The sequence below is a fragment of the Saccostrea cucullata genome, unplaced genomic scaffold (genome assembly GCF_032062105.1).
Source record: "Saccostrea cucullata isolate Sc308-1 unplaced genomic scaffold, CSIRO_AGI_Scuc_v1 ctg123, whole genome shotgun sequence".
NCBI classification, from domain to species: Eukaryota; Metazoa; Mollusca; class Bivalvia; order Ostreida; family Ostreidae; genus Saccostrea; species Saccostrea cuccullata.
This window is the reverse complement of record NW_026927579.1, coordinates 50,053-122,141: the sequence shown is the minus strand read 5'-3', so window position 1 is coordinate 122,141 and position 72,089 is coordinate 50,053. Positions and strand designations below refer to the sequence as shown.

At 33.3% G+C, this 72,089-nt stretch overlaps 3 protein-coding genes across 9 annotated transcripts; all 3 read left to right on the top strand.

The window, feature by feature from the left end:
* Positions 1-7,831: 7,831 nt before the first annotated feature.
* LOC134274832 (uncharacterized) lies at positions 7,832-8,653 on the top strand. The gene has a single exon (XM_062757068.1). It carries the CDS (start codon positions 7,832-7,834, stop codon positions 8,651-8,653), a length of 822 nt encoding a protein of 273 aa, XP_062613052.1.
* Positions 8,654-28,420: 19,767 nt separating this feature from the next.
* On the top strand, positions 28,421-52,977 carry LOC134274836 (uncharacterized). 5 transcript variants are annotated; one of them, XM_062757073.1, is made up of 2 exons: positions 28,421-28,724; positions 51,820-52,977. In XM_062757073.1, exons 1-2 carry the CDS (start codon positions 28,705-28,707, stop codon positions 52,883-52,885), a joined length of 1,086 nt encoding a protein of 361 aa, XP_062613057.1. In that variant the 5' UTR covers positions 28,421-28,704; the 3' UTR covers positions 52,886-52,977. The 5 variants fall into 5 exon arrangements, with proteins under 5 accessions (XP_062613057.1, XP_062613055.1, XP_062613058.1 ...); XM_062757071.1 differs by lacking the exon at positions 51,820-52,977 and adding an exon at positions 38,331-39,645 and having other exon boundaries at positions 28,557-28,724; XM_062757074.1 differs by lacking the exons at positions 28,421-28,724; positions 51,820-52,977 and adding exons at positions 36,119-36,274; positions 38,331-39,645.
* Positions 52,978-59,881: 6,904 nt separating this feature from the next.
* LOC134274824 (complement C1q tumor necrosis factor-related protein 3-like) lies at positions 59,882-62,543 on the top strand. Of its 3 annotated transcripts, none has more exons than XM_062757061.1 (3): positions 59,882-59,972; positions 61,950-62,009; positions 62,108-62,543. In XM_062757061.1, exons 2-3 carry the CDS (start codon positions 61,952-61,954, stop codon positions 62,506-62,508), a joined length of 459 nt encoding a protein of 152 aa, XP_062613045.1. In that variant the 5' UTR covers positions 59,882-59,972; positions 61,950-61,951; the 3' UTR covers positions 62,509-62,543. The 3 variants fall into 3 exon arrangements, with proteins under 3 accessions (XP_062613045.1, XP_062613044.1, XP_062613046.1); XM_062757060.1 differs by lacking the exon at positions 59,882-59,972 and adding an exon at positions 60,405-60,456; XM_062757062.1 differs by lacking the exon at positions 59,882-59,972 and adding an exon at positions 60,864-60,986.
* The last annotated feature ends 9,546 nt before the right edge of the window (positions 62,544-72,089 follow it).

The window sequence follows — 72,089 nt, the reverse complement described above, 5'->3', positions numbered from 1 at the left end:
GGAGGCTATTCATTTGGTTATTATTGGTCGGATAGGGCGCAGTGACATCGGGATATGGTTTTATTCATTTTTTATAGTTTGAAAAGTAAAAAAAAAATTGTTTGAGTTTCAGAAAATAATTTTTTTTTAAAAATGAGGAACTTAGTAGATAAAATCTATAATATAATATCTATAATTTAGATATTTACTTCATTTTCAAAGGAAATTCATAAATTCATAGATTTAAGAATTAAAAAAAAAACAGGTAATCAGAGATTTACAGAGCTCACCTCAACGAATGTTGTGTTTAAATATAAGACAAAGTCCCCACATTAAATTGATAATGTAGAAGTGAACATTTATGCAATAATAACCTGGGATGGAGTTACTTGTGAATAAACTTATCCAGAAACTTCAAACCAGTCACTCATCGATCCAAAAAAATGTTAATAAATTCAAATGCAGCAAGTGAAGCAAGCTTGAGATTTTTCCCCCCCTTGATTCGCTATCCATGCGAGTTTGTTTCATATATGTAATAGAGTGAAATTTTACATGTTTTTAATGAATTTATTTTTCAGGTATTTTCTTTGATTTTATGATCATTTTCAGAGTTTAAATTGAAATATTTAAATAAAGATTTATTTCATTCAAACTATAAATTAAAGTATGTGTTTTGTTATTTTATCATTTATGAAGTCTTACAGGTAAAGTATTTAGTTATCTTTTGGGTTTACCTGTAGATTTGTAGTTATTTATAGATCTGGTTAGATAGTGGTCATTCTGGATTGGTCAGGTGATTTTAGGAGGGAATTCTATTCTTGTTTTTCATGCCCAAGCGTTCTGATGGGTGTGTATGTTCTGAGACATTTTTAGAAGTTTTGGTTTGATCAGTACTTGATATTCCTAGTTTGAAATAAGTATGGACTGAGATTATTCCATTACCAGAACTCGAACCATAATATTGAGACAGCTATAGACAGCTGAGTTTTGTATATAGCAGACCTTTGCACCTCATGGGAGGTAAGGTTGATTGTGTGTTGAATGAAAAAATGAACACAGCATCATTTTTTAAATATTGATGAATTATAAGCTATTTTTGAAAGTATTTAAACTCATTTTTCTTTATTTGTTCAATTCATGTAATTTGAGAGTTTTGCATGAGGTTATCTGTTATTTGAAATTTATCTAGTTTGTGTTCATCAGAAACTATGAATATTCTAAGCTTATTTATAATGAGTTTATGACAAATATTATTGTTTGAAAGGATAATAGTTAATTTTGGTTTTATTTTATATCATAACTGCTTTGCTTGTGAAAATTTGCATGCAGAGTTATTGTTCTTGTGTTTATAATTTTAATACATATTTACAGGGTCATCTATATGCCATCTTTACCATAATGGGCAATAGTCTACCATCACAATAAAACCCACGTATTATAAACCAGATGGAATGTGTTTGTCTTGTGTATTTCCACCCGGTTTCATATAGGCTTAATAATTTCTTGGTAATGGACCTGTACCAAAAAATTTAAGCTGGTCATTCATCTGGAAAATACAATTCATGTATACAGTATGTCAAATCTGGCATCCAGAACAAGCTTGGTACAGTAGTGTGTGTTCTATGATAAATCTGACATCCATGTGAGTTTGGTTTATAGATACGGTTAATTTTAAAGTAAGAATAAACCTGCTGCTAAAACTTTAATATGGTCCGTTACCTGTAAAGTGTAGGTCGGATCCAGCGCATTCGAAGCAAGTCCAATAGTGTGCATCCTTAGATGTATTATATATTCATACAAGTTTGGGCGACATTGGCCCAACAGTTACCTTAAAATAAACTTTAACCTGATCAATCATCCGGAAAATGTAGGTCAAATTCAGAATCTTCAGCAAGCTTGGTTAATTGTGTGCACCCTTCGACGTATTAAGAACCATTCTCTGTAATGAGTTGAAATTTTATATAGGAGCTGTGGCACGCATAGTCTCAGAATTTCTCCAAACTCTCTATGATAAAAGTCATTGATACCCTAAACTGAAATCAGGCAAAAATTGGTTGCTATATTTTATAGTTACCATGGCAACATGTCGTAAAGTTCGAAAAATGGCATTTCTTAACATGTTTAGAGAAATATAGTTAACATTTGCGGCAAAGCAAACAATTGGCAATGACTGTTTCCAAAAGTGGAAGGTCAGATGTCTCAAATGCTTGATAAACATGTTTGGTAAATCAACTGTTACATACGTTACTATGGTAACAAAGTATTCAAAAGTAAAAAAAAAAAATATTCATTGAATTTTATAAAGTCATACACGTAAAAATAAAAAGCAATTGTAGGATGAAATGTGACCAAATAATAGAAAAAAGAGCCTTGAAACATACACCGAGAACAAAATATGATATTTCATTTTGGTTGGCAATGGTTGCCAAGGTTTTTATACCACAGAGAGCCTTCAAAGTAACACTCTGTATGTTTAAATCTGATCCTATCTTTTAATAAAAGCACATTTCCTCATAACTAATGATCAATTTTATAAGATGTTGGTGTGCTCCAAGTTTTCCCATTTGAAAAAATTCAGATTAGATTCTTTAAATAGAGAGTTGCTATGGAAATAAGCAGAAAATATATGCTTAAAAACCTGAAAAATATTTTCTTTCCTTGGATACGTACTCTTAAATGTAGATTCCCAAAACTTTTATGATTGATATTAATTAACAGATAACTTGACTCTTAATTTTGACTATCATTCATTCTCTAAGTGGATGCAAGAAGTTGGCACACAGGGTTTAATATTGATATAAAGTTCACAAAATCGAACATTTTCCCTTCTTGTTAACCATAGCAACAGTGTTGTTTTATTCTTCAAATTTTATCAATATATGATATTCAACTTTAGTTCTAACAGATAACTACTATTCAAGCTGGGTCCTTTAAGTTGTTTCTTGATTAAATGGCAATTTAATTCTTAATGCAGCAAAAAATAATTCACTTTTAAGCACTTGTACTTTGTTTCCTTGGTAACACTGCAAAGTAGCAATTATACACAATATTTCTTGTGGTTTTGGTGTTGCAAGGTCCTAAGGGTGCATATTTGCCAGTCTTGAATTTTCATGTTTTTCCTAAAGACAGTAGCATTAACCCAATCGTAGTTACTGTTTTTGCATGGTTACACTGTGTTACCATGGCAACCATTAAAGTTATTTATAGAATAAAATATTGCTTATACTTATATACTTAAGGTCAAACATTTTCATTGTTTTTCTAAAGTCCCTGATTGAGTCTGAGCATGTAACACCTACCATTAGTGAATACGGAGTGTTTTTCAGCATATTTCACCATTTTAAACGTATTCCAAATGTACCCTTGGTTACCACTTACCTAGAGATATATTCTAAACAGTTTCTTTACAGTATAAGTGACATCAAGGTGTCATGTTTTTGTGAGAATGGTTTGTTTGCTTTTTCTAGTTTTTATTAAGCCACAGTCAAGATTTACAGTAGCTGAAAATCTCGATTTTTCAAACTTTTCCGGCTGTTGCCATAGCAACTGAGACACATAGCAACAAAATTTTGTTTAATATTTGTTTCTGGTGTCAAGTACTAAGCATCGGTGAAGTTTCATCAAAATCGGTGACCATGCGTGGCAACGAAGTTTAAGTGGTTACAGAGAATGGCTATTAATATTTCATCCAAGCAATTAACTTTGGTCAGCAGAGACCTTAAACTCATTTTAGAATTAACCTACTCCAAAACCTTTAACCTGGTCATTCAACCGGAAAATATACCGGTATGACAGATCCAGAATCTTAAGCAAGCCTTGTAGTGTGCATCCTTATATTATAACCAATGAAAGTTTGATGAACTATGGGCTTAATTTATTGTTACTTGGAAATGAGACCTGTTTCTAAGACTTTAACCTAGTCACGCATCCAGACAATGTAGATCAGATATAGGAACCGAAGCACGGCTGGTACGTGTATCATTCATCCACATTTGGTCACCGTAGGCTTATAGTTACTTCGAAATTGCTCAAAAACTTAATCCTGGTCACCCATCCGGAAATTATAAGAAAGACCCAGCATCCGAAGCAAGCATGCAATGTTAAAATTTTGAAAAACAAGAGGCCCATGTGCCACATCGCTCACAATTTTCAAGGGGCTAATTAATCATACTACATATGCCCATGACTCACAAATTATGTCAACAAATTACATGTAATCTGCCTATGAGAGTGCACATGCACCAAAAATGCAACCTGGGACAACTCAAATTGTGGCTTGTTTTTCCGATATTTTGGACAAAGTCGCACACCTATACAGTCCACCCCCAGGCCCGAGCGGGCAGGATAAAACACCCAGTAGTCTGTAAATCAATCTATACCCTAATGAAAATCCACCAATCGAAATGGGGTTATTCACCTTCCCTCTGAGATACACACCTTCCCATGCTTTTCAGCTGAATTTCCTCTGCAACTGACCACGTTCTTAGTTTTGCATTTACAACTCTGTATATGCTAAGTGTCATCATCTTTTTTTCAGCAAGCAATTTGCTTCACTGCAAATGTTTCCCATAATTATTTTAATCATTTCCTACATAAAATATCACATCAATCAGGGAATATCTCAGTTTTTAAAAGAAATTTGACCGGGTCTTTAGTAAGAAACTATCCCCTGCCACCTTTGTTTTGTTTAATATATTCAATACGTTCTCCATGCTGGCGCTTGATGTAGCGCATGTTTGCAGCTTCAGATATCAAAATTTACAGTGTATTTTGCATCGATATATTTGCTTAGTTTGCTGTACGAGATATTGTGAGATTTTGCGAGATATTCCGAGATATTTTACTATGAATTTAATTCTAGGCTAAATACTCGTACACATGTATATTATTATAATTTTCTAAATGGATGTAAATCAGATAAATGGCAATTTATTGGTTATCTAGCTAGTCAGTATATTTGTTGCTTGTACTTTACTGTCTGTTATGTGTTCGTGTACAAGTTCATTTTGTATGTATCAGCCTTTCACCATGTTCTTCAATAAACTTGAAATAAACTTTGATTGGTTTAGCTGCTTATGCGCAGTGAAATAATATATATTTGGAAAGGTCTTTCCGTCGGTAATGTATAAGATAAAAAGTTCTAAATCTTTTCGTTTAAGGTATTTCTATCCTTTTTTGATGTCATAGGTTTTGCAAAAACTATCATTAATTTAAATTCATACCCAATAGAACAAAACCTTTTTGAAGAATGCTTTTCAATAGGTGGAATGATAAATAGTGTCAAGTAAAATAATTTTAAAAGTTTATATTTTCTTTATTTAATCATTTATTTAATCTTTAAAAAATGTTATCAAGGGCAATAACTCCCCCTCAGGTATCTTCATTCAGGCATTTTCTTCTTTGTACTTCTAATGTAAAATGGTTTCCCTGAAATTAACGATTTTTATCAGTAGCAAGTATTTTGAACAGAATTATACATTTGAACCAGTTTTACATACATGTAACTTTTATTCAAGGCACTAATTGAAAAGAAAATTTAAGAAATTTTTTTTGCGCATACCCAAACTAGTCCTTCGATAAAAAAAAATATCAATACGTAACTTTGTCGAAAGAGTCCTTCGACATTATTCTTTGATTTGCACGAAGGAGAAGTAGTCATATAATAGTCAAATTTGAATTAAATATTTCATTCAGTCTGTTCTTAATTTCTTTTCAAAACACTAAAAAAAGAAGGTTGATAATCATATTTTTAATTCTATTACAACAAATCAATTTTGTAGTAAGTTTAATTTGATTGGATAACTTGCTAGGCACCACAATGTGTTGCACTGCATTGCAGCAGAGTGCAGTATGGTGAAGTTATACTTGTATTTCGACAAGCACAAACTTTTTACTAGTAAATGTTTCAAAAACATTCCCCACCATCCACCCTCCAAAGTTGCCCTTAATATACAATTTTCTCTTGCAGCTGATTCTAAGTTGCAAAATTTGCATAATGTAAGTTTCTTACAAAGTTCGATAATCAAACTATGCCCCTTCGAGCAACGTAGACAAAACGATTATGCAAATGTTCAGGCAAAACTAAAGAATAACAGGCTTGTATACTATATAAGACTAGAGAGTCACTCACTTATAAGCAATGTTAAGTTTGGTCTTACATGTATGGAGTTGATCTCACTAAACAAATACATGTACTGCTATCTGGCTAAGCAATACAGAAGTTAAAGCGCCTTTGATTGTGCTACATAGTAATTGGGCGCTTTGTTTGATTGAGTTTCAAACTGTTCACTCAGCTGTCAAACAGGAAAAGTCGTATTTCTTTGAATGTTAAATTTGATAAATATAGACCATGTATGTTTTAAGTAGACAGTACGTTAAGCAATCACAATGAGATGCACTGCAGTGCAATGATATCTTTATTTTAAAGCATCAAGTTCGTTTTCATAAACTTTTTTAAAAAAGAAAAATAAATTTTAAAACGTGTTTGTTTCAACCTTATCTTTAATTTAAGAAAATAGTGTAAAACAAAATTGAACTTATTAACCTTTGATTGACATTACAATTTGTACAGTGCAATATAAGTGTAGGTAAATACTTATTAAGATAAGAAGCATTAATATGCGAGCAAATGAAAATTAAATGACTCAACGGTCACAGAGGAGTTCATTTCTTCAGTTTATTTTTCACTTACCAAAACTAGTTGCTCGATAAAAAAATATTAATACGTAGTTTTGTCGAAAAAAGTCCTCCAACATGTACACATAAGTGCTGGAGTGTTAATTGAGATTTGCATGAAGGAGAACAGTCACATATTTTAAAATTACATAAATTTCAATAAAATATTTCATCCAGTTTGTTTTGAAAAAAGATATTCCGAGCACTAATTTAAAAGAAAATTTAAACATTTTTTTTTTGTGCATACCCAAACTAGTGGTTCGATAAAAAAATTATCAATACATAGCTTTATCGAAGGAGTCCTCCCACATAGACGTATGTGCTAGAGTGTTAATTGAGATTTGTATGAAAGAGAAGAGTCAAATATTAATTAAATGTGAATAATATTTCATCCAGTTTGATTTTTTAAAAAAGATATTCAAGGCAGTAATTGAATTGCGCATACCCAAACTAGTCATTCGATAAAAAATTATCAATACTTAGCTTTATCGAAGGAGTCCTCCTTAATAAATATTTCATCTAGCTTGTTTTCATTAAAAAAGATATTCAAGGCACTAATTGAAAAGAAAATTTAAGGAATTTTTTTTTTGCTCATACCCAAACTAGTACTTCGATAGAAAAAATTTTCAATGCGTAACTTTGTCGAAAGAATCATTCGACATTATTCTTTGATTTGCATGAAAGAGAAGTAGCTAAATTTGAATTAAATATTTTATTCAGTCTGTTCTTAATTTCTTTTCAAAACACGAAAAGAGAAGGTTGATAATCATATTTTAATTCTATTACAACGAATTGAATTGGATAACTTGCTAGGCACCACAATGTGTTGCACTACATTGCAGCAGAGTGCAGTATGGTGAAGTTATACATAAATTTCTTTTCGGTTACATTATTAATTAATGACTATTAATGATGAAAAAAAAAATGATTGGTGTTCCTGGGAGTTGAACCTGGTTCCTTTGGCGTGCGGGGCGGCGGTTGTGGTGATTCGGCTATCAAGTCAGTATGTATTACTTTGGTAATTTCTATTCATCTTACGTATGCGTTTTAATAATTTAAATATCTTTTGCGGTCTATATTGCGGAACGCGGTGAACCGGTCCAAGGGTATTTAAACTCGTGTTTTGTGTTCTTTTGTCATTCGACAAGTTAGCCACGACGTATAGTTAGATACACAGATGAATCTGTCCGATTCAGATAGTGAGCCATCTCCACGTGGTAGCCCGGGGAAAAGTGTTCCTCACGAGCCAAAAAGACGTCCGTCTAACAACAATGAGGCTAGCCGCAACCCTTCGCAAACTTTGAATGAAGACCTTACTAACGCAGAGGCATTCCATTTGTTTTCCCGCAAGTTAGACGTAGCTTTAGCAGAGAACAAAAAGCTGCTTTTGAAGGAGTTAGAAGCAAAAAATTCAACTTGTGTATCCAGAGAAAGTTCGGTTGATTTCAAGTTGGATCATCACAAAGAAAGGTACAACTTCTTAACAGATTTACAAAGTGACTTTGAAAGTATTGATAAATTTATTGACTTTGGTGATAGTTTGAATGCTAAAGAGATAATCAAAAAAGCTGTTCTTCGTATTAACGACCAGAAAAAAGTTATAAGAATTGCAGATAAGTACGGCTGGGATGTGGCTAAAGAGTACAAAGATGACCCAATCACGGAGAGTACAGAGGAAAGTCAACGACTCCGGCAAGCAGAAGCCAGGGCTAAAAGGAAAAGGTTTGACAAGAGAAATTATAATAATCCTTTTCGTACAGATAGCAGCAAATTTTTCCAGCAAAGATTTACTCCTTACACCAGGCAGTTTAGTTCATACGGGAACTTCGGAGGATCACAACCAAGCCCATACAGAATTCAACCAGACCAATGCCTGTATTGCAATGGGTTCGGGCACTGGAGTGTCAACTGTCCCCTCAAGAAAAAGAGGCAACCTTTCGCGATCGGCAAGCCAACTTCAACACAAACCGGACCCTCCACAGATAACCAAAGAACCTAAACTGGTAAAAGATATTTTGTCTTGTGAAAAAGAAAATGTTAGTTTACAAACGGTTAAAGGGAGATTAGTAAAAAACATTTCTTTTTGGAAAGAACAATTGCATGCTGAACAATATATTCAGTATGGTTATAGTATTCCTTTTGATTGTTTTCCAGAGACGATTATTTTGCATAACAATAAGTCTTCTCTTGATCATGAGGAATTTGTAGACAACGAAATAAGAAGTATGTTAGGCAATAAAGTCATTGTAAGGTGTAGTACTGTTCCTTCTATAGTTAATCCTTTGTCAGTTTCTATAAATTCTCATGGCAAGAAAAGACTTATTTTGGATCTTAGACATGTTAACAAATGCGTACGAAAAAATAAATTTAAGTTAGAGGGTGTTAGCAGCGCTATCAAACTTTGCAAGAAAAATGACTTTATGTTCAAGTTTGATCTCAAGAGCGGTTATCATCATTTGGACATAAATCCATTGCATTTTCAATTTTTGAGTTTTTGTTGGAAAAGTACCTATTATTCTTTCACGGTACTTCCTTTTGGTTTGAGTTCTGCTCCTTTTATTTTTACACAGCTGCTCAAGCCTTTGTTGAAATATTGGAGAGCAAAAGGTCATAAAATTGTTGTTTATTTAGATGACGGATTTGGGTTAGCAAACGATCTAGAATCATGTAAAGTTATGTCTTCAGCTATAAAAGCAGACTTAATTTCAGCAGGTTTTTTGGTTAACGAGGATAAGAGTATTTGGACTCCCTGTCAATCAATGGAATGGATGGGGTTTTCTTGGGATACTGTACATGGTATGCTTTTCATACCTCAATCTAAAATTGATAAATTATTAGGCAAAATCAGGGAAGTTATTTCTTCTGAGAAAATTACTCCACGTGTTCTAGCTAGCATAGGTGGAAACATAATTTCTTTCCAGCAATCCTTAGGAAATTTATGTTCTATTATGACAAGAGTTATGCATATGGTTATTGCCAATTCAGTTTCTTGGGATCATTGTATTGTTCTTTCAGATGAAATTGTGACTGAACTTAATTTCTGGTTGCGCAATTTACAATGTTTGCCATCTAAATGTTTTCTTAAAGGCAGTTTCATTCCTCAAAGGATCATTTTTACGGATGCAAGCAAGTATGCAGCGGCTGGTTACATTGTGGAACTCGCAGATAGTGTAGTGCATAAAATGTGGACTTCTGTGGAAGCTCTAAAGAGTTCTACCTGGAGGGAGATGAAAGCAGTAGAGACAACTTTAATATCTTCTACAGATAAGATTAGCAACAGAACTGTAAAACTTTATACTGACAATCAAAATGTAGTTAAGATAGTTAATTCTGGTAGCATGAAAAAAGAGCTCCATGATATTGCACTTAATATTTATGCTTTTTGTATTCGGAATCAAGTAACATTAGAAGTTGAGTGGATTCCTAGAGAGGAAAATAGTGTAGCAGATTGTTATAGCAAAGTTTATGATTTTGATGACTGGTCTGTTTCTGATATTATATTTCAATTTTTCAGTAAAAAATGGGGGCCCTATGATGTAGATCTTTTTGCAGATTGTAACAATTTCAAGGTAAAAAAGTTTTTTAGTAAATTCTGGACTCCAGGGAGTTCTGGGGTCGATGCATTTGGTTTCAATTGGAAAAAATTTAACTCTTGGATCGTTCCTCCAGTTTCTCTGATTCCAGATGTAATTAATCATTTAGGTTTGTGTAAAGCGCATGGTACACTTGTTGTGCCAAAATGGACATCCTCACTTTTTTGGTCCATGTTGGTAAATTCAGATGGAAAATTCAAAAATTTTGTGATTGACTATATTGAATATGACAAACCAAGAAATTTTTTCATTGCAGGATCTTACAAAGAAAGTGTTTTCGCTGGAGTAAAATTTTTCTCCAATGTAATAGTACTCCTTGTTAATTTTGATATTTAGACTTTTTCAGGTGCATTTGTGTTATGACATTTAGATGGAATTCTGACTGGGAGTCAGAACTGAGACTTTGCATTGTAAGGCTGAGTATTTGATTTGTGTTATGACAGGCTGAGAGCCTAATATTTGTAAGGATTGGCTGAGAGCCCATGTGTATGACTGGCTGAGAGCCTTTGTGTATGATTGGCTGAGAGCCGGATATTTGTATTTATTGGCTGAGAGCCTTATTTGTGTATTTATTGGCTGAGAGTCAGAATTTAGTTGTTTAGCAGGCTGAGAGCCTGATGAATGATTTCAATGGATTGAGAACCAAAATTAAATTTAACTTCATGTTTAGTTAAGGCTTAGTTAAGCCAGGATTTAAAAGTTTCTGCAATTGCTTACTATTTAAATTCAACTGTTTCTTAAAATATTAAAGCTTTATATGTTAACGTTTTGTTTAACGTTATGATTTCAGTCTTTCAACCATTCACATTGGGCAGAATTGAGAACTCATGAAGAGGGGGACATTGCTAAGCTGGCTGGGAATATACCGGATTTAGTTGAGGCTTCAAAATCAGAGTCCACTTTACGTAAATACAAGACATATTTTTCTAAATTCGATTATTGGTGTTCATTACACAAATTATCTTCTTTACCAGCATCACCTGCAACAGTGTCTCTCTTCATTTCTCATCTTGTTCAGAGTAAATCAACATCTTCAGTGTTAACCTCTCATTTTTACGCTGTGCAATGGTATCATGAGAAAAATTTGTTTCCGAATCCTTGTTCTGACAAACTTGTGAAAATGACTTTTGAGGGAGCGTTGCGCACTCTTACAAAATCTTCAGTGAACAAGAAACAACCGATTACATCTAATATTATTTCCAAAGTCTTTAATTTAAGAAGTAACTTGTCAGATTTATCTGATTTGCGTACTAGATTACTCTTTGTTCTTGGATATGCAGGATTTTTCAGGGCCAGAGAGCTGTGCAACATCAAGAGATCGGATATTACTTTTTGTGATACTCACGTGGAAATTGAACTTAGAAGCTCTAAGACAGACATATACAGAAGGGGTAACATTGTGCACATTGCAAAACTCAACTCTGATTTGTGTCGCGTTCAATGTCTTATTGATTATCTTAAATTAGCTGGTGTTCAGAACGATTCTAATGAATTTATATTTAGGTCATTAAGATATTTCAACAGATGTAATTCTTATAGGCTTGCAAAAAGTAACAAAGCTATTTCTTATACTTGTGTCAGAGAACTTATTTTGAAGGCATTGAAAGATGTTGGAGAGGACGCTTCAAAGTTTGGTGTGCACTCACTTAGATCCGGAGTTGCTTCAGCCGCAGCCAATCTAGATATTCCCGATAGACTCTTTAAGGCTCATGGACGGTGGAAAAGTGAAACGGCAAAGGACGGTTATATTAAGGATAGTACAGAAAAGGTTCTATTTGTGTCAAAAAATTTGGGATTGTAATTAAATAATTTTTTCTTTTCATTTTTCCTCAGACGTTTTTTATTCGAATTTTGGCTAACATTGTCACCTCCTCTATATTTGTGTTTGAGTTTTTGTTTATGTAAAGAGAATATGAAATACTTTATGTTCGTCTGAGCGAAGCGAAAGAGAACATAAATAAATTTCTTTTCGGTTACATTATTAATTAATGACTATTAATGAAAAAAAAATGATTGGTGTTCCTGGGAGTTGAACCTGGTTCCTTTGGCGTGCGGGGCGGCGGGTGTGGTGATTCGGCTATCAAGTCAGTATGTATTACTTTGGTAATTTCTATTCATCTTACGTATGCGTTTTAATAATTTAAATATCTTTTGGGGTCTATATTGCGGAACGCGGTGAACCGGTCCAAGGGTATTTAACTCGTGTTTTGTGTTCTTTTGTCATTCGACAAGTTAGCCACGACGTATCAGTTTTCCAAACTTTTTTACTTTTATTTAATGAAATAGAATTCTTTTGCAGATTGATGCTTAGTTTCTTTGAAGTAGATTCCATTCCTTGTATGGAGATGCATGTCGCAGTTTGCCTGGACCAATCTTATGTTACCTTGGTGTTTTATCCTCCTTCCCGGGCTGTATGGACGCACTTAAGGACGCGTTTACATTTGTACAAATCAGTTTATTAAAGGATGTATTCACTTTAACAAAAGAATTGACCTATAGGAGAAAACAATTTCCCGGAAAAAGTGACATCTAAATATTAATCTATATTTGTTGTTTTCTATCGTTTATATGTCTAAATTTTTCAAATTTTTATTTTATACCTAAAATTTATTATTTACAACTTTACAATAAACCTCCAAAGTTGGCTGAAACACCATTTTGTCCGTTAAAGCGTTGATTTTTGCATGAATTTTGGCCTAGAAGTCCTTCAGGGCAGGCCTGCCCCTAAATAAAATTGTGATATTTTGATAGGTTAGGTTAAGGAATAATTTAAGATAGGATTTTTTTAGGGGCACCCCTGCCCTCAGGTCGAAATTCACAAAAAACCTACAAAAAATAAGGAAACCTGATTTTGATAATCTGCTTCAAATTTATACCTATAAACATCATAGTCAGACTAGCTCAGTTGATATATGCGTTGACTTTTACACCGTGTAAACAAACATTTTAAAGTCGGGGGTTCGAATCCACGTGGTACCACACTTTTAAAGTTTTTAATTTTCGCCTTTTCAAAGACTATTTTAATATTTTTTATAGAATTGTGTATTTTTCTTCAATTATCTATCCTTTATGCATGCCCATTCTTGATATAAGAAACACTATAAAGAGGTATCAAATCGTAAAAATCCAATGTACAGTTGTCAGTCAGGCGGAACAAACCTCAGTATAAGCACACTTTCTCAGAGGACAAGAATAACTCACTCTGTGTTACTCAATACAGGTATTCCTGGCAGCATTGAGCTGCGATGAAAGTCAATTGTATATATTCCTTAGAATTTAATAACATTGATTTTGAGTACATATATCAGTGACTGTACTCCCTCGGATTTGATTTAGGCCTATTTAATTTGCACACATTAATGGCCTGTTTTATTATATTCATGGATAAAATAGCCTAGACATAAAGAATAGAATTTCAGAGGCAGTAAACATTACCATTATGTACAATGCAAGTAAAGAAAAATATCAATTATTACATTTGGAGATAACAAACTCAGAAAATCAATGTAAGGGTTCCTCCTACCTCTACCCACTGAAATAAAGATTTGGGAAAAAACAAATTGTTAGATGTATTTAGCCTAATGTCATTAATCAGAACGGAAATCGACAAGGTTTCTGTAAAGAAAAAAACCAAGCCCGGTCCTATAGGTCAAATCTCTATTTATAATGAAGTGATCCTTTTGGCTAACATTGTCACCTCCTCTATATTTGTGTTTGAGTTTTTGTTTATGTAAAGAGAATATGAAATACTTTATGTTCGTCTGAGCGAAGCGAAAGAGAACATAATTGTATTTTAACAAGCAACAACTTTTTACTACTTAATGTTTTAGAAACATTCCCCACCTTCCACCCACAAAAGTTGCCCTTTATATACAATTTTCTCTTGCAGCTGATTCTAAGTTGCAAAATTTGCATAATGTTAGTTTCTTACAAAGTTCGATAATCAAATTATGCCCCTTTGAACAACGTAGACAAAACGATTATGTAAATGTTCAGGCAAAACTAAAGAATAACAGGCTTGTATACTTTATAAGACTAGAGAGTCATTCACTTATTAGCAATGTTAAGTTTGGTCTTTCAGGTATTGTGAGTTGATCTCACTAAACAAGTACTGCTTTCTGACTAAGCGATACAGAAAAGCGAGTTGGGTTGTGCTACAGAATAATTGGGCGCTTTGTTTGATTGAGTTTCAAACTGTTCACTCAGCTGTCAAACAGGAAAAGTCGTATTTCTTTGAATGTTAAATTTGATAAAAATAGACCATGTATGTTTTAAGTAGACAGTACGTTAAGCAATCACAATGAGATGCACTGCAGTGCAATGATATCTTCATTTTAGAGCATCAGGTTCGTTTTCTTAAACTTTTTTAAAAAAGAAAAATAAATTTTAAAACGTGTTTGTTTCAACCTTATCTTTAATTTAAGAAAACAGTGTAAAACAAAATTGGACTTATTAACCTTTGATTTACATTACAATTTGTACAGTGCAATATAAGTGTAGGTAAATTCTTATTAAGAGAAGAAGCATTAATATGCGAGCAAATGAAAATTAAATGACTCAACGGTCACAGAGGAGTTCATTTCTTCAGTTTAATTTTCACTTACCCAAACTAGTTGCTCGATAAAAAAATTATTAATACGTAGTTTTGTCGAAAAAGTCATCCGACATGTACACATAAGTGCTGGAATGTTAATTGAGATTCGTATGAAAGAGAACAGTCACATGTTTTAAAATTACGTAAATTTAAATAAAATATTTCATCCACTTTGTTTTAAAAAAGATATTCAAAGCACTAATTTAGAAGAAAATTTAAAGATTTTTTTTCTGCGTACCCAAACTAGTCGTTCCATAAAAAAAATTATCAATACGTAGCTTTATCGAAGGAGTCCTCCCATATACACGTATGTGCTGAAGTGTTAATTGAGATTTGTATGAAAGAGAAGAGTCAAATACTAAATAAATGTGAAGAAATATTTCATCCAGTCTGATTTTTTAAAAAAAATATTCAAGGCAGTAATTGAATTGCGCATACCCAAACTAGTCGTTCGATAAAAAATTATCAATGCTTAGCTTTATCGAAGGAGTCCTCCTTAATAAATATTTTATCTTGTTTGTTTTTATAAAAAAGATATTCAAGGCACTAATTGAAAAGAAAATTTAAGGAATTTTTTTGCGCATACCCAAACTAGTCCTTCGATAGAAAAAATTTTCAATGTGTAACTTTGTCGAAAGAGTCCTTCGACATTATTCTTTGATAAGAGAAGTAGTCATATAATAGTTAAATTTGAATTAAATATTTCATTCAGTCTGTTCTTAATTTCTTTTCAAAACACTAAAAAAAAGAAGGTTGATAATCATATTTTTAATTCTATTGTAACGAATTGACTAAGTTTATTTTGATTGGATGACTTGTTAGGCACCACAATGTGTTGCACTGCATTGCAGCAGAGTGCAGTATGGTGAAGTTATACTTGTATTTCAACAAGCACAAACTTTTTACTGGTCAATGTTTAAAGAACATTCCCCACCATCCACCCTCCAAAGTTGCCCTTTATATACAATTTTCTCTTGCAGCTGATTCTAAGTTGCAAAATTTGCATAACGTTAGTTTCTTACAAAGTTCCATAATCAAATTATGCCCCTTTGAATAACGTAGGCAAAACGAATATGTAAATGTTCAGGCAAAACTAAAAAAATAACAGGCTTGTATACTATATAAGACTAGAGAGTCACTCACTTATTAGCAATGTTCAGTTTGGTCTTACAGATATTGTGAGTTGATCGCACTAAACAAATACTGCTATCTGGCTAAGCAGTACATGAAAGCGCCTTTGATTGTGCTACAGAGACACGACGCGTAGCTGCCTATACGCAAGTACGCAAGTGCGTACACATCATTTTCCAAAAAAAAGAAAGAAAGAAAGAAAGAGGCCAGAGAGATAAAAGTAAAGAAGGAAATAAAAGAAAGAGAGAAATTTATTCGGGGAAAAAGAGGCACTACCCGTGTTTCAAATTATTTTGCGTCTTATTGTTTCGATTCAAATTTTTTTCAGCACATTCAAATTCAGTCCTTTATAAAATCAATTCCAAAACATCTTTCAACATTCTTGCAGCGATATTGACAAGGTTGAAGCGTTAAATAGATATTTTGCTTCGTTTTCGTCTTCGCATGATGTCGAAACTGCATTACCAGCTTTTTCTTTATTTATGTAATAGTGTTTTTAATAGTATTGAAATAGTTGAGCAAGACATTATTGATATAATTTCTATTCTCCCAGTGAACAAGGCAATAGGACCTGACAACATTAGTCATAAAATGTTAAAAGCTACCATTTTTAGCGTCTCTTATCCTTTATGTATTTTGTTTAACAGATCTTTAAGAGAAGTGTATTTCCTAAACAGTGGAAGGTAGCTAATGTACTTCCTTTATTTAAAAAAGGTGACCCATCATTATTATCAAATTATAGACCAGTCTCATTATTAAGCTGCGTTGGCAAAATTATGGAGCGAGTTATTTTTAAATATGTTTACAATTATTTTCATTCAAACAATCTTCTTTACAAATATCAAGCTGGCTTTTTACCAGGTCATTCAACAGTTTATCAACTTATTGAGACATTCGATTACATAGCTAAAGCTATGGATGAAGGAAAACACTGTTGTATGGTTTTTTGTGATTTGTCTAAGGCATTTGATCGGGTTTGGCATAAAGGCCTTCTCTTTAAGTTACAAACTTATGGTGTTAGTGATAAGTTATTACTATGGTTTCAAAGTTATTTAGATTTCAGGACACAAAGGGTATTGCATAGGAATACTATGTCTAGTTTTAAATCTTTACATGCTGGAGTCCCCCAGGGGTCTGTATTGGGACCACTTTTATTCTTGATATATGTCAATGATGTCGCTGAAAATATGTCTACCATAAGCAGATTGTATGCTGATGATAATTCTCTACAGAAATGTTCAGAAAATGTACAGGATATTCAATTAGGATTGAATAATGGTTTAAATCAACTTGAGCGGTGGTCTAAACAGTGGCTATTGAAATTTAATCCTACAAAAACCAAAGCTGTATTTTTTAGTACTAAGAAAAACGTAGATTTACCATTGTTAAAATTTCAAGATTGTAATTTAGATTTTGTATCATCACATAATCACTTAGGTATTCTATAAATTTTCAAACGACCTCACTTGGTCAGCGTACATTGATTCTATTGTAGCTAATGCATATAAAAAATTAGGTCTACTTAAAAAATTGCAGTTTAAGGTCAGTGCAAAAACTTTATCTCTTTTATATACTACTTTTATAAGACCTCAGTTAGAATATGCAACCGAAGTTTGGTGTGGGTGCTTTAATCAAGATTCTGAAAAACTAGAAAAATTGCAACTTGCAGCAGCAAGAATAGTCACTGGATTAACCTCATTGGCATCGCGAGATTCTCTCTATTTTGAAACTGGTTGGGAACCACTTGCTGTTAGACGAATGTCCAAAGTAAGAACAACTATGTATAAAATATTTCATAACATGGTACCCGGTTATTTGAAAGAAATATTTCCAAACATTCGATCACAAGAATCAAATTACGTAACAAGACAATCACAAAATTACTGTATCCCTAAGTGTAGATTAAATATTTATAAATCATCGTTTTTTCCAATGGCAATAAGGGAATGGAATTCTCTATCTCTTGAAACAAGACAATCCACTACAATTGGTTCCTTCAAAAATTGTGTAAACTCTCAGAGAACACCCACCCCGTCATTTTTTACTTTTGGTGATCGTTACCTGAGTGTAATTCATACTAGATTAAGACACAATTGTGTTCTAAATAAAGACTTATTTATGTGTAATATTATTGACAGTCCACTATGTACTTGCGGAAAAAAAGAAGATGCATATCATTTCTTTTTTTCTTGTGTGAACTACACTGCCCCAAGAAACGACTTGTTCAATGCTATTTTTAGAATGATAAATTTACGTATTGTAGACACTCATGTTCTATTATGGGGAGATATTTCGATCAGTATTTCTGAAAATGAAAGTTTATTTTTAAATGTGCAAATGTTTATTAAGAGATCTGGTCGTTTTTGAGTAATGTTTTTAGATTTGTATGTCCATACTACATTAATTCAATTCTGTACATGCATTGCCTATGTTAGATAATCTTATTGACCTTTGGTTCCTGTGTAAATTAATTTTGAATAATACTTTGTGTTACAAATTGTTATAAAGGAGAGGACGTTCTAAGCTTTTAAGAACCTGTGTCCAATCCTTTTGTTATAACATCAAAACAATAAAATATGTTCAAACCAAACCAACATTCTTGAGGAAAAAAATATTGTTGAACCAAAATGTTCAACTGTTATTCCGCGTAATTCTGATTATCCGGACAAATATTTGATGAAGGAAAGCGATCTAAGGGACTTTGATCGAAAGAAAATGTTACAAAGGTCTAATTTCCGTAGAGGTAATGAATAAATGTCGTTAAACAACTTAAATTATGGTAAACAAAATAAATAAAAAATATATAGCTTCATTTACTAATGTTACCAATTTAAAGAATTATATTATAATTGAAGCATTCTCGAATCGTTTCAGCTATCAAATATGAATGTAATAAAAGACAGCAACACCCCCTTTATATTTTGAAATATTTAAACTCCAATGTTAACGATATTGAAATTGCTACTCTGTTTTATCTTGACACACTTGGAAACTTTTTTCCAATACCAATATATGCGTAAATTAATTTGATAAATTATCGTTCTCTTCCCGAAGTATCACTGGAAGCAGAATAACTTAGCTAAGTGTTTGCTCGAGAAAAGTGATGTTATCGTGATTTCTTTTACGAGAAAATGACTGAAAAATTTTGAAAAATCCAGGTGAGTCCGGCGGCTTCGCCCCCTGGGCCCCCACCAGGGCTTCGCCCTGGACCCACTGGGGGCCTCAGGGCGGCCCCCAGACCCCCGACCGTTTTCTGCGTGGGAGGTCAACATTACCGCTACATTGTCAAAAATTTCAACTCATTACCGCTACATTTTGTCAGATTTTCGACCGATCATTACCGCTACATTTTTCCAGCAAAAAACAACTCATTACCGCTACATACTGAATCAGCCCAAAACAACTCATTACCGCTATACATATCGGTTTAGCCAGGTATGGTTCGGTATATGAGTTCTAATCAATAGAATTCACACACTATCTAATCAGAACGAGTACATATATATGAATAATTTTGCAGTCGAAATTTAATTATTTAGCGTCATCTGAACATTATGGCCACCATTTAGAAGTTTGTTACAAATCGAGGGAACGCCGGCTTACTTATCGATGGTTATAATTATAAATTTAGAAAAAATAAGACTTTTTAAAACTCAAAATTGTGGAGATGCGTTGAAAAGAGTTGCAAAAGCAGCTGCAAAACAGACCTCGACGAATTATTGGTTGATTTCAATAAAAAAAAAACCCCATCCTGTTCAAAGTCTTAGCTACTTTCACCTCCCCGTGGTGAGCAGGGGGAACGGGTCTTATGCATGTACATGTATAATTGTACTGTACACGCATAAGTGGCTGGCTATCGAAAGAGGCAATGTAGCGGTAATGTATACTTTTTTATGCAATAATTTTTTGTACTTTAAACTATGCCACATGAAAATAAGTGCAGTTTTTGTACTTTGAACCAGTAAGATTGTGAGGGGTCTAGACTGTTTACGGAGTATACATGTAATCACAAGTCAATTTATAATATGATATAATAAGAGTTATCTTTCTTTCTACGCCAATAAACCGAACCATTCCTGCGTGCTGTGCTGCAAGCATTCGATTTTGATGGGTTACACCTGATCTGAACTCGCGATATCATTTTCAGTTTGGGACAACACCTCGACCAAATCAAATGGAGAATACATAAACAAGAGGCCCATGGGCCACATTATCACATGAAATCAAAAGTCTTTATAATGATATAGTGTTGTTCTTTACCAAATCCCCCCCCCCCCTTGTAAATCTACAATACACACGGATGCTACCACATAAGTTTCATTTCAGCATTTCTGGCCCAGTAGTTCTTGAGAAGAAGATTTTTAAAGTTTTTTTTTATATATATTTCAATGTAAAACTTTGATTTTTTATTGTGGCCCCGCCCTACTCCCGGGGATTATGATTTGAACAATTTAGAATCTACACTACCCCAGGATGCTTCCACATAAGTTTCAGCTTTTCTGGCCCAGTAGTTCTTGAGAAGAAGATTTTTAAAGTTTTTTTTCCAATATATTTCGATGTAAAACTTTGACTCCCTATTGTGGCCCCACCCTGCCCCCGGGGGTAATGATTTGAACAATTTAGAATTTAAACTAACCCAGAATACTTCCACATAAGTTTCAGCTTTTCTGACCCAGTAGTTCTTGAGAAGAAGATTTTTCAATGACCCCACCCTATTTTTGTCTTTTCTTGATTATCTCCCCTTGTGAAGGGACTTTGTCCTTGATGTTAATAATTTAAACTCCACTTTACCCAAGGATGCTTTGTAACAAGTTTGGTTAAAATTAGCCCAATGGTGAAGTCGAAAATGTGAAAAGTTTACAGACAGACGGACGGACGGACGGACGACAGACAAAATGTGATCAGTAAAGCTCACTTGAACCTCCGGCTCAGGTGAGCTAAAAAGAAAATAATTACATCAAATGATTAACCTTAACAGCAGGAAATAAAAAGGAAAAACAAACTTACAGCAAACTATTTCAACATAAAGATGTAAATGAATTAGCAATCACGTTAGAATAAAATAATTAATAATATTTTCAAAAGAAATAACTTTTCAAGAAATATACCATAGATTAACGTAAATGTATACAATCGTAGCAATTAATTTGCAAAGTACATGTAAGTTGAGAATAGTGATAGAAAAAATAATAAAATTAATAGGTACCCGGATAATATAATTATATACAAACGTACTTTATTTCCAAAATATTGTTTAACAGGTAAGTAAAGTATTTTCATGCAGGCACGTTGATACATGTAGCAAAATGTAATAATCAATAGGAGTTATCTCTCTTACATTATACGTGCAGTGAATGAAGATGTGCAGCTTCGCGTGAAAATTTTAATTAGGCCATTCCAATTTCTTTCTTTGTTTGGAGTCCACCTTGAATTAAAAAATCTCAGGTACACAGTGCTTTTTTGAAAAAGGGAGTATCGATCTCAAAGAATAAATCGCGTATCAAAGTTTTGTGTTTGTCAATTATTATTTGTGTTTGTTTTAATTTCATTACCTCATAAAAAAAAAACTTGGAATGGCAATCCGTTCCCGTAGACAAGCGTTGTTTTGTAAACATATACAGAAAAAAAAATTAAACTATTATCTAATGAATTTATGACAAATATGACCAAATTATTCAATTTAAAAGATACTATATGCATGTTGCATATATTATTTGCACATAATTACACGTTTTTTTCAATATAAAAATTACAATTTTACTATATGAATTTCAGGTTTTATATATATGGGTAAATCCGAAAATGGCGGTTGCGTTAGCACAGGCGGCGCAAATGATCGTTTTGATTTATGTACCAGTAATATACTCATCTTTGTTATAAAAATATATAGTGAATTTGTTTACAACAGTGTTGATTATATCTATATACATGTCATTGTTTGTCCGTAAACGTACATGTAAAACACGATGACACCGGGCCACACTTCTTTGTCCTACAGCTTCAGGTTTTGTTGAAACAGATCTCCAATTCATTGTTTAACCATGCGTTAACTACTTTATTTAATCTGTACAAACTTTGCTCTCCAGCTGTTTTTAAAATTCACGGCCTTTAATCCAGAATAAAAGCAGCTGCCGTGTTTTTACTGGTTGAAATGTTTCCGTCATTGTGTGGGGGGATTTGTGACCTTCAACTGTGTCTGGGGACCCACCCGTCATGACGTGTACTGTCAATGATTAACTCAAGTCTGTATCTGTTTCTCTGTTTCTCTGCATATTGTTGCAATTGTCATTCCACTCGAATGGTTGAAAATATTCAAGAAGAAATCTGAAAAATATAAAATCAAACTGAATCAAAAAAAAGATTAACATGGTAATCAAATTTAATAAAATAATAGCTAGATGAGAACAGAAGAATTCGCTATTATAAAAACTAAGTCAAACAAGAACATTTAGTTGACGTTACTTTTAATGAAGATATGCTTTCACCGAACCCCCCCCCCCCCACCACCACCACACACACACACAGACACACAATGGTCATGCATGCATTTAAGCAATATCCAAGATTATGAGCATTTATTTAGAATTTCTTTTTTTCAACTCAACAAATTCAGTTTCCACGTTAAAAAAAATCATAAAACATTTTGTCATATGCATATTTTAACCTATCAAGTGGATTTTGTATGACATGCATGTAAGCATATAATAATAAACAATTATGGGCTCTTTATGTGTTGAATATGGTTTGTTTTTCACCAGAAAAATATCAATATTGACCGAGGCGAAGCTTACATGTAATTGAATAATATTCAATCGATTTCTAACGAGTCAATACTGTAATTACATGTATGTATTAAAATTTTTATCAACCACTATTCATTTACTCAATGATCTATGTAATTAATATCTATTTTTATTTACATGTACAGTGAATAGGCACACGTGTATAAATACATGACTGTATGTACATACTGGGTGTCTACTGTGTGTAGCTTGTATCAGTGTATTTTTTTTGTAAATACGATGATCAGACTGTTTACACCTTCACCAGGTAACATGATCATCTTCACTGTTGCATTGATTTTAGTCATTCTTGTCCATGTTATTCATTCTGCCGAAGTATATAAGCACTGATTAGAAAGCTAAGGCCAGGGAAGCTAATTCGTTAGTGAATTCCACGATCGATACAAGTCATAAAAAACGTTTCTGAACTAATCATAGTGTATTATTAATCCCTTCCAACGAAGTTGCAGGGTACATGTATAATTATATTAATAGCAACACGTTTGTATGTGCGCATGCGTGTGTTAGTTTGACCTTATGTGAAATGGAAGGGATGTAATTTGTATGGGGTCGATGTAGAATGTTGTCTTCATTTAAAGAATATGCTCTTTGTGAGTTGATCACGGTGATCTGTGTTGCAGTGCCGTTGTTTTTTATGATAAATAAAATATCCGAAAGTCAATACATCGACCAGCATGTGGCATAGATATTTCAGGAATTCTGAAATTTCATTCAAATGCTTGAGTTCATTAATGTAAATCTGAACTTGAACAGAATAGCCATGTCATAATTAAACTAAATGACGATTTTTTTTTTATAAGAGACACTTTTTATATTTACTCTCCAATAAAATGTTCAGATTTTAATATTGGATTGATAGTGTGGTCAAATATACGATTGATTGATTGTATATGTTGTTTTACGTCCAATGCGCGAATTTTTTTACTCATGTAGAGACGTCACCATATACTGATGAAGAGCTTCAAATTTTGACCTTAAAGTTTACTCGGCACTCAGGGCCATTGAGCAATGAGGGATCTTTATCATGCCAACGCCGAGACACGGGACCTCGGTTGTTTAACTTTCATCCGAAGGACCCGCAACTTTCACCTCAAGTGCCGAGCGCATGATAAGGAACAGTTGCTATCGACTAAAGTCAGTCGCGGTCAGGCCGAGATTCGAACTCACTACCGAGCGAGTATTCTACTGACTGGGCTACCATGAACGGTGTCAAATATATGAGTAATGGTTTTGATATCAGGGTTTAATGAGATAATGTATTTCTTGAATTTGATTGATTGTATATTGTTTAACATCCCTCTCGAGAATTTTTCACTGATATGGAGACGCCACAATTACCGGTGGAAAACTACAAATTTTGTCCTATACTCGGCACCCAGGACATTGAGGGACCTTTTTCGTACCAGCACCTACTGCAACATGGGACCTCAGATTATACGGTCTCATCCGAAGGTTCGGTCTCCACGTCCCACAGTGGGATTCGAATCTGCGAGGTAAGGGTTGACTCCGTACTTCGTGACTCTAGAGCAGACACTGGATTGAATAAAGCTTTAAGAACTTTTTGATATAGTTGCTTTTAAAACGGTGGTACTAAATGAAACCCCAAGGTACATGTATTTGTCATTGGACACAATCAAGTTCAATAAATGTATCAACAAAAAAGATTTTTTTTTACCAACCTGCCTACTTTATTGAAGATAACGATCTTTGTTTTTGAAATATTTTAACAACGTTATTCAGTGAACATGGCGTTATGAATTATAGCAATTGCTCTGCTGGCATATTCCATGATGCGCGCTTGTGGTTTACATCAAAAATGAATTCCTACATAGATATTGTATGGACTGGTGTCTAAATATTAATTTATTATTTACACACCACTCCATACAGTATCTGTGTAGGATATTTATTTTTTTTTTTATGTAAACCATTAGCTGAGGATGACATTAAAAACAAAACGTGTTCATCAGCATACATCAAACAAATAAGAGGGTGCGAGTTGAAAATCACAGCATCAGGGGCTGAGTTAAGATACTCTGGGAAGATCATTAATGAATATTTAAAATAAATTTGGATTGAGATTATCACCTTGCTTTACACCCGCTCTTATTTGGAAAAAATATATAATTATGTAATATTACTTTTCAGACGGACACAAGATTTGCTCAGACCATACATGTACATGGTCTTAATTGAAAATCACATCATAATATGCTGTTCTTATCCCTATTTTGAGGAATTTAATTTTTTAGATTCCTGATGTTAAATACAAAACATGGCAACCTGAAAATGTCGGAGGTGGAAGAAGTAAAAATGAAATTTCAAAAGTATTTAATGCAAAATATTGGTATAAACTAAATATAATGTAATTATAAAAGAAAAAGAAAATGCAGTTTCCAAATTTCACTAAAATATCAGTGACAGCACCATTTTTATTATTCTTTATTTGCTTAACATCATTATCACAAGTATACTGGTTTTATTTCGCTCTATTTTTATTTTTTTTTCGTGTTCTCAATTTAGCATGAAGATGAATTAAATACAAAACATGTTTTTGCATATCCCCACCATTCTCTAATTAAAATTTCATTATTTTTATCTTGAAAATGTTATGCAAATATTGCATCTTCGCTATTAATGAACGTGATAATTTGGTTGTGATTGTGATATATTTTAATTACTCATTACCTTAAGGGCATGTTTTAAGAGCAGATTTTGGACAAAGGTGACACGGCTCTTAGACTTTGATTCAACATTATGTAACGATCAACGATTGAATTACGCAAGATTGTATTATTTTCAAGAGCTAAACTTGTCTTGACTGGTTTCTATAAAATCTGTGTGTTTTAGCTTTGATCGGGGATTTTTAATGCACGTTTCCGCGCAATTTTTCTGGTTTATTCAACGAGAATTAGAAAAAAAAATCACCTGACAGGTTGTATGAGGATACCCCCCCCCCCCCTTAAAAAAACTACCCTAAATATTGGGCATATATATTATATCTATTGATTAGTTAACCATTTAATGAGAATTACACGTAGGTCTGAAATGAGATTCCTCATGTCCAGAAACAAATTTATAAATAGTCCCGAGGGTGTCCATCTTGTGGAATGTTGAAATCATTTGGCCGTAGAAATGACCATATGTTATCGAAATTACAAACAAGACAGCATCATAATTATTGTATGGTCTATAATACCTTGAAATAATAGGTAATGCGTATGTATGGGCATTTAGCTTCCATCGACATTCACCAGTCTATGCCGTGGGACTAAATTAGTAACAGACCAATCTTTTCATTAATTTTTAATTTGTACAACAGACGGAGAATTCAATATTTTTTGTGTGCGGCCAGAGCGAGATATTTCTTATTACAAGCCTTGTTTTAATAAAAAAAAAGAGAGAGAGAGAGAGAAGACAAAAAGAAAAAAAATCTTACTAAAGTATAGTATACTAAAAACACACAACGTAAAAACACTCTTAATACGAATGGTTTATTTTAAGCTAGATTTTTCTAAAACAAAGAATTAAAATAATTTTGTCTTCAGACACTCTTCATGTTTCGGTAATTATTTTTAAACTCATAATAATAATATAGAGTATTAATTTATTAATACTATGGGGTAAAAAATTAATTAACGATACAATGAAGTGCCTGTGATACAAAGTGATGCTTATTATGACATATTGTTGTAACGTATTATATATGTATTTGAAAGATATAACTTATATTCTGTATAAAGATGGATTGCGAACATGTCGACATATAATCACTTAAAACCCCCGAAAATGTACCAGGTCTAATCTCTTATTACACTGTAGGGAGCCATGCTTAAGGAATAATTTGAAATTTGCATGTCATTATTAAATCCCTTCATTAAGGATGCTTTGTACTATTAATTTTGTGTGAAGAACCTTCAATTTGAGCAAATTCTACGAAATTAAACGTTCTTATATTTCATAAATGTCAGGGCAAAATAAAAATGTTTTTATTATTCAATGAGACTTTTGTAAAGAAATGTACACAATACCATATTTCTGGAGTAACAATTAGAAAGAATTTAAAGAAATTCACATTTTAAGTTCCCATGACATCACCTTTTGTCAAAAATGAACAGAAGAATTATGTAACTAAGTATTGTTTAGATATAATTTTCCACATCATTAATCGACCAAAGCAAAATTAAAAGGCTGAATGGACATGTAAATAGGATACATAAAATAGGATTGGCTCTCATCAGACTTTAATGAAGTTTATACAGTATACTGACAAAGCAGTCATTAGTTCGACCTCTCATCTACAAAATTAAGAAACAGACTCTATAAAGCAACATCAAAACAAACATATTAAAACATGTACGAATCATCAATACTGGGAGGGGTGGGGTGGGTTTCTGTTGCAAAGGAGCAACGAACATCGAATGATTTAAAACACCCGAAAATATATCTTATACATGACAGCATCACGCTTAGCAATGGATACAATTAATATTTTCACCCGTTAATAAACAATGAACAACCAATCGATCTCCTTACCGAAAGACCTATACATAATAAACACGTTTCCCGTAGTAACTTTTATACATATAATTATACATATATAGTTGCCTAGCTGCAAGCGAAAATCAAAGAAAAAAATCGCCATAAAGTGCAAGCAGCACATACATGTAACTGTATACCGAATTTTAATTTTTGTTTGAGGTATTCAGCAATTTACGTTTTAATGACAAACATGAAGGTAGAAAAAAGAAATTGAAATCCCGGTCAATAAATATACTGTATTTTACATGTACAAACTTGTTAATACATTGTAATTTTTTTCTAAATTATAGATTTTTATTTTCCTATAAATTTGTAGGCCAATATTCTAGTGTGTCACGTGATTACCTCATTCAAGGGGAAAGTAATGGGTACAAAAGCATGCATGAATGGTTATTTCCTTATATTGAAAGTTCAAGGCAAAAGTAAATAATGAATAACAATGAGAGTATATACTTAGTTGAGTATGTTTGTTATTGAAGGGTGTCAAGAAGCGTGTTAAACAATGTGGAAACTAATACTTAAGCGTCTGAACTACATGTAAACCAGAGATATATCTTTGTATTGAAGACAAGCTTGGCACATTTTTTCAAAGACCGCAATTAATATACATTTACATAAAATAGCTAGAGACACCCCTTTACAAAAATAAGCCCGGCATGAAACACACAGGTTCCCAACTTTCTTTGAATTTTTTCCCCTGGGCATTTCCGTCCTCAATTCGCGGATAGATTCCTGCATTGTATATATTGTACCTGCGTTAGGTTAAAATTGAAATTTTTCTTCATATAAAAAATAGGGAGCTAATTTTTTAATATCAAATATACACCTTAAATAATAGTGCTTAAACGATGAATCGTTGAATTTATATCTGTTCCAAATCAGAAGTAGGAACAGTGATTATGTATAAATACTGTCTAGTAAACTACACATCCCATCCATACAAATAAGTAAACACGACAAAATTTCAAGTTAAATTAGCTCAATAACTCCCCTAAAAGCATACACTTTAAATCGAAAGGACAACACCTTACAAAGAATATTGAAGAAAAATATGAAAATTTCAGGTCACCTTTCACTTGCACATCCTACTAGTGTGGACCGTTCGGGAAATGATGTTTTAATTTAAATACCTCAAGTAAAACCCTTCACACCACTATTTATAAATTAATGGTTTATTTTTAATTCTCCAGTTGACTGACTTTTTCAGAGGTTTTCCACACGCATGTGTAATAAGCTGTATTGAATACAACGTCACACTTCTCTGCACTCAACTTGCCCGGTTCTATTCTTTCCACGTTGGCCGGGTAGCCATATTGATAATGGCTGCAGAATACGAATAACAAAAGAGTTACATTTCTTATTTGGCAGTATTTAGATTATAGTGAACATGAACGCCACGGCATCAAGGTATGTATAATTAGTTATATATGTATTGTATTTTTTCCCTGTTGAGTTGGAAAGCATTTATTCGAAAGATATTTCCTTTTTTATTTAATGAAAAATATATTCATTATATATTTTTTTTTCTCAGCGTAAATAAGGTAGGATTCTACATCCCAATTACTTTACTTGATATGTATTTTAAAGGAGGGAAATGCAATTTTAACGTAAAGAACACACCCAATAAAGAATTGGAAAATAGTGACGTTCGGTTAATTACCCAATAAAGTGAGGATTTTTCTGGAATATATCGACTTTGCTACAGAGAAAATTCAGATTTCTTTTATAATAAACAGTTTTTTTCTTTTCGTTGATCATAAGAATACATGGCCCCGGGATCATGAAAAATCTTAAGCTTAAGTCACAATATTTAGGTTGTACTTAAATATTGTGGAAGTCAAACAGTCTAAAATCAAAATGTATTTGGATATTTTCTGTTAAAAGTGTTGAAATATGCAAATTTAGAGATTAAGTAAAATATTAATAAAAATATTACAGACGAATGAAAATTTGACTTGAATCTAAGTTTGTTTCTTGACTCTGGGGTTCTATCTAATATAGATTCCCTAGTAAGCATCCACAATACTTACACTTCATTGGTTTACTTTGTGTACGATGCTTTAAAAGTTTTCTAATTGTTTCAGTAATAATTATTTTTGAAAATTAAGAACAGATTTTGAACAGATTTAAACATGTTAAAGTTAAAAGGTTAGAAAGTTTTGGCAAAATTAGGTTGTATTGATATTGTGTAATATTTTAAAGGTCCCAATAATTTTCATGATTAAAAAGCATGAAATTGTTTAAATTTAATTTTTATATCACGAATTGTTTCTTTATTTATGTCATTAAACTTTACAGCTTTAAGAAAAAGTAAAGAAGACAAATGAATACTTTATCAGACATTTTACTTCATGGGAAAGAACCATTCAAACCAACATTTCATTTTAAAATTAATTACTAGTATTATGGGTTGATTTGTCCAGGTTTTAATACTTTTTTCTGGGTCGACCGTGAATTTTTCTGTTCCTCTTGAACCAATTAAGATTCATTAAACAACAGGCGTTACATTTTCCCCCACTTTAATATAGAATTAGCATGTAGTGTTTTTCATTCAATTTAACTGAATATAATCTTTTAACAACAAAACATATACATACTGAACCAAAACAGAAGGATTAACAAAAAAAGTATAGAAACACCGTGAATCAAACAAGTATTGAGCAAATGATGACATTTTAACTGCATGTATATACAAGTAATATAATTAAAGTAGGAAAAAGAATATGTCAACAAATGTAAACAGAAGTCAATTAAGAGATTAACTGTCCATCTCGATCTGATTGTGCTTCAGGTAGGAATAAAGCTGTGCGTAATTTGTAGAATTAATCTTTTTTGTTGAACATGAGAAAAGTTTTTTTTAACAATTTACACAAAGTTCAAAAGGCTAATTAACACTAATTTAAGTCCAAAAAGGTAATATTTTACACCGTGAAATTATTACTAATACATGTTTTTTTTCTAGCAATTTGTTGCACTCCTGACTAAGAGTGTGGAACTCTAAAGTAGAATTGCAAAGAAACATCAGAACATGTTCCATAGTCTCAATGGTGATACATTTTTCAGAATTTAATTATAATTAATTAACCCCCCCCCCCTCCCCGAAAAAAAAACACATCTGGTTTGATGACATGGGTGTATGAATTTGAAAACTTGATAGATCCAGTAAATGATTGATTTATTTCGAGAAAAAAAATCTTGTCAAAATAGCACAAAAATGATATTTATCAAGTTGGGAAGCAAACCATAAAAAATTGCACCACTGACATGAATGTTTATGCACAAACATGTATATACTCAACTCTAAAAACAGCAGCTTGGGATTTAAGTTAACATTTTCTGTAAAAAACCTATGTGTGGTTTAACAGTTATCATTTCACACTTTGCACATTCCTTTATTTTGATTTGCCTGTCGTATAGTGTTACATTCTTTTCTGCAACCTTCTTGAAATGGTCTTTATTTTATCAGCATCAGTCATGGCCATGAATTGGTCAAACAAAAGTTACTACAGTCTAAATTTAAAGCTTAAATATATTTAATTTTATCAGGAAACAAACTGTAATTACAATACCTGGTATAACTATTGTTATTTATTTAACTGGTCCTAAAAATGAAGAAAATAAATATCACAAGACAATTTTGCTCTCCTGACATTTTTGGTAACATTTTTTGGCCTAATTTTTCGCATCTCAAGATATCAATGAGATCATTTCGTCAGTATCAAAAGAAAAACGCAGAGTTATAGAAATTTCATTGGTACATTTTTAACACAGATTAATAATTACGTGTTCAGTCTTTCTTTTTTTTTTAAGTTCACCCTTTCAGCACTGTGCATAGAGGGCATGTGTCTGCAGGAAAGAATTTCAATAACCTTTCTATAGAATTTTTCTTTACATTTCCAAACTTCTATGAGCATTCGTTAAATTATCTTTAAGATACGTGTCCTGTACACGTACACAGCCTTTAACCAACTTTAAACTTTGGGCTACCCTTTCTTCCAATCTTCTTAATGTAATATCCTGGATTAATGAACCGCTAAACAACCAACATCAGGACATTGCATTGAGTCCTCTTGTGCGCATCCGGCTGGGTAGTCCATTTTTATCGAGCTGGGAAGCAAGGAAGGACTTATTCTTGAAAGCTTAAATGCATACACATTTGAGTCATTTTATTGTACAAATGAGTCATTGATTTGCTTGCCTATATCAATAAATTTTTGTAAAATCAATGCTAAGATTTCTATAGTACATAATTGATTTTTTTTCCTCCCTCATGTTATTTCACTTAGGTCCTATTCTTTCTTCAAACAATAAAACTGGTTTATATAATATGGTACACTGTATTACCTTTAAGGTTTCGTCAAAGGTCAACATGTCCAAAAATTTATTTTTACAATAGCCCCAAAACCATATGGGGTATAAAGTTTAAAACTTTTACAGTTTATAAATTTTTCATTGATTAACAGATAGAAAGTATCATGATAAAAAAATACTTGGAAAAAATATTAATTGCTAAAAATTATTCTTAAAAATGCATATATTTTCAAAAAATACACATAATTAATTCCGCGCTCTTAGTGAAAACCATTATTGCAGAAACAAAATATGTTTATCAATGAAGGACAAGTTGGACTTGGATAGCCTCTGGAAAGTTGTTTTCCTTGTTTATTTTGTCCAAATATTAAGACTTGAAAGTGAAAGTACATTGCAAATGGCGTATGTTATAGGGGTCTTGTCTTTATACATGTCATGCTTTCAATAACAGCCTTTCAGAGACCATTCATGTCCAACTTGCCCTTCAATGATAAACATATATTATTTCTGCAATGATAGTTTTCACAAAAAAGACAGAATTAAGCAGGTGCATTTTTCTTTCAATATGCATATTTTCTGATACAATTTCTCTCAAAAAATATCTTTTTAAACATATTTGTTATGAAGCGATACTTTCTATTTATTAATCAATTATATATTTATAAACTGTAAATGTATTGACTTTATACCACATATAGTTTTGAGCTATTGTAAAAATAATTTTTTAGTCATGTTGACCTTTGACGAAACCTTAACGTCACTGAAGCTTTGCGATTAGACTTGACAAAATGACTGAGATGTTACTGTTTTGGATGCATTTTTCATAACACTGACCCACTAGGCAAATGTTTTGTTACAGATTTAAACAAGATGTGTTTGTGAAACACTGATGCCCCCGTATGGCAACATAGCGAAGGTTAAGCTTTCTCAAATGCAAATCAAATATGTTGGTACCTAAAGTAAGGCCTTTCCACAAGAAATACAAATGAGAAATATAAAACCCTATCACCACCTGTTCAAAGGTTAAGACCAAGGTTAACGTTTTTAAAGGTACGACAAATTCCGGAGTCAAGGTCAAAGGGTCAAGGTTGTTGGTTTCTAAAGAAAGGCCTTGTCTAAAAGATTACATATGGGAAGTATGAAAGTGCTGACCCTTACCGATGAAAAGTTATGGACAAGGTTAAAGTTTGTAAACAGTTGGTCAAACTTCAAGGTCAAGGTCAAAGGATCAAAGTTGTTGAAATCCAATGAAAAGTCTTCTCACAAGTATTACATATGTGAAGTATGAAAGCCCTTACCGTTCAAAAATTATGGTCAAGGTTAAAGTTTTTTCACAAGTACGGAAATGTCCAAGGTCAAGGTCAAAAGGTCAAAATTGTTGGTTTCAAATGAAAGGTTTTTCCGCAAAGAATTGACATTTGAAATATGAAGTTCCTAGTTTCTACCGTTTAAAAATTAGGGCCAAAATATAAATCTGGATTTTTTGTGTACAAATGGGTCAATCTCCAAGGTCAAGGTCAAAAGGTCAAGATTCTTGATATCAAATGAAAGGTCTTGTCACAATGATTAAATATGTGAAGTATGAAAGCCCTAGTTCTAACCCTTAAATTATATCAAGGTTGTATTTTAAAAGTAGATCAAACTACAAAGTCAACGTCAAAGGGTCAAAGTTCTTGGTATCCTATACAGCGTCTTCTCACAAGGATTACATATATGAAGTATAAGCCCTTACCATTTATAAGTAATAGCCAAGGTTAAAGTTTTTTTCATAAGTACGGAAATCTACAAGGTCAAGGTCAAAGTTGTTGGTACTCAATGAAAGGTCTTGCCACAAAGACTACATATATTAAGTATAAAAGTCCTGGTATCTAATGTTCAAAAGATATGGCCAAAGTAAAAGTTAAAAAATTTTGTGTAAAAGTGGGTCAAACTCTAAGGTCAAGGTCAAATTTGGTGGTATCCAAAGAAAGGGCTTGTCACGAGGAAAACACGTGTGAAATATGAATGTCATAGCTCCACTAAATCAAAAGGTATGGCCAAGGTTAAAGTTTTTGCAGACAAACAGACAGAAAGAGAGACAGCTAGACAGCTATAGACAGACAGACGGACGGACACGACAAAAACTATATAGCCCCGAAACTTCGTTTACGGGGACATTAAAAACGGAAACACATTGAGAAATGTGTCCTGTAGATCAACTTCCACGGCTCAATTCCGTTTCTCCATATAAAAACGTATATTTACATGAATAGTCCTCTCTATATTTGATCTGTTTCTTTCTCTCTGCAAGTTAAAATCCAAGTGTCTGTTTCCTTCCCTTCATTTCCCTTTCTACAGGTCTTCACAACCTTTGACTTCCTGTCCTACAGGGATCCATATTTAGGTTTTTTTGTGATGGCAAGTTCTACTCTCAGTCTTTAAACATTTAGATTACTGATGATCACCTATTTCATGTATTATAAATACTTTTTCAACCCCAAACGCACTGCCAAGGATAATCAGAGGTTTTTTTCCACACCCCCACCCCCTGCTGAAATTTGGTTCAAGAAAAAAAGAAAGAAAATCTTTCTTAGGCAAAAATAAGAAACTGAACATAATAACAACAAATACCACATGTTTAAATTCTTATGTTACATCATAGACCAACACTTAAACCGCTTAACAAATTAAAAGTACAACCTTTTAAATCTTTCCATGACTCTCTCTCTCTCTCTCTCTCTCTCTCTCTCTCTCTCTCTCTATAAGTTGGGGAATGACATTTTTTTCAGAAAACACCACATTGTGATTGTTTTGGAATATTAAAAAAAAATGAAAACAAAAATCAAAGGACACCTGCTATAAGCACAGACATACAATTGGAGGCATGTCTGCATTGGTGTAAATTGAGGAACCTATTTGGCTTGTATTACAAGAATGATGCAAATATCAAAAAAAAATATATATATATATATATATATATATATATATATATATATATATATATATATATATATATATATATATATATATATATATATAAAAGTTGTATACTTCCCACATAATGTAATGTTCAAAATTCTACCCTTTAGTCATTAACCTTAAAATCTAAATACAACTTTCATCATCTTAAAATACAATGTACATTATTGGGGAACTTTGAATGTAAAATCGAAATTTATGCAGTTTATCTCATTCATTTTACTTAAATATCATGTAATGATTTTTTTTAAATGTAAAAAAAATCTTTTTGAATGTTCTATAAACAGATATGCAGGTACAAGAACATTAATTTTAGTCTTATTTTTTTCATATTGAATTCATATTTTCTGCAAGTATTTTTAGCCTGGAAGGCTCATTTATTATTTCTGTGGAATTTAGCAAATGACGAAAAATCTTATTTGAAAATTCTGCAATTGATAATACATTGTCTAAACAAACCATATCACTGCATGCATTTAAGTTTTAACATCAAGTTGTTTAATTAGTTGAAATGACGAAATGGTCGAGGAGTTTTTTTTTTTTTTGGACTCTATATTACCGAAATGAAAGTGTATTAATTATACAATTGAAATCTTTTTAAAATGGAATACTGAATAAAATGGACTTTTTTTTTCAAACACTAACCTTAAAATTGAATGAACAAGATGTGTTTGTGAAACACTATGCGCCCGGCGGCAACTAAGTTCGAAATAAGCTATTTTTAGCATATAGGTCACAGTCAAGGTCACAACGTCATTGACCTTGGTGTCAATCGAAAGAACTTGATTAGTGGAGTATGCATACCAAATATGAAATCTCTATCTCTCGTGGTTCAAACGTTATGGTGAGGGTTCAAAAATGCTAATTTTAGCATATAGGTCACAGTCAAGTTCACAAGGTCATTGACCTTTGTGTCATTTGAAAGAGTATGCATACAAAATATGAAGTCTCTATCTTTCATGGTTCAAAAGTTATGGTGAAGGTTGCAGACAAACAAACAGACAGACAGACAGGACAAAAACAATATACGCCCCGAATCTATCGATCCGGGTGCATAAAAAGACAATTTATATGCATCTTACATATAATTCAATACAAGCTATTTAGATATGATCATAGTTTAAACCTGTGCATGTAAAATATTGCAAAAAATCATGGATCATTTTTGTTAATAACTTTTAACAGATCTTGTTTTCGAAATTTTAATAATATGATTCTAAGAATGATGTATAAATGTTAACAGCATTTGATCTACTAACTTAGTCCCCTTCGTCCCTTGTGGAGCATAGCAGGGGGCGCATAAGTCCCCTTCGTTCCTTGTGGAGCATAGCAGGGGGCGCATTAGTCCCCTTCGTTCCTTGTGGAGCATAGCAGGGGGGCGCAGTTGACCAGCAAGGTCATTATAATTTAATAAAATTTGTATTAATTCCTTAAACCCGAATAGTGATTTAAGTGTTCACAATTGAGGGTTCCCTAGGTAACCGTACAATCTAGATTGTATATAGCGTTAATTTCCGACACAGTTCAGTTTCCGTCTTAACCATCATCTCAGTTGTCGGTTGTCTTCACTGTAAATTACAAGTCTCATACATGGAGAAATAAACCAGTAGAGTGTCGTTTCCTAGAGTTAGGGCGATTCTTAATTTACAAGTACAATCAGAGCTGAAGATTACAGATAAACCAAGTAGGTATGTAACTTTTGGAGAATAATAATAATTCATTTTCTAAGGACGGTGTAAAAATACCAAAAAAAAAAAAAAAATTAGAAAAAGAAAGATCAGGGCAAATGGAGAGGCAATTCATACAATTGACTCGGGGAAACTGTACTTGTACAAAATCGCCAATGATTTGTTTCTTTGTTTTTGTTTTGTTTTTCACTCTTCCGCATTTATAGCTCCAACATGGCCGCAATGCATGTAAACAGAAACATTTAAAATTTAATGCAGAAGTGAGGTGCCATTCCCAGAAGTCACCCTCATTTTTAGCCTGACTCACGGGAAAAAGTTTGTTAAGCAAATATCCCAGGATAAGGGTGTCCCCTGATCCCCGCATGGTCCATGAAAATTTATTACATGTCCCCGCATTAAACGGTCCATGAAAATTTATTACATGTACTGGTATATATGTACCTCATGGAAGCTAAAAACAAATAGCATTTACGAGTATTTATGTCGAGATTCTTGCTTTACATCAAGAGAGCTTTCTGTCCAATTTAAGTCAAAAATTATATTCTGTTTGGTCTTAAAAGAAATATGTTTTGCCAGTATTCAATTCATTTATTTAATTATTAATAATTTAGATTAAACGAAGTTAAAGATTTTTCTGTTATGATGCCCAAGTTCTGTGACTTGTCGATTTCTTAGTTTTGAACATGGCTTAATTATATTTGATAGTACTACTTAAGGAGATAACTGTATTTTTTGTACTTGACATAAAGTGAGTTTATTTTTTACCATATTCATATTTAAACGGTGATTTTAACTTTGGAGGATACAAAGGACAAAGAGCTAGACTGATACATCATTTCATTCAGAAAGTTCTATGGTCGATACAATGTCCTTGTCAGCAAATACAATTTATCATTGAGTAAAATGCTGACTGACGTTTTTCATACTAATTTTTAGTTTATTATTTATACATTGAATTGACGACGGATTTTCCCGTTATTTCCCGATCATGACAAAGAGCACACGGCGGGCGCAACCGGTCGGCAGGGGATGCTCACTCCTCCATGACACCTGATCCCACCTCTGATGTTTCGGGGGTCCGTGTTTGCTCTGCTCCTATTTTGTATTGTTTTATGGACTTTTGAGCTTGAATACTGTTCGTTATCCCCATATATTTCATGTAAATACTAGTAACTTATAGTTTCTGTTTAGTATAATGTCTACTAAAACATGTACATAAACATTTTTTTTCACAACATATTTACATGTTACATCCTATATAGAGAACGGCTAACACTTATGATGTGCATTAATTAACTTTTTTACAAATCAAGATATGCAGAAAAGAGGTCAAGTATATATACAATGTATACTACCGAGCACTGTGTGTTTTTTTCTGTTTCAATACAATGTAATGTATTTATACTTGTCGACTCTGCATGTTTCATAGCATATAAAACTCCTGGACGTATATGGTATAAAAAACATATTTATATTATCATAACCAGGCTTAAAAAACTTTTGAATTATACTGTAACCACCATATAGTGTTCTGCAATCAAGATAGAGCTCTGCAGCTGTGGAATATTGCAAGTCAGCTAATTCACTGTACAGTAATGTTCTTTATTCGCAGATCTGAAGATTTTTTTCTTAAACATTCGTATTCTTCGTAAAATATGACCATCAATTTTAGCCCTTAGCTAATGATTTTAGAAAAAGATTAACAATAGCCTCAGAATTGAATGAAAGTTTCGGATTTTTCATTTTCTGTGACCATGTGATTCTTGACATGATTGAGAAATGTTCATACCCTATTTTAATTTTTGACATTTTCTCCAAATGGAAGTCTGTTTGGTCCTGGCTTCACATGAGATATTTTATATAGAGCTTTCTAGTGTGTGTCAACTACTAGTATATGATTGAATTTGGGCCTGGAGAAGAAATTAAAAATGTAAGAAGTTAACAGACAGACGAAAAAATAAATCAGAAAATCTCAATGAGCCCTTCAATTGGATAAGGCATTAAGTTTAAAGTGCTTTTGAAATAAAATGTAATGACATTTCTATTTTGTTTTCAGAATGATGACCAACATACATGCTTCACGTCACAAATACAGCGTGTTTGCAGTAGTTCTTTTGGTGGCCGGATTCATGTTTTTTGTGCCACGAAAAAACTGGACACAATATGTGAACATATTATCCGTCTCCGACCCAAAAGTTGATAGAACTGTATATAAAACAGTAACTGTTGCTCTTCCAAAAACTGAGGACGGAATTCCGTATGGAGAAATAGAACAGATACGAAGAGACTGTGGGCAGCTCTGCAATACGTCGCGACCTGGCACACCTGGTCCGTATTTTAACCACGTGACAGCACCAATAAACTGTGAAGCAATTTTTAAAAATGAATTTATTGACAAAGGACATGGTTTGAAAGTAGCACCAAGGAAGATTCCAGATAGACTTCTTAAAGACTACACAATGAATTTTCAACTGCCAGTGACGGAGTGGTACTTCAATATGCCATATCTCAACACAAAGAGTAGAACACCAGTATGGACAAGAGAAAGTGTAGAACAACAGATCTCTCTAGCAAAGAGAGGAATTTTAGGTGGGGCTTATGGAAGTTCTGAAACAAACGCATTAAGAGATGGATTACAGCATGCTCCTGGCGTCAAAGGTGGGCGCGTCTTAGTCATAGGATCCGAGAGTCCATGGGTTGAGGCATGCGTACTGGAGGCTGGCGCGAAAGAAGTTGTTACTCTTGAATATGGAGAAATTAAATCCCTGCATCCGCAAATTAAAGCTTACATTCCTAGGGAATTTAGGAAGGCTTTTCTTAATAATACACTTGGTGAATTTGACGCTGTGGTAACATTTAGCTCTGTGGAACATTCTGGACTAGGTAGATATGGTGACGGACTAAACCCCTGGGGAGATATCATAGCGATCGCCAGGGCATGGTGTGTTGCAAAGAAAGGGGCTTCAATGACAATTGGAGTAATGTATGATAATGAAAAAGACTATATAAGATACAATGCTGGGAGGTGGTATGGGAAAATAAGATACCCGTATCTCGCCACTAACTGGAAACAACACTACAGAGGGAATGGAATTCAGAGAGTTCATGTGTTTTTAAAACCTTAAATCTAATAAGAGGGTCTGAAAATGACTAGAATAAAAATAAATTATTTATGTCCGTGTATTGTGTGTATGAGCAAAGAATATATGCCGTGTCTGATGTAGATAATTAAGAAATCAGTAACTGTATTTGGCACACTTGGATGAATAACTGGGAAAAAAGATCTTGTAATTGTAAATCCAACGTGAACCTTCTACTATATTAACATTGAATGTATTGCATATATTTTTACCATTAAAGTTTTAAACCATTGTATCGTTTTAGTTTCAATTTACATTTCCTCCGCGGATATATCAGACAGCACATATTTCCTCTTCCTCGACAAGACTGCAGATCTGTAGCTCACTGGTCTGAAAAGATATCTGGATGGAGGACCAGGGAGCTACATACAGTGCCACCCATTGAAAAACGTGAATATGTACGTTTACTGCACACAGAAAAAATGAGCTGTCTCTCGATTTAAATCTTTTTGTATGTATTTGTCTTTGACCATAACGCTACAGATCCATATTTTCAGCGCACGGTTTGGGAGAATTTCTCAATTTTTCAGCATAATCTTCTCTACAGACAAACAAAAATTGCTTGTCTTGAATTTTCTGCCAACCAACAACAAATTCACAACAAGAGAGTTTATGGGTCTGTAAAGACGAATAAAAAGGGTCAGAAAGTGGATAAAATATGGTTACATTACAAAATATCATCAATTAGTAAATGAAAGGTAGTTGATTGGGTGATGCTGAAAAGTGGAGGAATTCTCCCATACAACCGTGCGTAGAAACTTTTGCTTCGTAAATTGCACAATTTTTGCATTTCAGGATCTATAGAGGTATGGTAAAAGATGAATATTTAAAGAATCATAACGCTACAGTTATGCAGCTATCATAACCCTTGTTCATAGCTCCTCCTCCCCCTTGGTTCTGAAATGAAGGCAATCCGAAATATCGTAAAATATTTATCCGGTCTGATGGCAAGACAATTAGAACCTAGTGCTTTCTTGTGTCCAATTATCAAACAATATACTGATTTTTCTATGGATAGAAGATGGCTCCTAGCTCTCCGATCTGTAAAATTTTCTGGACACGGACTACCAATTATTTTGCTATACATTCCTTTACAACATAAAAAATCATTTAAAAAATTCACCGCCTCAACTCATCTGAAATTTGGCACAGAGCTAGTTCAATTCAAGGCCAAACTTATTCTCAAATCTCAGAAAATTCCGTAGTCTACAAGCCTTGCTATGGCACCGCAATTAACCCCTACCCTGCATATTTCCATTTCCCTTTGAGAAACAGGTAAACAATGACCTTTTTACACCCTTCCTACTACGCACTTAATAGTAAAATTCCCATTATTCTTAATTTTATATTTTTTTTCAGACCCTCTCCTTTCCATCTATTCCCTAAAATAACCCAATTCCACCCCATATAGTATATATATACACCCCCAAGATTTAAAAAAAACAAAACAAAAACTCTGTTTTAAAACTGGTACATGTACTACTTGCGTGGTCAATGAAATAGGGGTAAAATTAGTATCCTGTAACCTTCTGCAGGGATCATCAGTTCTGCAAGGAGATGAAGACTCGCACACATATTGAGTTATGTTCTGAACATTACAGAATGATTTTTGCTAAAAAGAAGCAAAAAGTGGTGTTGGAATATGGTTCATTTCGCCAAACAGTGTACATTTAGCAAACCCACTTTTCACCAATTAAGTGACTTGGTCAAACATATCAGCACATAATGTGCGTCTTATTTTACAATGATGACGCCCTGGCAAAGATGATCCGTTTGTTCGTTTAATGTCCTTTCGAAAATGTCTTACTCGTTTTGAGAAGACACCACCAAGTGTAGGGGAGATGCTTGCACCTGTTTTCGGCACTTATAGGGCTTTTGAGCAGGATCTTTTTCGTGCGACTTTTGACGTCACCTTATACGGTCTCGTCCAAAGGAACGCTCCCAACCCCCCGCAGTGGGATCCGATCCTGCTTTGTAAGGATCAACTTCTTCTCCGCGGTCATCTTCGCTAGCCAAGCACTAAGATTTCGAATCGGAAACTCTTGGTTAGTGAAGATGCTTCGTGGGCCAAAAAAGCAACGCTCTACATGTAACCAAAGTGCTATGCGCTTCTCGTTTACATCTTTATACATGTATATTATTTCATGGTACATGTACTTTTAAACCTGGTTTATATCATCAAATGATTTCATTTTCTGGAATTTTAGAAATTGTATAAATTTATAATTTTTTTCAAAATGTCAATGATTGTTAGCAATTCCCCTTTAAATTAGACCCGACACCTTCGACTAAAGAGCCGCAACCACATCGCGTCAGCGACACCTTTATATATTCTAGTATATCTTTACATGTAACAGTGCTGCAATAGGAATTCTTAAAAGCTCTAATTTAAGACACTTTCACAAAGTGCACGCTTCCCATCTAAATTTTCATAAGGATCTATCTGATAAAAAATATATATTACATGTGGGTAAATAGACTAGCATGTGCTTTATGTTTTCTAATTTAAAAAAATAGTTGAAAACTGTATATAAAACAAAGAAAAAGATGTGAAATTGACAAATCAAATTTTGTGACCTTTCTGAGACATCTGTGTATCATATTTCTTTAAATCAATACACTACTTATAACAGGGATGACAACAGCTTTTAAATTATGAACAATCGCATCATTCCGACAGACCCACTAAAAGTTCCAGGGGTCAAAAAGCCAGTCTAAACCTATCCAATGAGCATTAACGTAGTATATAGTTTCTGGAAGAATTAAGACACTGTCGATATTGCAGCTCGGAGGACCGGGCTGCTCTATACATATAAGTTTAAGTGTTGGTATATGGGGATTGGGGTGGGAGTAGTTATTCAAAATTAAAGGTTTTCTAAACATTGCAAAGATTGTTAATCAGAATGTTCTTTCCCTTTATAAATTACGAGATACATAATATATTTACTTCCATAAAGTGAATCTGTAAAAATATATATGTTTTTCATATTTAATATATAAAGTTGTTTATCATTTTTTATCGAAAAAACGACAGGTCCCTTTTTTTAGAACATCGAATTTTACTTCTCGCATAAAAACGTACTCTGCACAGTTCGTATTTTATATACTGGTATTCTAAAATTGAAAATTAAATACATTTTTGAATATAGGTGATGCATGTGTCTAACTTCAATTTATATCTTATGCAGCCAACATTTACTCGAGGAATTGAAATTTAAAACGGTATCGTTTGATTGACATTTATCCGACTATAAGTTTTCCAAATATTCGCGACTATCGTCTCCATCAATTTGACGTATGCCTTTTCACACATATCGAAGCGGTCTGATGACCAAGAGTCATTAATTTCCATTGTTTACTTTAAATATTTTCCGGGCGACAGTTGATGGTTACATCATGTTTTGTTGTTTGTACATCACGTAGGCTTATATTGCTGAATGATCCTCTTCACTAAATCTGCAAGTTAAAATGATTATCTCAGCTCAAAGGTTCAGAATATGTCAATATCTCCCACAGAATGCAGTTTTTAGGTGCTATTAGTAAAAACAGACCAGAGTAAATCCTTTCAAAACTGCTCAATTGTTTGTCTGTTTAAATTTAATCTAACATTTTCTAGGAAACTTATATGGGTACACGTAGGTGACGTTATACATAGGAATGAATTTGTACAATCTTAATATACTGAAAGGAAAAAGAAACGCAGGGTAGCATAATTTTCGATAAAAATTTGACCACATGACCGAAAATTACGAAAATTGGTCAGAAGGGAAATTTAGCTACTGTGCATGAAAATCAATATTCAGAATTACTCAACCGTAAAATTTATGACGTCACGTAAGGAAAACGCTAAAAAGCCCAAAACACGTGCAATTTGATAACGACGAGTTTGTCAACAAATCTTGTTGCATTATTTGATGCATATGAGGTATGCACATCGTTTTTCAATATTAAGAGACATTATGAATTTATTGCAATCTTGGCACAGTTTACAGAAGTTCAATGGGGTCTTGTTTTCGAATTGCGTAATTAATGAAAAAGACAACAACAGTTTACTAAGCAGTCTCTTGTAAATTTTCCCCCATAAAACGTTTTAGCCGTTGTCAGAGAAGGTCCGGAGTGGTTTTCAATCAACCGTGACGATGACGGTAACGCGAAACAGAGTCATGTTAGGAGCGGGTTATTCGTCCTGCCATCTCTTAAATCGCCACCTTACTGCCACAAAAACAGCCATTTATAGAGTAGATGATTATAATCATTACATTCATACGAAATTTGAAAGAAAACAATTCTGCAATTTGGTTTTTAGAGCCAGTCAACTTACGGTTGAATTCCTCTCACTGGCGCATGCGCGCGCCATTTGACTTATTTTTGGCGTGGTTACCCATGCTAAATATAGCCAGGATTTGAAAGATAAACACTCTGATGAAATTCCATGCAAAGGAGAAATAAGACGCTGACAAATGCACGAGATAGACATTGAAGATAATGAGAGTTTTCGATTTTCACTTTTGGGGGGTATCCTCATTTGAGCTTCAATAACTTATGAATAATTAGACAAAATCATATGAGAATTTGGTTATATCTTTTTGAAGGATGATTTTAAAAGGTAGATAGGAAATCTAAAGAGTATTTCAAGAAAAACAAATTTAATTCACCTCAAAAGTTTACCCTGCGTTTCTTTTTCCTTTCAGTATAAATCGAGATATCAAATTAAAGCTTCCCCAAAAGAATATATTGATAAAGTACATGATTGTAAGGTATGCCTCACGCGAAACAAATTATATCGAAACATCCGTCCCTGGATTGAATAAATTATGTAATTTTTAAGGAATCTCTTTCTGTTTAATTGAGTCATATACATGTAGTATATGCATCATCATTTGATACAACAGCTAACAAAATCAAAAGACTCAAGAATGAACCTGCTTCAAAGGCACTAAACGGGTCCCGCATAAGAGTAGAAAATGTGCAAATTAAGAGAATAAAAAGACATTTAATAAACATCTGATAGTTCATTGAAAATTAACTTGAATTAAAGTCTTGTTTCATGATCTTGGGTCCTGTCCTTCGGATAAGATCGTACAAACCGGAACCTTGTTGCACACTCAAAAGGTCATTAATGTCGTACAGGACATAATATTTCAGCCTCTCACAAGCATCTTGTGGCGACCCAACTTAAAGAAACGTTCTTGAAGGGACTTTCATCAAACCCTTGCTTATCCCATCAATATAAATTGAAATAAAACCATGGCTCTTACCAAGCGCATAATCCATGTTGTAAGCATGGTTCAGAAACTGAAATGGTAATAAATGAAATGAAAAGCTATATACAAGTAATCTAGCCTTGATTGTTTTTGAACCCTATTGAGGAATTAGTAGAAATTTCTGTGATCTCATTCAAAATAATTAATAAAAACCTTTTATAATCATTCGGGAAATAAATTATCCAATATTTTAAGATCCTCTGCTCCAATACAAAAGGGACTTGGCTTACAGATAATTTTTTCACAGCTAAATGAATATTCCGTTGCTTCCTTTTGTAACTCAAGTTTTGTAAACTTGCTAGCAATGGTGAAGAAAAAAACTTAACTATCTGTTCACCAGACCCATTCTCTCCGTCTGTTTTCTTATCCTTGTGCTGAATCTGCTTGTATAGAGCCTTCATTATAAATGGGGGGAAAATGATTTTCATGATTAAATCCAAAAAGTCCAAATATCTGAAATGGCAAATCTATACCGTGAGTGAAGATAAATTATTAACAAAATCAATAATTGTCAATCCACAAACAAGTCAATCTTCTTCAGACATTGTGTTTAGCAGGAATCTGTATAAAATGTAGGTTATGTATATTTTATCACAGAGGCCTCCAGGGCTTAACGCATGAGTTGATTGTTTATATATTACGTCCCTCTCGAGAATTTTTCATTCATATGGAGACGCCACCACTTGCCGGTGGAGAGCTGCAAATTTTCTCCTATACTCAACACTCAGGACCTTTGATCACGGGGGAATCTTTTTCGTGCCAGCACCTACTGCAACACGGGACCTCGGTTTATACGGTCTCATCCGAAGACCGGTCTCCACGTCTGACAGTGGGATTCGAACCCGCGAAGTAAGGTTCAAATCCTTACTTCGCGACTCCAGAGCAGACGCTCTAACCACTGCGCCACGCGGGCGACCTTTAACACATGAGATATACTAATTTAAACTCTTTGAAATTAACATGTTTTATTATTATTCCTACGTCTTGACGACAATAAAGATGTCTTTATTCACTCGTCGTGGCCCGTGTGGCGCATTGGTTAGAGCACATGCACAGAGTCGCAGGTAAGGAGTTGGTCCATACGTCGCGGGTTCGAATCCCACTGTGGGACGTGGAGACCGGTTCTTCGGACGAGACCGTATAAACCCACATCCCGTGTTGCTGTAGGTTTTGGCAAGAAAAAGACCTTCCACTGCTCAATGGCTCTAAGTGCCGAATATAAACTTAGGATACAATTTTCAGCTCTCCACCTGCAAGTGGTGGTGTCTCCATTTGAGTGAAAAAAATTCGAGGGACATTAAACAAAAACAAAACATTATTTACTCGTCAGTTCTTCTAATACCACTTAAAACCTTTTTAGCTCACCTGAGCTGAAAGTTTTTCTGATGATCCGTTGTACGTCGTCCGTCTGTCTGTAATTTTTCAACTCCTTTTCAAGAACCACTTGGCTAATGTTAACCAAACTTGGTACAAAGCATCCTTGGATAAAGGGGGGTTTAAATTGTTAAAATGAAGGGCAAAGTCCTCTTACAAGTGGAGAAAAGACAAAAAGGGTGGAGTCATTAAAAAATCTTCTTCTGAAGAACCACCTGGCTAGAAAAGCTGAAGACTATGTGGAAGTATCCTGGGATAGAGTATATTCTAAATTGTTTAAATCATGACCCCGGGGTTAGGGCGGGGCCACAATATGGAATCAAAGTTTTACATTGAAATATATAGGAAAACTCTTTAAAAATCTTCTTCCCAAGAACCACTGGGGTATCCTGGGATATTGTATTCTAAATTGTTAAAATCATGATCCTTAGGGGTAAGACGGGGTCACAATAGATGTAAACAAGGAGGACATCTAGTAAAGAACAGCATGGGCAAAGTAACTCAGGTGAGCAATGTGGCCTATGGGCCTCTTGTCTTCATTGCCACCACTTTTGTTAGCATGATTTATTGAAGGATAATATAATTTTTTTTACGTATTGTTTGACCTGCAAGAATCTTTCACCAAAGGAAATAGTAGTGGAAAAGTGATACTGAGATCAAAATTGAGCTCATCTTAGTTTTATAGGGTTGAACCATGTCTTTTTCACTTATATTTCTTGAAGCCCGATCGAAGGTTTACAAGTAATCCTCTTGAAACTTTACATATAATATTAAATTTACAATGAAAAAGGCAAAGGTAATGAATAGTAATCAATCTTGAAAAATCTACAAGCAACTTTGCATAAAACTAAAACCCAGTCCCCTTCCCCGCCCCACAGAAATTTCAGAGGTGGGGCGTCTTGGAGAAGTAAGCATACCGTGCTGACCGTTGGTCAGTATTGATCATGCAGGTCGACAGAATACTCCGTAGCTTAATCTGGTATTAGAAAAGCCTTATAACAATGGATATGAAACATGGCAGCCAAAATACGATCCAGTGTTAGCTATAAGTTATATTTGCTAACAAGGACATTATAACGACCATAGAATGAATTTACAAATGAACAAAACAATTTCAACAAAGAGGAATGAAAAAAATAATACTATTTCAGCTCTACTTGGTGGTAAAACATTGCAGTAAAAGATAAAAATTAACTCAAGTGTTACTTTTAAAAATGTGTTTTCTGACAAACGAGTAAAAAGAGAATACTCCTCGTTTTAAAACCGGTTCAGACTTGAAAATTTGAAATTCCATCTTTTAGAATTTAATTTCTCTGGACGACTGATTCCTACAAAACTTCTTTTTTTTTACCAAGCCACGTATTCAGATATGATTTAGGTGGTATTTAAATATACAGAGTCACAGTATTAAAAGCTCCCTTTGGTTAATTCTATTTCTCCTGATCCGTGTTGATATGGTTGGGTAACCATATTGAACATGTCTGCAGTATACGTATGACAAAGCTTGTATTGCAAAATATCGATTGCAATTTTATTTAACAATATACAAACCAGTGGTGAGGAAGAAATGAGTGCTACGGCATCAAGGTATTTATTTATTTATTTTTTTATTTTCCACTGTATTTTGTCAACACTGAATTTAAATGCATTCTGTTACAATCTTTCTAACCAATATATTAGTTGAAATATGCTGGACTGAAAAAAAAAACACGTGATGTCAACATATCTTTTCTGTACGAATACCCGATGGCAAAGATGCTAATGTTATCTTTTGAGACATTCAATTGCACAGAGATAAAAATGTAATCTAACTTTGTCTCTGAAGCCATTAATTTAAGGATACCCGATCCTCAACCACGAAGGATAACTCTTTTGAAATATTTTGGAAAAAAAAATCTTGTAAAAGAACCATTTTTCTTGGAAACAGACTTTTCAAATGATGTCAAATTTTAGGCCATAAGGAACTTCGGAAACAAAATAAGGTCGCTGACTGAAAAACACTACGGCGATTTTAAACTCATAAAAATGATGCTAAGTTTAGTATAATCTCATTCTTTTCATTGGCAGAATAAATCTGTTTTGATAGGACTACAAAACTAAAAGAGAACTGGAGTTGCTTTTGTATCTTTTTTTCGAGTGAACTTATTTTTAATTAATGTTATAATAATGTGAAAACAATGGGTGGGTTTAGGGCCCTGTTCATCATTCTCCTTGTTCAACAGGAACTTGTAGATGACTACGTGTATATCAGTTCCGTTCAGGTTTTACCACAAAGCGAGTTTAAGTACTTGCTTTACCAAATCCGTGTTTGTTAACGGAATTTAACGTGAAGTGCACAGTTGAATTAAAATCAGTAAATTTTAGTCTGACACATTCAAGACAGAACTAATTGAGAGACCCATCGGTCGCAACGCTCACCCGAGTCTCCCTAGTTATCCTTATTTTCATTATAGGTTTTATTCACATGAAAAATTCCTATCCCATATTGTTAACATGTCAAAAGCTTAAAGGTACTTGGACACAGATTTGAAGTTATTATTTTCTCTATAATATTACGACTTATATATTTTAATAGCATTTCACACAAAAATTAATTAAAAATCTTATTTCGTTTCAAAGATATTGAAATTTCAAATTTTTCGGCGGGTTTGATTGACATATCCTTGCACTCTCACAAATTTAATTTTATTCTTAATCCTTAGGAAAAGTGGCAATCTCGTTTTGTATAAATGAAAAATATTAATACTATAATCCAGAAAATTCAGAGTAGACACGTTCGAAAGCAAAACAAACACACAATATATTGTCAGTCCGTGCAGTTGTGGTAAGCAGACTGTGACGATTGAACGCATCCGGTGATTTCTAAATATAAACAATAATAGAACTCGAGCCCTGTTTACAAAAACTGTGTACATGTCATGTTGTAAATTTTGAATTTACCGGGTGACAGTAAATACAAAATTTACAACATGACAACTTGTAAATTTTGTATTTACTGCCACCCGGTAAATTCAAAATTTACAACATGACATACATAACACGAGTGTGCACGATTTGCTAAACTCTGTACGCATCTCTTAGTTCGGAATGACGATACTTGTGAAGGTGTTTTGCTTTCTAACATTTCTACTCTGAATAAAATTATTTTTCTTGATAAAAGTTTTAATATTTCTCATTAAAACACATCAAAATTGCCACTTTTCCTAAGGATTAAGAAAAAAGTTAAAATTTGTGAAAGTGCAAGGATGTGTCAATCAAACCCGCCAAAAAATTTAAAGTTTTAATAACTTGTAAATGAAATAAGATTTTTAATTAATTTTTGTGTGAAATGCTATTAAAATATATAATTCGTGATATTATACAGAAAAAATGAGAAAATATTAACTTCAAATCTGTGTCCAAGTACCTTTAATCTAACTTGAATCATTTTAGTACCGATTATAACGTTGTGGTTATCCCTTTGTTCTCTTTTCATTTTGTTAATGGAACTGTCTTTCAAACTTATGTTGATAATCATGCCATTATCAAAAATGACAACAAAAATCACAGTATTTCAACCTTTTTTCTAGTGGTGTTAACCATGCAATATTACAGCATGACTTTAAATAGTGAAAGATTCATTTTAAGCTGATCTTAAAGGGATTAATGGAATAACTTTTCAGCAGTCAATCCACTTCGCACTCTTAATACGTAGTTTTAACTCAGCAGATAAATGTCATGTTTTCAAATGCAGGACTGTAAGATACACAATGGTTTACTTATATCATGTATTTGCATTTAATGGCAAACTGTCGCAGTTTTGAAAGTCGATACTGACGAGTTATTCATACTTATAGAATACATGGACACCGTCTTCTAGTCACATGGTGGATAGAATTTTCAAACTTATGGTCAGGCGACACGTTCCTTGAAAATATATACTTTTTCCGAAGAATTTGTCATTGAAGTATAGCTACTTAAACATGTTTCCTCTCCTAAAATTGAGGTACCTTACCAAGCGTTTGGGCAAGAATCAGGAGAGTGATTTTTCTTCTATAATCTTGCTGGGTAATCTTTTGAATTGCAAATGTCGCCATATTAGGTGTATACTATTCTTTTTTAAACAAACTGAAAACAATTTAGAATCACAAAAGAATGGCAATTGAATATTTTTTTTATATAATAACCGAGGTATGCAAAACATCTTGAGGAACGTGTCGTCTGACCTTAAGAAACCATCTTTTTTCAAATGTTTACTTCCCATATCCTACTCATATACAATATTTTATATAAAATACTAAGTTGGCAGCTGCCACGGATGTGGCCCTGACTAAGCTCCATTACCAGTGTTACATTGTAAACACATAGCAGTTCTCATAATACTTGGATAATACATGCAGATAAAGAAAAAAAGATCATACAATTTTAAACTAACAAAACCTGAATAATTTATAAGAAAATTCATTGAAGTTTACAATACTACTATAATATTATTCTGCTATATATATAATATATCTAGAAGAAACCATCTTAAATGTGCAAAGCACGGTTACAAACTTTTTCCTATCACTGCAACATGCAAGAACAAGACAATTTGACTAACACGATCCACCTTGGCATTGTGTGAAGGATTAGTTTCTATAAGCTCAGCCTTACAGACACGGTGCATCATATTAAAGTTTAAAGTTTTACTTCAGGGTTGACAAGACATGACTATTTCCCAATGCATATTTAATTATTTCCGTATATACAGTTCATGAAATGTCTGAATTCATTTAAAGGAAAATATTTGAATTTAAATCACAATACTCTAGATCGACATTATGGAAAATAAGGAAGAAATTCTATTCATGAGAATGTGACAGACTAATGTGATCAAAGTTGGCACCATTCATTAAGTATCGGGTTGAATGAACGATAAAATTTAGCATGCGCCTGGTTTATATTTTCTATTAAAACAAAAACAAAAATATATAATTCAACAAATCTTTTTTTTTTTAAGTTGAATTAGATTTGATTCATTGTGACAAAAAGTCTCAACCAAAATTAACTATACATGAAAGCCACCTTTCCAATACTTTAGACCTGGCCTGGGGGCCATAAACTTAGACAGGCTCTTTTTTGTTTATCTCAGTCGCACTTTAAACAATGGAATTAATACTTGAAAAGTGAGACTGAGATCAAAAGTGAGCTCGCCAGATATTTATGGCCCCCAGGCCTGGTCTGGAGTGCATGTCTGGTTGGTCTATTGACAGTAAATATTATTTTCAAATATACTTCATAATTTTAATTTTACTGTGTTATAAATTTATTGATCTTTCAATTTAACACAACAAATTTTCTTCAATCATGATTAGACATATCCATTTCTGAAAAAGTAAGCAACACTTCATACTTCAAACTATTTTCCATATGAATCTAATGCTATTGATGTTCATGAGAATCAATGTTTGAAATTAAAAAAAAAAAATTAATGAAATTTAGAGCAGAGGGATATTTTACCTTTATAGAAAAAATCTATGCCAAATATCAACAAAAAATTAGACAAATAAGCTAATAGGGTTAGAAAGACGCTATTAATTAGCAAAAGATTTTTTTTATATCAGCTATACTCTGTACATGCAATATCATTATTATACATTTATTTTTCAATCTGCATAGTCTGTAACAATTTAAGAGCCAAATCACCTTTAATATAACGTGCAAGTCTATACAAAATTAGGCAAAAAAGGCCAAACCATAAAATGTCATGAACATGACGTTTCAACTATTTTCCTTTCCATTTCAGATTCGCAACCAACATACAAGGCCCGAGAAATAAATGCACCTTGGTGGCAGTTCTTCTTCTGCTGGCCACTTTTGTGTTTTTCGTGTCGCGAAGACATTGGGAGCACTACATAAGAGTACCTTCCATATCCGACCCTGCTCCACACACAGAAACCTACAGGGAATACAAAACTCTTCCGAAAGGTGACGATGGGATACCGTATGCTGAAATAGAAGTAATACGAAGCGACTGTGGACAACTTTGCAATACGTCACGACTTGGCACTGCAGGTCCGTATTTCGACCATATAACGGCACCAATAAACTGTATAGCAATCTTTAGAAATGAATACATTGATAAAGGGCATGGTTTGAAGGTGGCACCAAAAAAGATTCCAGAAAGACTTCTAAAGGATTTTACAATGAATTTTCGACTTCCAGTATCAGATTACTACTTTAATATGCCATATTTCGACGGAAAAAGTAGAACACCAGTATGGACAAAAGCAAGTGTAGAACAAATGGTCTCACTAGCAAGGAGAGGAGCTTTAGGAGGAAATTATGGAAGTTCCGAAACAAACGCATTAAGAGATGGAATGAGGAATGCTCCTGGAATCAAAGGTGGGCGCGTCTTAGTCATAGGATCTGAGAATCCATGGGTTGAAGCATGCGTATTGGAGTCCGGCGCGAAAGAAGTTGTTACTCTCGAATATGGAGAAATTAAATCCCTGCATCCGCAAATTAAAACTTACATTCCTAGAGAATTTAGAATGGCTTTTCTGAACAATACCCTCGGTGAATTTGACGCTGTTGTAACATTCAGCTCTGTGGAACATTCTGGACTAGGTAGATACGGCGATGGCATTAATCCTTGGGGAGATATCATTGCAATCGCCAGGGCATGGTGTGTTACAAAGAAAGGGGGGTCGCTGACTATAGGAGTAATGTATGACAATGAAAAGGACTATATCAGATATAACGCTGGACGATGGTATGGGAAAATAAGATACCCGTATCTCGCCACTAACTGGAAACAACACTACAGAGGGAATGGAATTCAGAGAGTTCATGTGTTCGTAAAACCATAACTAGATGCTGTCTTAAGACAATTATACTCGCACTAAGGTGTTTGCCTCTACATACAGAGTCCTAATTTAAAATTTTGGTTACAGATGAAGAAGCCATGATAATTTTCTAATTTACACAGTACATTTTTTTTATAGATTTGTCTTATCGCGAATAAAGTTGCTCAGATGAACATGTGGCCCATGAATCTCTGATATAAATATATGTATATCATGAGCTTAATTCATCAGCAGTCTGAAATTACAGAATTAAATAAATGAGATGTAAATTATTAGTTATTTTTCATAAAGGCAAATGTAAATCTTTTTCTGTGCACCAGGGGCTTTTTGTATTAAAAAAAAAACTTCCATTTTTAATTTCAACACCATTTGATCCCCAATAAAATAAAATAAAAATAAAATAAAATAAAATTCGAAAAACCTTATAGCACATCTACAGGAGACCATCAATTATCTTCCAAAAGATAATTAGGCTACTGTGTAGAACGTATGATGATTTAGGGAACCAGTTTCTTAAACGTCATGTTGGCACCCATATTGCCCCTGGGGTAACATTTAAAATTGCAAAACTTTATGTCAGATGCACAGGACACCATCCATCATCTTCCAAGAAATTTATTTGTTACTGCCTTAAAAAAGGATTTTGAAGAAGAAAATGTGAAATACTGCTTTAAAAAGTGCGGGTATACATAAAGACATAATGAACATTATTTTGTTGACTGACGCCATGTTGTAGAATCCTTTATGTATGTGTATGAGCCATGTTTGTTCCTTACATTCAGTTTGGAATCTTGGATGTGGAAGAACTATCATAAAGCAAAAGGAAATTTACCTATTGCCTACTTCAGATAATTAGACTACATGTACTAATACGAATGAGAGTTACTACTATGTAAATGAGCTAAGGGCCTTTTGTTTTCAAATACAGTGATAAGCCTTATTATACATGAAAACACATGTACACTGAGAACATGGAATTTAATATAGACTTAAGTATTTTTATATTTTTGATGCATTGCGTATTAAAGCAATAATGCTTTTATAATGTATTTTTGTCCTTGAAACTTTCTAAGCCTTGATCTTTGTAATCCTAATTTTATTTAAAACTCAAGTGCAAAACCAATTTTATACCTACTTTTCCGCTTTTTTTTTTTTTTTTTTTTTTTTTTTTTTTTTTTGCAAATTAAAGACATTAAAAAAACTTTTCTTGTCATTACAATTTATTTTCTTTAAAGTATTTTAACAATGTAGAAATTTTTTTTAAATTTTGTACCCAACAGATTTAATAAATGTTTGTTCTCAACATATTTAATTAAATCGTACTTGTACGATTTAAAAACTTTGTAAAAATTTTGTAAATTCCTTTGTATCCTTTGCAATAATTATCGTTTGTAATCAGAAATTAGAGTAAATCGTTTGTAACATAAATTATTTTTAAATCAGTTTGTACGATTTAGTAAATTGTTTGTACGATTTAATAAATCGTTTGTACGATTTAATAAATCGTTTGCCACCATTTAATAAATCGTTTGTACAATTTAATAAATCGTTTGTACAATTTGTTTGTTAAATCAATTGTACAATTTATTAAATCAAAAACCGTTTGTACAATTTATTAAATCGTTTGTACGATTTTGCCATAAATCGTTTGTACAATTTAGTAAATCGTTTGTAAAGGAATTTAATAAATCGTACAAACGATTTATTAAATTGTACAACACATTTATTAAATTAAAAAAACGATTTAAAAAAAAATTCTACATTGTTAAAATGGCACTAATACGCCGTCGTACATTACAGTATATTTTTTAAAAGTATTTATGACAAACTGGAAATTTAGTAACCATGGCCACCGTTTTTCTAAATCAAAAACAGAATTCAGTTGTGTAATTGTGTATGTTCTCAACATATTTGTAATTATTGAATTTACTTTAGATGACAAAAGCTTGTCAAAAAATTTGTCACTTCCTCTGGGTATCCTTTGCAAAATAGTTAATCAGTAATAATCAGCAATTAGAGCTATCCATAGGGACGTAAATTATTTTTTTAAAAAATCAGTGACCTTCAACTTGCACAAATGACCTTAGGTCAAGGTCATTGCCCTATTTAATAAGCAATCTTTGTATAAAATAAGAACCCACAAATTTTATCCTTAAGAAAAACATATAGACTGTACACGATTCATGCACTTTTTCTTTCAGTGACCTTCAATTTGCCCAAATGACCTTGGGTTAAGGTCATAACACACCTCTATGTCATGAGCAATTTTTGAGTGAAGTAGTAAATTGAAGTATTTTGCACAAGGAAAATATGGATCAAAATTGAATTATCAGCTTTTTTCAATGACCTTAAATTTGCCAAAATAACCCTGGGTCAAGGTTATGACACACCCATAGGGTATGAGCAATATTTCTGTGAAGTTGTCGATTTTATTGTTCTTCCATAAGAAAGATATAGACCGGTCACGTTTGCGCAGACAGCCGGTAATCCCTACACCCCCCAAACTTCCTTTGCGGGTAGCATTAGTATGAGTAGTGTCCCGCACCATAGGAGCCCCTGGCTCTGGGGCCACACATTAAACAATTTTGGAGAATGCGCTTTTGTTTGTAATAAATTATATAATCATAAGACCTCCCCCCTATGGTACATGTACCCCTGATCCAGGAACATTGAAATTAGAAATTCTGGAAGACAGACACTTTCTTATTGTAGCTATGTAATTAGTTCATCTGCTTAACACCCAAGAGGTGAGAAGATTTTCAGAGAATTAATGCATTTTCACTACATCTTCATAATCAATAGAGCCAAGCCACGCCCTAACACCAGAACTCCAGACCTTGGTGGCCCTGAATTTCCCAATTTTGGAAGAGGCACTCTCGCTCATGTAGTTTGTAAATTTGGTACCTAGGAGCAGAGGAGAATATTTTCAAAGAATTAATGCATTTTCAATATATAATGAAAAGAGTCTAATCCTAACACCAGAACCCACCACCCTGGGGCCTTGAAATTCACAATTTTGGAAGAGGCAACCTTGCTCATCATCCACTATGTTTGTAGTTAGTTTGTTTAATATCAATGAACAGAAAAGAAGATTTTCAAAGAATTAATGCATTTTCACTCTATAATCATTAAGACCCCACCGTAACAACAGAACACCTAATACAGGGTCATGAAATTCATAATTTTGGAAGATACATGTACACCCTTCTTCAATATATTAATACATTGTACATGTATATATTACGTTTGTTTCTTAATACCTAAGACTGAGAAGATTTTTCAAACAAGGGCACCGCTAAGCGGAGCATCCCCTCGCGACAGAACCTTCACTGGAAATGGCAATATCTCATAAGAGATAAATTCTCTCGATGGACGCTATACATGTTAAAGATTGCTAGTACAATGTATTTTGTTTAATGTCCCTCTCAGGAATTTTTTGCTCATATGAAGGCTTGCCGGGGGAGAGCTGCACATCATTTCCTGTAATAGGAACTGACGACCATTGAGCAGTGAGGGATCTTTTTGTGCCAGCATCTGTTGGGTCATGGGCCAGTGGTTTACACGGTCTCACACTCTCCACGTAAAGGGATTCAAACCCGCAACATTATAATCAACTCCCTTACTTTTGACAAAATTATTGTGTAGTTGATCCTTTTTTTTTTTTACAAAATGCAAAGTGCATAGCATCTTGGTTGGGGGGGGGGCATAACAGGGATACCTAATTTGGGGTAGTAAAGTTTAATATAAGATAATAAATAGTTTTTCAGCACTATTTATTTTTTTAACAAAATTATCAAGGGTGAAGGATGTCTATTTTTAACAGAAATCAAATTGCATAGCATTTCGGTGGGGAGGGGGATAATATGCATACGTAATTGGGCAGTTTCTCTTATACCTAGCAGAAACATATCACGTATGCTATATGTATAAGTTTCAGTAATTTTAATTATTTACCTACCTAAGTATATCTCACAGTTCCAGGCAATATGCATTTTTTTCGTAATGAAAAATAACAATGTACATGTACATCGAGAGGTTAATTGAACTTGTGGATTGTATTTACAGTTTTCAGGAATAACGTGCACCCCAAATTCTTAGACACCCGTTGGAATTAAGTAATGAAAGGCAAACCGCGACGTTCATCTGGTTCCTCAGACTCGACACGCCTTTCAAACTTTAAAACTGGCTCTTAAACTGGTTCCCAAGCGGAAATGATTATTGTCAACTCGTACATAAAATGTCAGGGTTTCGAGATAGTGAAAACGCGATGTCTGAAGAAATATTACAACAATGAACTTGAAAATGAATAGGCGTCGTCCTTTTATACTGCCACACAAGTATGTAAACGCTGAGAATGGTTAATGCAATGGTTTTCTGTCAGTCATGCCCACAAATGATTATTGTCAACTCGTACATAAAATGTCAGGGTTTCGAGGTAGTAAAGATGCGATATCTGAAGAAATATTTCATCAATGAACTTGAAAATGAATAGGCTTCGTCCTTTTATACTGCCACACAAGTATGTAAACGCTGAGAATGGTTAATGCAAAGGTTTTCTGTCAATCTTGCCCACAAGATGTAACGAACACACTAACACACACATACGCACATTCGCGATGCTATATCCCCTCCGCAACTAGTTGCGCGAGGGGATAATAATGCATTTCACTATGTAATCTATATAGCCCCGCCTTAGCACTAGAATCCCGGACTTTGAGGCCATGAATTTCACAATTTTCGTATAGGACTCAATGATTATTTGATCTTTCCAGTAGTTTGACTGCTTGATATTCTGCAGTGAAATTGAATTTTAAAGATAGCACTAATTTTGATGAATTACGTCCCATCCCCTGGTCCCAGGAGGGGAGGGGGGAGGGAGGGGGGCAAGGACCATGAAATTCAGAAATTTTATTTCCATTTACCTATAGATACCATGCCATGTGGTAAAACTGGCTGAAATTGGATTCAATGGTTTTAGAGAAGAAGCTAAATATGTTCAAGTGTTAACACACGTCGGACAACAACGGACAAAAACGGATAGCAATACGTCACCTGAGTGGCTCATGTGACCAAAAGAAAACAAGAGATGCTTATAAAACACTTATGCCCACCTCCCCCTAATGATTAGAATTTTTCTACGTCAAAAGGGGTTTAACTCAAAATGGCTCGATCATACCCAAAACAGAACTTGACCAAGATATTCTTATGATAAATCTGTTTACCAAAATCGATTTAGAAATATTTTAGTTTCAAAAAATAAATGTGGTAAATTGCAAACAGGACTTTGAAAACGGTCCAAAAAAATGAAAATATTAATTTTTAGCCGGGCTTATTGCTCAAAGAGCAATTGCCGGCTTAAATGTTCAAGGCAGGATGTTGACCCCATAGTCGCCATTTTAAAGTTACGTGCAAAAGTATAGTTCTTACTCTCAACCGCTTTTGAGATAATACAAACGCTAAATAAAGCAACAAAAATAAAACGAAGGTTTATCTATATAAAATAAACATTTATTTAGTAGTAATGACTTTGAAAACTTCATAAGTCAAAGAACATAGTTCATTAGCGTAAGGATTTTTGATAAATTTGTAGTTCTCTACACATAAAAAGCAGAAGAATGAAGCCAAATACAAAATCGGACCGTGGTATTACAATTGGTAAATTCTCTGTCAATGTCTTATCATTTATATTGATAGTTTTAAAATAATTTTTTTCATCAAAATATAAACGTGATTCATGTAAAAAAAAATGGAGATATTTTCTGTAAAAAATAAAAAACAATGTACATTAAAATACTGCTGTGTGTGTTGCAAGTAAAAAGTAAAAAAAAAATGGAGAAGTAAAAAGTAAAAAAGATTTTGTCACAAGGAACGAATGTTTCATGAGGAAATTTCGAAAAAAACAAAAACAAACTAGAACTGTCCAAAATTGACAAATACCCCTGCTAGGTTTTTTTTCTCCATATTAGGTTCCAAGTCACTGGTTCATAATTTGTATAAACATTAAGAGTGAAAATTTACTAGTAATTGATCGTAATATTTTTAATGAATGAAACTAAGAGGTTGCCTAGTAAAACATCAGTACTAATCAAACTCGAATTATGAACTTTTTCTTTCAGTGACTTTAAACATGCACAGATGACCTTGAGTCAAAGTCATGACACACCCTCAGGTTTTGAGCAGTCTTTGTGTAAAATGGGAACTCATCAAGTTTATCAATAAGATATGGACTGGACAAGAATTATGAACTTTTTCTTTCTGTGACCTTGAACCTGCACAAATGACCTTTGGTCAAGAGCATGTCAATCACATGATCATGTGAAATAGTAGATTCATGGAACGAACACAAATTATGATCTTTTTTCTTTCAGTAAACTTGAACTTGCCCAAATGACATTGAGCCAAGATGATAACACTTTCTTAGTCATGAGCACTCTTTCTGTAAAGTACTGTAAATCACTTTTTTGTTCGCGAGAACTTTATTTTCGCGTAATTACGCGAGACATTGTGCTCGCAAAAATTCAATTCTCGCGTATAATAGCATTCTTTAAGATTATATAGAGCAATAACTACACTTCGCGAATATTTTGTCTCGCTGATCAATAGTCAATGACTATCTCGCGAAAATAAGGTGTCGCGAAAAATTAGTGATCTACAGTATTTGATTCTAATTTTCCTTTGTAAGAATGATTTGGACCGGATGTGTTTGCACAGACAGACAGACGGACGGACAATGTGATTCCTATATACCCCCACCCCCCAAACCCCCCCCCAAAAAAAAAAAACTTCGTTTGCGGGGGGGCATAAACACTGCTTGCTTGGCATTGAACACAATGTGCAGTACATGTATGTCTTCAAGAAATTAAATGACACGTTTTACAACATTGAACAATGTCTTGAAAATTACGGGGGTAATGTATTAAAAAGTGATTCTCAACTTAAGTGAAGCTTATACGCATCTCCGTAAGTTAATATCGCTCAAATTGTCAAACATCACGCAACACCTAAGTATGACGTGTTCATCTTTAAATCAAAACCGACACACACTTTCAGAACAATTCTGGCATATGGACAGGCCAAGTGTTCAGAACAGGTACGTTAATACATTATTATAATTCAATCATTCTTAAGTTTAAGATTCTTCGCGTTAGAAGAAAGGTTTATGATACATGTATATACTTTCAAATGCATGACTAGTTCAAACGAGCCAATTCAAGGAATTGTGACCCGCTTTCGGTGGACAGGATGTCATTATTTATAGCAAATTGTGACAAATACAAATTTGTAGTAAGATTTTTGAGGAATTTTGAACAGAGATAAATATTCGTGACATCTTGAAGCAAGGTTAAGATCAACCAGTAAGCCTACTTCGATTAATTTATTTCTTGTTGCATAATACACTTCTTTTTTGGGTCAAACATTCAAAATGCAAGCATATCAAATTGCTAACTAATCGCTTTATTGCGTGAAGATAAGATCAATTTCCCGTAAATTTTGCCAGTTTTGTATTCATGCGCGCTTCATTTTTTAACTTATACTCGTCAGATAGACTCATCACACCTTTGATATATTGAACGGTAAGAATGCTTTCTAAAAAAAAAACATTTTTCATAAAAATGCTTTTATTAAAAATAAGAAGCTACGAGTACTAAGGATAAATAACGCCAACATTTTTTTTTGTTCAGAAATCAGCAATATTTCTCATAGATTTATATTAAACTTGGTAACCCGAATAATGTTTTCACCTATCAGGTAAAGTGGGGGAATTTCAAAAGATTTTGTCACAAGGATAAGAAGTGCAAATTTTGTATAGAGTTACAAAAAAAGCGAAACAAACTCTCCTATGTGAGAACCAAATTAAAAGAAAACTTACGCTTTTTTAAATTTTAGGGATTTGTTATATTATATGTCATCTCTAAACAAAAACGGTCAAAAATATACATGCATATACCAATCTATGCATTTATAATTACGTGTGTGTTAAGTACTCTTAAAATGGTCTTTGTTAAACCAGAGCTCTCTGACAAGACTGGAGCTCTACTGATTTGTACTTTGAACAAAAGAAAAGAATAGCACATTGACTCGAAAACTTGCAAAGACATAAATTGTAAAATTTCTCTCAATTTTCAAAAAATATTCTCTATTAAATACCCGGGTATGTACATGTATTATCCTTGTATGTAAGTGTCTAATTTTGTGTCAGGTTATATTAGAATCCGACCAAAATTAAAGGAGTCATGTTTTTAATGTACGCGACTGAAATTTGCATTACTAATAACAACTGAGCAATGTGGCTAGGAACGAGCAAAAATCATTTCAGTGAATGCATAAGTCGTCCCGACCCTAAAAAAAAAAGGGGGGGCATTCTTTGAAAAAGCTTGAATATAAGCAAACTTGAAACTACACTAGGGATGGTTACAAATTTTTGACTGTCGCTTTTTTCCTATAGGTTTTAAATTTTATTGTGGTTCCATTTTACCCCTAGGGGTCATGATTTTAACAAATACTGATTATGCATCTACATGTACACTAATTGAGGATGTGTCCATATAAACATGACCAATGATGACTTTGCTCTTTTAGAGAACATTTTTCCTACAATTTCCTATGCAAAACATTGATCGTCCATTGTGGCCCCGCCCCATCCCCGGGTGTCATGATTTGAAAAAAAAATTAACTACACTATCTGAGGTTGTTTCCATGATTCATCTTTTCTGGGCCAGTGCTTCTTGAGAAGAAGATTTTTAAAAGATGACATTTACATGTATTTAATTTTTCATTATTTCTTTTCTCCCCTTGGAATGAGTATAGCCCTTCATTTAAACAAACTTGAATGCCCTTTAGCGAAGGGTACTTTGTGACAAGTTTCATTGATATTATTCGAGTGGTTCTTGAGATGAAAAAAATGTTTACAGACGGACAAAGAGTTAGGCATGCGTACTGATACCTTACAATCATATTAACTCTGACCAGTTTAGTTAAAAAATAGGATATCAAATTATAATATTCTTAAAGTATGATCGTTTTTTTTTCCTTCTGTACACTTTCTTATTTATCGTTTTTCACCTAGACATGGTCGGAATTGAATTTGTAAGGTCTCTATTCTTGTTGGCTATCATCGCACAGCAAGGTATGTCATGAGATTTGTTTTAAAAATTTAATCTCTCTCTCTCTCTCTCTCTCTCTCTCTCTCTCTCTCTCTCAATTGTTTATTCATTGTTATTCTAGGCGTTACAAATCCTGCCATTGGTTTCACTGCAACACTTTCACATCAACACTCTTTGTCAGCCAGGCAGACAATAGTGTATGACAAGGTGGTAACCAATTATGGAAACGGCTACGACAAATGGACTGGACATTTCAAAGCTCCAATAGATGGACTTTACGTCTTTTCATGCGCAGCAATGGCCCATGCAAGCCATCACATACATATTGAAATAGTCAAAAATGGCAAGATGGTTTCCAGGGTGTTCTCAAGTGATTCACCTTATGACTTAGGAACACAGACCGTGGTTTTGGCTTTACGTCGAGGATATCAAGTCTGGGCGAGACAAGAACAAGACGGGAGACATCTTCAAGGAAGTTACAACCAGTTTTCCGGGTATCTTATTTCTACTGAAATATACTAATGTACAAGCAATAAAATGCAAAAATAGACATCAAAGTCATACGGTCTCGTTATTTGTCACATGAAATCAATGTATTTTTTTAAGAGAAAGGAAGGAGGGGGGGGGGGGCTTTCGTGCGTTAAAGATTCTGGTATACTACGTCACTTCTTATGACACAATCAAGCAATCCCAAGTTCTACTCACATTTTCTGATCAGATAATAAAGAGATATGGTCCATGTTACATGGCAATACAGCCATAATTTGAACTCTGTAACTTTAACTTATTATCTTATAATATCCATGTATGTATAGAGACATGTTCATTTCTCTAATTTTTATCTCTTTGGTTGCTAAAAATTTTACATTTAAAAAGCCAGAGCTCTTGGTTTAGGTGTACAGTTAATTATCCCCTGGCAAAGATGGAGGGGATATAGTAATGCAATTGTCTGTAGATATGCCCTCAAGTCACAAATCCTTGACATTGTGAGGATGGTTCTGTCTACTTTGAATTAAGTATATATGAGAATTTCACCATGTTCTTTTCTTTGTTTTTGTCATGAAAGCTATGCACAATGTAATCAAATTATATTTTAGATTTTATAAGTATTTTCCCTTTTTAATATGGTCAATCATAATGATAAACTTTGAAGAAATGGACACATATACATATAACATTGAGAATTTATAAATATTCTGTGATCATTTTCATTTTTTCATACCATAATGATTGGACTATACCTATACCTATTTAGTCTCATGATAATATACTTAACGGTAGCATGACAGAAAGCGTTTTAATATCATAGATAATCAGAAATTACAGAGCTCACCACAACAAATGCTGTCTTTAAGTAGGCAAACGTCCTACAATTAACTACCATTCTAGAAGTTTACATCCCAAAATGCAAAATTTATGCAATTTTGATCTGATAGGGATTGCATTTACTTGGGAATAGGCCTATCCAAAAACATCGAAATAGTCTCCCATCAAGAAAATGTCATTCAAATCCAGTATCTGAAGCTAATTTAAAAGTGTTTATCCCTTGATGCATCACCCATGCAAGTTTGGTTAATATATAGGCATTATATTTCTATGCCCCCATAATCGAAGTTTTTGTCGTGTCTAGCGTCTAGCTGTCTGTCTGTCTGTCTGTGTTTGTCCGCAAAAACTTTAAACTTTAACCTTGCCCATACCTTTTGATGTAGTGGAGCTACGACTTTCATATTTAACATGTGTACATTGTATTCCTTGTGACAAGACCTTTCTTTAGGTACCACCAAATTTGACCACTTTATCACAAAATTTAACTTTTACTTTTGAAGCTACACTACGACTTTGATATTTTACAAATTTATTCTTTATGGCAAAACCTTTCATTAGTTTTAAGCAACCTTGACCTTTTGACCTTGACCTTGGAGATTTTTGTGCTTATGAAAAAACTTTAACCTTGGCCTTAACTTTTGAACGGTAAGGGCTTCAATACTTCTCATATGTAATCCTTGTGAGAAGACCTTTTATTGGATACCAAGAACTTTTATCCTTTGACCTTGACCCTGGAGTTTGACCTACTAACTTTTTAAAAATTTTAACCTTGGCCATAACTTTTGAAGGGTTAGGACTAGGGCTTCCACATGCACTTCACATAGGTAATACTTGTGACAAGACCTTTCTTAAGAAAACAACAACTTTGACCCTTTGACCTTGACCCTGAAGTTTGACCTTCCATTCAAAAACTTATCTATGGCCATAACTTTTGAACAGGTGGTGACAGGGCTTTCATATTTCCCAATTGTATTTCTTGTGAGAATACCCTACTTTGGGTACTAATATATTTGACTTGCTTTTAAGAAAAGTTTAATATCTGCTATTTTGTTATATGTGGGCATCAATGTTTTACAAAGACATCTTGTCATGGTGATAGGCCTGCACCCATAACTTTAACCTGGTCTATAATCTGGACAGTGTGTGTCAGACCCAGCATCCAAAGCAAGTCCATTAGTGTGCATCCTTAGATGTTTCATCCATACAAGTTTGTTCAACATAGAGAGTATACCTGCATTAGAATGAACCTACTCTAAAAACTTCAACCTGTTCGCTCATTCATAAAACATAAGTCAGATTCAGCATCCGAAGCAAGTCCATTGGTGTGCATCCTAAGATGTTTTATCCATGGAAGTTTGCTCAACATACGGCTCATGGTACTTGGAAATGAGACTTGCATATAAAAAAAAACCTTTTCACTCAAACAGAAAATGTCCGTCAGATTGCAGCATCTTAGATGCATCTTCCATACAAGTTTGGTCAATATAAGGCCCTTAGCTATTTTGAAATGAGACCTGCACCCAAAACATTAATCTGTTTATTCACCCAAAAAATGTAGGTCAGATCCAGCATCCGAAGCATGCCTGGTCATATGCATGCATCCTTAGATGTAACACCCATGCACGTTTGGTCATCATAGAGATTGCAGTTAATGAAAATGACACCTGCAAATAAAACAATAACCTGTTTTCATCCAGAAAATGTTGGTCAGATCCAGCATCTGAAGCAGGCCTGATAGTTTACATCCTTTGATGTATCATCAATGCAAGTTTGGTCATCATTGGGTGTATACGGTAGTTACTTGGAAATATAACCTATACCAAAAACTGAACCAAAAATGTTCACCTGCTCCAAAAACATTAACCTGGTTGTTCCTTTGCTGAAATTGCAGCATCTAAAACTTTATCTGGTACAATGAAACACACTAGAAGCATCTTCAATGCATGTCCACTTCATTAATTGAAGGTGAGCTAAAAAGGAGTGAGACACTAGAATTTCATTAGGGAAAGGGGTCCACATGGCAGACATGTAAAGATTTTGCCAAAAAACAATCTTTCTCTGGTTGGGACACTTTCTTGGGTCAATTCCCATCAATTACATTATTCCTTATACCATTTCCAGAGAGCTTCATGTCTCTCAGGGGGTATCTATGTTTTTTTCCCATTTTTTACGATAGTTATATAAACCTTATCTTAATTCTCCCTGTACTGTACTACTGAAGGCACACAAGGCCTGAACATCTGTCTTCCACTGGAACTTAAACCGGGTTATTTAAAAATATCTGAAAACAACAGGAAGAGAGTCAAACTGCCCAACATTTCTTTACCATTCTAGATCCATCCCTGTGAACATATGATAAAATAAGAAGATTTCTTTCAGTTCTTATTCAAGTTAAAGTCAGAACTTATTATTAAGCAATTTTAAAACCAGAAAAATTAAAGTTTTGACTTTTAAATTGTATACTAGTATCATACATTGTATATTCATGATGCTAGAAATTGTATAAATTATGGGTTAATCTGGAGATTAGGCATGTGTGAAGAGGGCTCCTTCTTAAATATGTGTCTTGGTATTTGTTTACTTATAGAAATATTTCTTAGACTACATGTATGTGTTATATTACAAATCATACTGCAAGTCAAAACATGTACAGAAGCAAAGTTACAGGTGTCATTCCAGAGACCTCTGTAGGTTTTTCATTCCATAGAACAAAATTTAAAACAACAGGTTTTTTCCTATATTATCAAAGTTTAAAGTTTTACACCAAAATGTAGAATTGTTTGTACTCCCACCCCACCCAAAATGGAACTGTCTGAAAAAACAAGAATCTGCAGTCTTTTGAGGATGTTAATGCAAATTAGTGCTAATAATCAAGGCCCACCTGTTTGTAAGACATTTTCAAATATTTTTCCCTAATATATATTCCTATGTTTAAAACTTTTAAACCCTACTGTGATTCCATCCCGTAAGGTTGACCCTTTACAAATCACTAGAGGAAATTTGAATGAAAAGGTGAAAGGTTATCGACAACAGCTGGCAATGAACAAACTTTGGCCTCTGGAGTTTGGATCATGTGACCTTACAAAAAAAAATACATAGTATTTTAAAATCTTGTTTTGTTTAAAAGCTGAAAAGCATGGAATCTTGAGTGTGACCTCCAGGCTCCTCCATTCAACATAATTTTCATCAAATCTCCTGTGACAATATATGCTACTGGAAAACTAATTTCTTGTTCTAAAAAAATAAATTAAAGGCCATCTTTAAAAATGTGCTTGGTTTCCATCTCCTGTTTAACTGGGATAAAATGGTTTGACTTAAGACTTTCTTAACCTCCAAGAAAAAAATATTTTTTATGCATTCCAGAAAATAGATTTTGCAATAAAATGTAAGCATTGATTTGAAAAATTTCTGTGAAAAATAATTCTACATACCCTTCAACCCAAATTTTTCATCCTGTGTTGGGAGAAGGCAAACAAACATTTTAAAGTTGGTCTATTACAGTCTAGTATAAATTTTCTAAAAGAGTTTATTTGAACAAGTATTCTTCTTAATTAAGTAAGTTACCATCTAGATTCCTTTCGAAATGTAAATTTATGTGCCTTCCTGCTGACCATTTCTTCTCTGTCAGAATACTTTCAAAATGTATATCTTATCAGGCAAGAAATGAAAAGACAGTCAAACCTCTTACTTGATTACACAGACGGAGAAAATATTTCTCGATTTCTTCAAGATAACAGAGTAAAATACATGTAATTCAAAGCAAGAAGTGCTTTTGATGTCAAGTTCACTTTGACATGTCCATTATATTTGAGATATCATTGTTCATGATACAGAGTTTTACTGATTTAAATAAAAGATATATCTCCTGCAATATTCATAACTAAAGAATCCTCCCCTCCCCCTTTATCCCTCTTTAGAAATCTAAAAGATAAGAAGTCTCAAACAAAGTTTTTTTGCTGTACACATGCTTAATTACACATGTACAATTACTTTGAATTCAATAATTGAAATTTTATTTTAGATTGTATGAATCAAAAAATCTAAATGTATTCACCACTTGTTTTTTATACACTAAAAACATATACTCTGATGAAAGTTTTAATAGAACTTATCTATGCACAGTTATAGTTTTAGACAAAAGAGAGGTAACTCTATCTTGCTTTTATTGAACTTTTCCTCATCTCAACTCCCTGTCAAACCAAAACATAGATTTGTTTGCTTTTATTGCTAAAGATCCATCAAAAACTTAGAAAAGTAGAATTCCTCAATTAAGGCCACATAAATTCAATTTCTAGTTTATCAGACTTTTGATTAAAAAAGCACAAGAATGTGAATGATTAAGTAATATGTAAATGTATTATATTTAACATATATAATATTGAGCAGAAATTGATTTTTCAGGGTTAGCATAGACTTGCTTTAGTGCTTTCTGAATGTGTTTTACATGAATCAATATACACAAGCCATCTAGCTACATATATGTTCTTGATTTAGTGGAAGGTGCTTTTCACAAAAGGAGCTATTAAATTGTGCCAAATATAATACATATAATTACTTTTGGGCCGGGACAAAATTTTTTAGGCCGAACATGAAAAAAATTAAGCATTCAATTTTTTTTTCTTTTTTATTTTCTAGAGTAAGCACTTCAAAAAGACCTAAAAATAGAGCCAAAAAATAGAACAGAAATCAGTACAAAATTTCTTGAGAGTGGGAAATTGGAATTATTATATATTTTTACAGTTTTGTACGACAAAAAATAAATTCAAAAATTGGTGTGGCCTAAAACATTGCTACTTTCCTCAGGCCTCCTGATGACACTGCATGAGGTGGTAGGCAGAGTCATATAAATTGTAATTTGTAGTTACCCAAAGTTAATGTGGAACACTGGAGCACTGAAGCTGTCATAAGTTTTAAATAAGTAAATCTTTAATGCACATAGGTTGTTGTCATTGAAGAATTTTAGAAACGTACCTCTATTATCCTGGTTTGCCATCAAACTAAATTCATGGAGTAAAGCAGCAACAAACCCATTATGTAAGGAAGATGGCTGTAATATAAGAGGAAAACATATTAAAAAGAGGCCCATGGGCCTTATAGGTCACTTCAGTATCATGTAACAACTTTCCAAAAATTGAATTTGTTTCATATTTTAAACCAGGGGCCATATGATACCATAATTTTTAAAGAGGCACCATTGCTCATCATTACTATACACTAATGCTCACTTTAATTACTTAATACCCAGAGGTAGATCAGAGTAACAAAGAAAAAATACATTTCCACAACAAAATCAGTAGTGCAACACCCCATAGGAACCCCTGCCCAGGGCCGCACATTTCACAATTTTGGAAAAGATGCCCTTGCTCATCATCATGATCATAAATGTTTAATCAATACCAAACAGCAGATTTCACAGCATAAATTTATTTTCAGTACATAATCATTAGACCAGTACCCCTGACCCAAGGGCCATTACTGTAAACCAACTTTTATTCGCGTCGATTTTATTTCGCGATTTACCGTGCATAATCTTGTTCATAAGGATTAATTTTCCCAATCAAGCCTATTTTGGATCTGTTGTTAATAGGCACACAGACTTTAAGGACCGGTCGCGGCGAAAAATATTCGTGATGATGGAGCTCTCGCGAATCTCGCAAAAATTTCTTGCACGAGTATGGAAGTTGGTTTACAGTAATTTCAAAATTTTGGAATAGACATCCTTTCTCATCATATCTATGTACTTAGATTACCCAGGAGCATTGGAGATTTTTCAAATGATTATTGCATTTTCACTATTTAATCATTAGAGTCTTGTCCTACATACATCACCAGAACCCCTAACAAGTAAGCCATTAATTCAAAGTTTTAAAAGTGCACCCTTCCTTACATAAAAAAAACTATGTACATGATTCATTGTTTTTATACATGTATCATTACAGCCCAGGCCAGTCCTAACACTAAGACCCCTGACCCAGGGGCAAAGAAATTCACAATTTTGGAAAATGCATCCTTCCTCATCTTGACTATGTACAAAGATCATTGGTTTAATTCCCAAGAGCAGAGGAGGAGATTTTCAAATAATTAATATACTTTCACTATATAATTTAATACAGCCTCTGTCCTACCACATGGATCCCTGACCCAGGGGCCATGGCATGAAATTTATAATTTTTGATTATACACCCTTTCTCATAATACCTATGTACATAATTCATTGTCTTAATACCCAGCAGAAACAGGGGAAGAGATTTTCCAATAATTAATGCATTTTCATTATATTAACATGAGAGCCCCATCCCTACACCAGAACCCTTGATGCAGACCCAGGGGCCATGAAATTCACAATTTCGGATGAAGCAACCTTCCTCGTCTTAACATAGGTTACCGGCTTAGTACCTACAAGTAGGAGCAGAGGAGAAGATTTTTTAAAGAAAAAATAAATGCAATATTACTACTGTTTACAAGGAAATTTTCGTCCCCATTTTATTTTCACCCCTTTCACCCTATACTTGCTTGAGCAAATGTAAAACAGGTTAATTTAAAATATACAGTATACATGTACAATGATGTCTTAAGGAAAACTGTGAATGGGTGAATTTAAGACAGGTAAAATTGTTTGCAAGTGTGAAGGGCGAAAATAAAGCAGTGTGAAAATAACCATGTATACAGAATATATTTACCAGTCATATTCTGTCGTACGAGACTTCAATGGTTTAAAATACCCTTCAGGGAACCAAGTTTGTGCAAATAGTATTAATTAATTATCACTTTAATTAAAGTTTCAACAGAAATTCTTACATGTATGCCAGTAATTAAATAAAGAATAATTCATATCTTTCAGGTAAATTTATCCTTAAGGTCAAGATCTAGTAAATGACTTTAGATTAACTTTTCAGTGCTAAATCCATTACATGTATGACGTCATAATCACTTTCAACTTTCTCTTTCCCGTACTTTACGGCTCTAATAGAATTATGTAGAAAATAAAGTATTTCCATGGAATTCAATTTGAAATCACATGAAAAGTAGTCCCGATACCTATCTTAAATTTGACATTATTCTAAAGTAGCGACTAAGAACATACAAATAACCGTTTTCTGAAAAACTGTAGGCAATCTGGATACATTTTCTTTGCCTGATATGGAAAAAACTCCCATTTTCAATACTAGTTTTCTTAATTTTTCATTGAAAATGACGGTTTAAAATATGGTTTTTCATCTTGTTTTTCTACAAATTATGCCCCGAAACTTCTATTTTGACCAAGCTAATATTATAAAGCATCATTAAAGAAATTAATTTCTTAAATTTGAAAAATCTGTAGGCATGTGACCTTCCATTTACTAGATCTTGACTTTAATAACCTTTTGTTGTTCAAAGTGTCAAATCACAGTCAAAGAGCCATGGAATCCAATTATGATTACTTCTTAGTAGTCATCATAAATGTTGTATTTACATGTAGTTTTCTTTCCTTAAATTGTTTATTTATCTATTCTTAATCACCTTTTTTTACAATTCAAATTTCTTGGTAAAATTTTACAATGCAAGTAAAAATATTAGGTTTATATGACAGGACCATTGATTTACCTGAATTGGGTCAAAATTAAATGGACCCCTTAAAATTCCCAATTAAGAACCCAGTTTACCAGTTTATTAACATCTCTTTGGTTGTTATTTAACAACACAGAGATCAATACATATTATCATAACATATATACATACATGCGTGAGCATAACATATAACATATATACAAAGTGTGCTTATAATCAAGTATTTCCATATATGTTTACATTGATGTTAACCTGGAGGTTTGACTCTCTCGTTTAAAATTTTAATAAAAGAACAGAGTTTACTCAATAGTCCAACATTTTTTGAAGAAAACAATTCATTAAATTTGATAATATTTGGTCTTATAAAATAATATTTCGGAATGTACAATTTTCTTTCATCTTTTAATTTTTCACAACATAAAATATAGTGGAATTCATCACCAAGATCATTTTTACATAAAAGACATATTCTATTAATTCTTTCAATACCTTCCCATCTTCCTGTTTCAATGGGTAATTTATGGTTTGCTGTTCTAAATCTAGCTAAAATTTGTTTCTTATAATTATTTAACCTGCTATCTACATAAAATTGACATCCAAAGTGTAAATTTGTAAATAGATTATATGTCACACCTTTTGAAGAATCTTTACAGGTTGAATTCCAATTTTGTTGAAACTGATCTAGTAATTTTTGTTTCAAACTTTTAATAAGCCAATTTCTATTAAATAATTGATTCTGGTTCCAAATATTACTATATCCACAATTGTCTAAAATGATTTCAAATTCTTTAACCATTTAGATTCATGTCCATTATCAAATTTTGCACGAAGTAATTTATACATTAAAAAACAATATTTTGATTGTTTTCCATATAAAATTTTTGACCAATATGCAATAATTCTTGTTTTGATATGTATACTTAAAGGTACTCTACCTAATTCACCATAGATCATAAAATTTGGAGTACTTGGTTTTAAATGAAAAAGCATTTTACAAAATTTTAAATGTACTCTTTCTATCATTTCAACATTACCATAACCCCACACTTCACAACCATACAATAAAATTGGAATTACAATCTTGTCGAACAAATACAATTGGTCATAAAGAGAAAGATGTAATTGGTTACCCTTTTTCAAAATACCATACATAGCTTTCGTTGCTCTTTCAGTAGCATATTGTTTTGTCTTAATAAATGAGCCTGTTGTTGAGAATATAATTCCTAGAT

Bases quoted from the DNA above. Each gene is read 5' to 3' on its own strand.
- LOC134274836 (XM_062757071.1), top strand. From the start codon at position 28,705: ATGAACGCCACGGCATCAAG. The intron at 28,725-38,330 runs GTATGTATAATT...TTTTGTTTTCAG, and splicing joins ATGAACGCCACGGCATCAAG to AATGATGACCAACATACATG.
- LOC134274824 (XM_062757061.1), top strand. From the start codon at position 61,952: ATGGTCGGAATTGAATTTGTAAGGTCTCTATTCTTGTTGGCTATCATC. The intron at 62,010-62,107 runs GTATGTCATGAG...TTGTTATTCTAG, and splicing joins GGCTATCATCGCACAGCAAG to GCGTTACAAATCCTGCCATT.
- LOC134274832 (XM_062757068.1), top strand. From the start codon at position 7,832: ATGAATCTGTCCGATTCAGATAGTGAGCCATCTCCACGTGGTAGCCCG.